This window comes from Puccinia triticina, chromosome 3A, assembly GCF_026914185.1.
Source record: "Puccinia triticina chromosome 3A, complete sequence".
NCBI classification, from domain to species: domain Eukaryota; kingdom Fungi; phylum Basidiomycota; class Pucciniomycetes; order Pucciniales; family Pucciniaceae; genus Puccinia; species Puccinia triticina.
Window position 1 is genome coordinate 6,190,632 of NC_070560.1, and position 60,948 is coordinate 6,251,579.

General features: G+C 46.5%; 3 protein-coding genes across 3 annotated transcripts; 2 read left to right on the top strand and 1 right to left on the bottom strand.

The window, feature by feature from the left end:
* Positions 1-14,326: 14,326 nt before the first annotated feature.
* On the top strand, positions 14,327-17,583 carry PtA15_3A661 (uncharacterized protein; the record flags this gene model as incomplete). Its single annotated transcript, XM_053167651.1, has 7 exons — positions 14,327-14,531; positions 14,673-15,424; positions 15,518-15,957; positions 16,076-16,640; positions 16,739-16,847; positions 16,937-17,349; positions 17,473-17,583. 7 exons carry the CDS (start codon positions 14,327-14,329, stop codon positions 17,581-17,583), a joined length of 2,595 nt encoding a protein of 864 aa, XP_053018847.1.
* Positions 17,584-46,210: 28,627 nt separating this feature from the next.
* Positions 46,211-48,767, top strand: PtA15_3A662 (uncharacterized protein; the record flags this gene model as incomplete). The annotated part of the gene is made up of 6 exons (XM_053167652.1): positions 46,211-46,436; positions 46,576-47,316; positions 47,419-47,696; positions 47,790-48,124; positions 48,196-48,471; positions 48,623-48,767. The coding sequence occupies 6 exons, from the start codon at positions 46,211-46,213 to the stop codon at positions 48,765-48,767; spliced, it is 2,001 nt and encodes a 666-aa protein (XP_053018848.1).
* Positions 48,768-49,760: 993 nt separating this feature from the next.
* Positions 49,761-52,203, bottom strand: PtA15_3A663 (uncharacterized protein; the record flags this gene model as incomplete). Its single annotated transcript, XM_053167653.1, has 4 exons — positions 49,761-49,811; positions 49,933-51,234; positions 51,318-52,015; positions 52,125-52,203. 4 exons carry the CDS (start codon positions 52,201-52,203, stop codon positions 49,761-49,763), a joined length of 2,130 nt encoding a protein of 709 aa, XP_053018849.1.
* Positions 52,204-60,948: the final 8,745 nt, after the last annotated feature.

Here is a 60,948-nt window from a genome sequence, read left to right on the forward strand (position 1 = left end):
GGCTGATCTCAACCTAGCTGGTCACATGATTGACATACTACAACCTTTTCACAATCTAACCCGCCAAGTATCAACTTGCGGAGGTGCTCAATTAGCCCAGGTTGTTGTCTTCATTGATCAGATCACCAGTCATTTGTTGACTATTGACGAGATGTGTACCCCCGGTGTAAGACTCAAAAGTGGTAATGAAAACCTTTTGCTGAATGGTGAAGGGTATGGTGGAGTTGCAAGCTCTGCCCTTCTGTTATCAGTCAACAAGACCCACCAAGTTCAGCTTGGCAAGTTTTATCAAGTGATAGGTCTGGTCTGTTCCAGATGAAATCTGTTTGACTGGCAACGTGTAAGTGTTTTAATTACTTTGTTATAAGGGTTGAATTGTTGTTATAAGGGTTGATTTATTGTTATAAGGGTTTTAGGATTTGAGTGTGGATGAGTGTTGGGTGACTTGTGAGTTCTGGGTGAGGAACTGGGGAGCAGACCACTGGGGGTGGAGAGAGCTCCTTTTATAGACAAAAGTGGAGCCCCAAAGGGGCTTGTGGGTTAGGGTTTCAGCTAATCTAGACAACAGGGTGAGGGATTTTAGCTGGTGGGAGTAGATAAAAATGATGTCATAACCCCTCAGGGGCGCATGGATGGTGTCAGAATATACCACAGAACATTCTAAATATGTCAGGGGTGCATACATGATGTCAGGGGTGCATACATGATGTCAGAATATACAAAAGAACATTCTAACGCATGCATGAGGTGACAGTAGACTGCATGAGCTGTCATACAGGGGGAATTAGTGTATACACAAAGTCTGAGGCTGCAGAAACAGTGTAAATGATGTCATACTATGTATATAAAGGAGTGTATGTAGTTAATATGTAATGGGTGTAGCCTGACAGTGAGATGTATGTTTGTATCCTGTGATGTGTATATGTGTACTACTGTGAAACTTGGGTTGAGGCAGGTGACAGCTGGGTTACTGGGGCTGGTTGTGTGATAGGTGTCCATGAGGTGTAACTTCCACAGTAGAGGGGGTCCAGGGGTGCTTCCAGTGGGGACTAGGGGTGAAATTGGCCGTAGAATCCATTTCTGGGGTCCATTTGGTGGTATCTTGAGGCCTGTTATGAGTAATTGTGTGGCATAGAAAAAACTTTTTACTTTTCCACTTTTCCGTCTACCACATCCTCCCCCAACTTATTGTCTGTCCCCAGACAATTTTGGCGTGAAAAGTGCTATTTCTCCAGCTTTTGCACCTGTTACATGGTGAATTTACGTGGTGATTTGCAGGATCCTTGGAGAATTGGCCATCTTGACGTCTTCTGGGCTACGTGGCTTGAGAGGCTTGTGAAAGAATGTGAGTTCTTCCCCCAACTTATAAAATATAGGCAATTTTTGGGAAGAAATTAATTTAGATCCTGCAATAATTTTAGGTGTTTTCAATCTTGAGGTCTTGATTCCAAGGTTTTGATTACTTTCTGTCATCTTTCTTCCAGTGTAAAAATTTGAGTAGTCCAATTCCAAAAATTCTTGATGATTCTTCTTCCAATCTGAGTACTGTCTTGTTGAATATGGCTGAGTTTTGCTGACTAGAGTTTGTGGTTATTTCTTCTGCATAGATATTTACTACCCTCTGACTCATGCCAGGGCTAGAAGTTTTCTAAATATTCTCTGATCTATAATATCAGGGCTAAAGGTATTCTAAATGTTCTCTGATCTCTAATATCAGGGCTAAAGGTATTCTAAATGTTCTCTGATCTCTAATATCAGGGCTAAAAGTATTCTAAATTCTGAACCATATATAATTAATTGTAACTTGATTGGACTAAACCCATCAGACCTATTTAGACACTGATATCCCCACTGTGGAATCTTTCTTCAGTTGTCCAGCCTTGAAAGTTGTCTGTAAATATGATAATAAATATTCTTCAGCAGATGAAATCCACATTTCCAGTTCTTCAAAAGTCCGTCAGATTCCATCCAACAGTAGTTCAGATTGTCCAAATGGTTGCCAAGAGTTCATGAACCCAGATTTATCAAAAGTTTTTTCCTGAGTTGAAAAGTAGCCACATAAGTAATTTTCATCTTGAATCAAAAGTTCTTGATCCTGACACCGTAATTAATGAATAGAGCTGAAATAATCCCCTTTTTCAATATTTTCAAAATGACTGTGGTTTAAAACGAGCGTTGATTTAGACAGTTTAACCTCTTGCTAAGGAGGTGTTGAATTGTTGTTTTAAGGTGGAGTTGATGGTGAATTGATTAAGATCACCTTGGTTAAGATCACATCGGTTGAGATCACCTTGGTTAAGATTACATCAGTTGAGATCACCTTGGTTGAGATCACATTGGTTAAGATCACATTGGTTGAGATCACCTCTGTTAAGATCACATCATTTGAGATCACATCAGTTGAGAGTGTATCTGTCAAGATCATATCTTCAAATGTTATAGGGTGAATTTTGCTAAAATGAATGGCTTGTTTTCAAAAAGAGTGTTGATAAGCAGTTTAACCTCTTGCTAAGGAGGTAGATTTAGTTGAAGGTTTCCATAGACTTTTGAGATATTCTGAATTGTGGCAAGTAATACTGTGAGATTGATGGTGGGAGGACGGTGATAAAAGAGTGACTTTTCAAAAGAATGTGAGTTCCTCCCCCAACTTGAAAGATTCAAGCCCCAAGAGTTTCAGAATTTAGAGCTGATATCTATTTTTGATGATTTAGAAAAGAGAAAAATGATAATTGTTTAACCAATTCCAACAAGGAGCCTTGGGCGGTTGAAGTGTGTCTGAAGTTGTCCAAAGCGGTTGGGCGGAATATTCAGTGACAGTTGAACCAGGAGCTTCCTGAGTGAGTAAAATAAGTAAATAAATTGATTCCTTTGTGATTCAAGATGATATAGATCATTGATTGATCCTTTCAATTCTTCTTTAGTTTCTGAATGGTCTTTATTGACTTTGCCACTTGAATTTGTTGTTGTTGAGTTAATATCTGGTGGAACCGGTGCAGGCGGCAAGATAACCATGTCTTCAGAGGGTGTACAGATTGGATTTGGACTAATTGGAATTTGTGAATCTGTTGGGTTGAGATCTGTAGTAGTACTAATACTTGGGTTGCATATACTGATAGTCTTGCCTTCATTTTCTCCAGGGTCTGTATCTGTGGGTCCTGGGGCTTGAAGGGACAGTTTGTTGAAAATTTCTTCTTGTTGATCCAAGTGAGGTTTAAAGAGGTGCTTGTTGAAAATCTTGCTTCCTGGTTTGTTGATATCTTCAATCAAAACTATAGTTGGGATGTGAGAAAATTGAGGATCCTGAACTGTTGTTTCTGTAAGGATAGAATCTTCAATTTGTGAGTCATGATTGTTGATTTGAGGTGTCTGATGATCCACAATTTGGTTTTGTTGAATAGATTGATCCAAGATTTCTTCTTCATCCATGCTGATTGTCATATCCACATCATTGGAGCCAAATTCTGGTATGTTAATAACAAAGTGTTTAAGCTCCATTGGCGTATCCATTAAGTTTGACACTGATTTCTGGTTCACCACCATATCCTGTAGGTGAATTGTTGAGGCCGCTTGCTCAAAAACCAATTCCTGAGAGTAAGTTTCCGTTTCTGTAACAGGTTCTGAATTATCTGTTATTGGTTCCAAAACATCCATAACAGGTTGTGTGATTTCCAAGGCCGGTTCATTTTCACTTGGTTCTTCTGTGAATTTGAGTTGCTGGTTGTAATCCGGAGGTAAGTCTAGCGCCTTTGATTGTTTTTGGAGTTCCAAAAGTTCTTGCTGCATAGTTTGGATTTGTTTCCAGAAGTATTCCTCTATCTGTATAACTTCCATTTCTGCAGCGGCAACCAGGTGATTCCATTCAGTAACTTCATATTTCCCACTTTTCCCTTTTTGAAGCTGGCTGTTATTGAATAAGGTTTGTTTGATGTTGTCCTGACTTTCTCTTGAAAAGGAACTTAAGAATAAAACACTGGTTTCTTCTTTCTCCCAAACCTGGTAGGATTCCATCATGTAATCAAGTATTGTGTTGAATTTTCCAAGATATCTTCTGTAAGCCTGGTAGGTTAAGATTCCTTGTTGGGCCTGTTGTTCTGCTATCTTGAATAGATCCTTCTTGGTGTACAAAACTGAAGGATCAAATTCTCCCCAGGTGTCAATCATTTCCTTACGCAGGGTATCCCAGTCGCATTCTTCGTAACCGTCCATATCCTCAATTTGGCACTTCAGTTCCTCTGTTTGTATGAATCGTCCAATCTGAAGAGCTCTTTGGAATTTTGTTGAACCAAACCAATCTGCTGCCCTTTTGTATCTCCGTAGGAAGTCAAAGAATCGATTTCCATCATAGAATAATTCATTGTCATCAATGATTCCTGGTGGATAATCGGATTCTTGGTATGATAGACTTGATTGTTGATAAGGTATTAGTTGATGTTGATAATATGTTGTTTGTTGATATTGATGATGTTCTGAATTTTGTCTTTGTTGAAATTGGTGTTGATATTTAGGTTCTTGAATGGCTTCATTCTTGTTGATTCCATAAGCAGATGGTTGTTGATGTGACACAGTGCCTCTGAGTGGAATATTCTGGTTTTGTTGAGTTTCATCTGAGTCACGTAAGTGTTCTTCAGCAGGATCTCCGAATTGATTCTCTCGTCCTTTCCCTTTGTCTTTCCTTGGCCAAGTTGACATTGTATTTTCCATATTCCTACTCATAGCAGGAGTTCCCGTAAAAGGTCTTGTCCTTGAAGTGGTTCTTGAATTAATTGTATCTTCAAAATCTGGTACACCAAATGCTATATTCATGTTGATTCTTGTTGATTCCATAGTTTCATTATACGTTTGATCCTTGGTAACTGTTACTGTGCTCTGAAAAAGAAACAATAATATCTGGTCTCTGGTCTCTTTACCAGGGCAAATTGGGGGGGTTTTTAATATTGATATAAATAACTTTACCGTGCTGGGAGGGTTCTTCAAACAGTATCCTAATTATCTGAATCCTTAGGTACTACACATTGTCTTTCAGTATATAATTGGCTGTTTCCTTTGAGTGGGCTCCAGAGTTTTCTTCTAACAGTATCTAATTATCCGGATCCTTGGGTACTACACACCGTCTTCCAGTATATAATTAGCTGCTTCCTTCAAAACACTCCTTTCAGATTTGGTAGTTATGTGTTCCTTTCAGAGGTTTGTAGTTGGTTCCTTAGATTGTTCCTAATAGTCAACTAGTTGTCCAACAGAATAACTGAATATGCTGTTGATTGTTCTAGATTTGTTGATAAATTTGATTCTTTTTGCCGCTAGAAGTTCAGATCCTTTGGCAAGTCCTTCTGGTTTGAGTTGAAATTGTTTCCTGGGATGGTTCAAAAGTAGACTAGTTGTCCAACGGAATAAATGAATATGCCACTGTCTGTACTAGAGTTGTTGATGGCTTGATCCTTTTTCACTAGCACAATTGTGATCCCTTGGCAATTACTTTGGGTTGAATTGAAGTTCGTTACACGTGGTTGATCAAACAGGGTTATCCAATCACGTTGGGGACTCCCTTGTAAGACTCAAAAGTGGTAATGAAACCCTTTTGCTGAATGGTGAAGGGTATGGTGGAGTTGCAAGCTCTGCCCTTCTGTTATCAGTCAACAAGACCCACCAAGCTCAGCTTGGCAAGTTTTATCAAGTGATAGGTCTGGTCTGTTCCAGATGAAATCTGTTTGACTGGCAACGTGTAAGTGTTTTAATTACTTTGTTATAAGGGTTGAATTGTTGTTATAAGGGTTGATTTATTGTTATAAGGGTTTTAGGATTTGAGTGTGGATGAGTGTTGGGTGACTTGTGAGTTCTGGGTGAGGAACTGGGGAGCAGACCACTGGGGGTGGAGAGAGCTCCTTTTATAGACAAAAGTGGAGCCCCAAAGGGGCTTGTGGGTTAGGGTTTCAGCTAATCTAGACAACAGGGTGAGGGATTTTAGCTGGTGGGAGTAGATAAAAATGATGTCATAACCCCTCAGGGGCGCATGGATGGTGTCAGAATATACCACAGAACATTCTAAATATGTCAGGGGTGCATACATGATGTCAGGGGTGCATACATGATGTCAGAATATACAAAAGAACATTCTAACGCATGCATGAGGTGACAGTAGACTGCATGAGCTGTCATACAGGGGGAATTAGTGTATACACAAAGTCTGAGGCTGCAGAAACAGTGTAAATGATGTCATACTATGTATATAAAGGAGTGTATGTAGTTAATATGTAATGGGTGTAGCCTGACAGTGAGATGTATGTTTGTATCCTGTGATGTGTATATGTGTACTACTGTGAAACTTGGGTTGAGGCAGGTGACAGCTGGGTTACTGGGGCTGGTTGTGTGATAGGTGTCCATGAGGTGTAACTTCCACAGTAGAGGGGGTCCAGGGGTGCTTCCAGTGGGGACTAGGGGTGAAATTGGCCGTAGAATCCATTTCTGGGGTCCATTTGGTGGTATCTTGAGGCCTGTTATGAGTAATTGTGTGGCATAGAAAAATCTTTTTATTTTTCCACTTTTCCGTCTACCACACCGGCCTTGAGAAATGCATGCTGAGCTGGGCTTCAACTAACAAATAAATAATACACTCTAACAGACTGCTCACCAATATATCGAGTTGCTATGGGTGAGCTTCCTTTGTAAATTCATATTGATTAATTTAAATAGATGCTTATTCCTTTTCTGTAGTGCTACATCCTTCATTTAAAGACAAATATTTCAAACTAGCAAAGTGGAAAACTGAATGGATTGAAGAATCCATCAGACTAACCCGTGAGATGTGGGAGAACCACTACAAGCCCAATTCTCAGCCAACCATAACAAAACAGACAAATTCGCGTCCAAAGGTAAGTGAATTTCAAACTCTTTTATTTTTCTATCTACCTCCATTGAGGCTGAAAATCTGCCAACTAGGCACAGATTGGTGTGCTTGCTGGACTCAGCAGCACTTCTCAAGCTTGTTTGGGAGGTAGCACAAATGATCTGCTCAATGCATGGCTTGCAGGAGGATTGACTTTGGATGATGATGGCCAGCCAGTCAACCCTCTCAAGTAGTGGACCCAACAGGGGCGGCGGGTAATAACCACGGTAGTCTGCTCCAGATGGCACTTGACATGCTAAATTTTCCAGGTGGGTTTTCATTCAATCTTATTTTTTTCTAGTTTTTTATGAACCCTAACCAAATTTTTCTGCAACAGCAACAACCGTTCACGTCAAGTGATCTTTCAATTTTGGGAGGAACTATGTGTCATCCAAGAGACACAGCCTCAGCGCTTCATCTGTCAGTCAAGGGATGACAGTTGCGTTTTACTCACAGAACGGAAAAATCCCTAGTGGAATTTTGCGGAAGTGGAAGATAAAGCAGAACAGCGCCAACAAAAAGGGTAAAAAAACTAGATTTTGTTCCTATTTATATGTGAAATGCATCCAAGAAGGATTTTTGCAGAGAAAAATCAATACAAGTGCCTCACACCCGCGGGTACCTGCCACCTGCACCCGGATACCTGCCCGTGCAGGTGCGGGTGTCCAGTTTGAGGGAAAATTCAGGCTGGTACCCGCACCCGCCACAGGTACCCGGGTGCAAAGTGCCAGCTCTAGTAGTCAAGAATTACATGCCACTGCTGTGAGCCAAAAACCCGCTTTTGGTTTCCCCTTTTCAGTAAAAGCGGCTTTTGAGGATGGCACGGAGCATCAGACTTTTTGGCTGCTAGAGCATGGCCTCAATCATCGCGCTCAGCGGAAATTGGCAGGCTTGTGGAGGGATGTTGCATTTCTCTCATTTGCAACAAAATATGAAACTGTTGTGCACAAGATCAAGCCTGTAAACCTGCCTACGCTGCAGGGCCTTAACCCCCCCCTTCAGCGGCTTTTGCTCTCTGGCAATCCCTACCGAGCCCTTCCGCGCTTGTTAGCGGGTCCTTTTGTTCCCATGGGAAGAGTCATGGAAGATTGCCTAGCAGTAGTGATTTTTGGCCCCAACAGTTGGTTGTGGCCAGGAGAATTGAATGTCATCAAGAATTTCCTGTCAGCGCAAAATCAAGCTATAGTGTTTGACAAGTCTGAATGTGGCCTTCTGAGCCTTCTGAAGGAGTCCTATGGACTCCCGTATATCATATACCTTTGATTGAGCACAAACCTTGGCAGAAAAAGAAAATACCAATCCTGGCCACAAAGATGAAGGAGTACACACAAATTCTCCGTGAGCGGGTTTGTAACGGCTTATACAAACAATCAACGTCCTTGTATTCTAGCCCCGTGTTTTGTGTTCTCATGGGTAATGGCAAACTCCGGATTGTCCAAAACCTCCAACCGCTCAATAAAGTTACAGTGGAGGATGCCGGTGTTCCGCTGGCTACTGGTTTTTTTGGCCCCCAGAGGCCATTTCTTTAGTTATATGTATATTCTCATCAAAAAAGAGGGGTAATTAAGTACAGGTAATTGGTAGAAAAAAGACCAAAAAATTCACAAAATTGAGCCAAAATTGCATTCTTCTTAAATTTTATTATATGTATATATTTTTGCATTTTGAATTACAAGATAAAATTGTTTCCTGTACTCTTCAGCGCTGAGGAAAGTTCCTTTTTTAAGAGACACATGCTTGAACCAAAGTTCCATCAATTCAAGAGCAGCCTTCATTGCTTGGACTTTGTTTAAATTTGCATGCATTTGAAGATACCCATGAAGAAAGATTTGTGAAGCATCAAATTTTACTGCCTCTGGTCCTTGTGAGAAATCAATGGTACCCAGCAGAGGGGGGTGTTCACCATTTTCCATGAAGATTAGATTGTAAAACCATTCAAGAATTGCCTTGTGATTGCCTTCTGTGTTTTTCAAAATATTTGAGTCCAGTTCATTCCGAGAAACCAAGTTGTGACAGCAATGTAAAGCCTCTCCAATCTTTTGAATTTTTGAGATCATAATTGAGCTGTTTATAATTGATGATTTTTTTGCTCTTGAGAAAATCCTGACCTTTTTTGTTTCATCAGAAATAAAAGGTTCAATGTAATTGGAATTCATTGTACCAATTATCTTCAATCCTGGGGTTTTAGGTGAAAGCTTGTACAATTCTTCAATAAAATTTTGTTTTCCAAGCAATTTTTTGTGAAATTCTTTCCATTCACAGAAATCCTCAACACTCTGGTGTCTAAGGGCAGTTACCACTTTTTGAATTATAGTCTTCATTGTATCACCATTCAAGTATCTTTCATTGCATCCATTCAGGGGCTTTAACGCTTCATATTTTATGACTTGTTTATCCATTTCTGATTTTATATCCTCCAAGCTCTCTCCTTTTGTACACTTCCTCCTTTTCCTGGATTTTTGCCCTGGAGGCTTCTTGGTGAATTGTGGTGGTTGAATAAAACCTGGCTTGAGGTGAAATTCTTTGCCCTCCTCATGAATGGTCAGGGACCCTGTTTCCTTGTCTGTATGATGAGTGTGAATATAAATAGAAAAATGTATCTTTTAGTTTTTCAGATTTTTTTTACAGGTATAATCACCCCACCCAACCTAACCTTTCTCCCCCAATTCACTGAAAATTCTAACACTGGAACCAGATGTGGAAGACTGGTGTTTTTGACAATGCAATTTGCCTGATTTCCCCAAAGGCATAAAATCTGCCTTGCACAGATGAAAAAGAGAATGCACACATCATTAGCACAAAAATCAAGAGAAATTCATAATTAGTTTCTGAGAACTTATTTCAGAAACATCTCCCCAAATATTCTGACCTTCTTTAAATGCACCCCTGACACAAGAACTAGAATTTTCATGGGGTTTTGAATGATATTTTAATTGAAAATTCCATTCTTCTTTACTTGCACAGAGGGATTTCTTTCTCTTTTTCAAGCAATATACATGTTCTTGTTTGTAAAATAACATTTAGTACAGTTGTATTGTTGAAAAAAAGTATTTCATAACTGTTTGAGCAGAGCATCAACTCACCATTATCATTGAATCTAGCATTGCCTCTGGAAAAACGGGTTGATGTCAAACCACTCCCTCCTATATCATTGAGAAATGGGAGACCAATTTTAGGAAGAAACATATTTAATATGTCTAAATAGTTTAAAAATGACCATCAATATTTCACAATATATTTTTCAATAGTGGAGCCATTTGTTTTATCTCACCATTTGAATTAGTGATATCTTCACACAAGCCTTTTATCAAGCAACAAGTAGGATAATCAGAGGATTTACGCCATTTGGCAGGTCTCAGGGTCTCCACTGGACAGTCAGCAAGGTCTTGCAATATTGTTCTGTGATTATTGGTGATAGTGGTAGAATGAGAAGGCTTGAATCCTCCTCTAGAAAAGGTGGCAGTTGTATAGTAAAAGTAGAAGGGATAGAGGGTGACTATTTTGAGGAAGCTTGATCTGATCCAAGTCATGTTCAGATGGAACTGTTAGAAAGTATCTTGAGATTCTAGGCAAAGAAGAATAGGTGCACATAAATCATGGTACTTTCTGCCTTTACATGGCTCCATCAAAACCCCTAGCCTGACACAATCCCCTTGTTTGAGGGGCTGGGGGACCTGTGCCCCAGCAGTACCATGTTGGGTGTTTCACACAAGTTCAAATCACACTGAAACAAGTGGCGTGTGTTAAGCTAGTTCAGTCTCCATTTTTAAACCCCAATCAATGCCTTGGTGCTCACATTGTACTTTTTTCTTTTCATGGCCAACATGAGAAAATCCCCCTTAGTACTGCCTTTGATCTCTCCACAAAACAGGTGCCCATGTCACCATGATCCCGGGGCGGTTAAGACTGGCCATTGATCACACATGCATCATACAAACCTCAACTGGTGACCAATCAAGACCAATCATCCAGTCCAAACACTCCATTCCAGATTGGAAACACTCATACATAACGCCCACTTGATGACCAACTCAGTGTGAACAATCAAATTTTTTTTCTCTACTATATCTTTACTCATAGCAAGCCTCAATATACCACCAAATGGATTCCATTGCCAATCTTACCCTTAGTTACCACTGGAACCCCACTGGATTGTAAATTGTACCCTCATGGACACAGCCAGCCCCAGTTATCAAGCTGTCACACCCCTCAAGCCACCTTTCCCAAGTATACAAATACACATCACCATTCAAAGGAATACTTCCTCATAACCCATTTTATCTCCACTGCATATGCAGGCTGTGCACCCTTCTGATCCCACTTTCTCCTGTATTTGAGATGACCCTGCTTCATTTACACACCCCTTGAAACTCCATGCAGTCTTCTAACCCCATTCTTGCACTCCTTGCATTATTCTGACATTCATCATGCAGCCCTTGCATAAAAAACTTGTATTTGACATTTCCCCACCTTGTTTATGCACTCCTTGCATTATTATGACCATATCTTTCATTTCTCACCCCTGCATCAGTATATTCTGACACCACTTGTACACAGCCTACCTGCTAAAATCCCTCTTCCAGGGACCCCCAGGGGACTAAAATCCCTCACATTTTCCTAAGTTGTGTTTCCCTCAGCACAGTACTAAACACTTATTTACATATGTACCACCCTAGGCTCTAGGCACCCTCACACTTACCTTTACCACCATACATCACAACAGCCCTTATATCTGCAAATAACCACTAAACTAACTCTCAACTCTCACATGCCTGTTGTTGAACAACTTCATCTGGAACAGACCAGACCTATCACTTGATTAAAACTTACCAAGCTTACCTTGGTGTGCCTTGTTAGCTGATAGCCAGAAATGCAGAGTTTTGCACCTCCATCATCCCCTCCACCATTCAGAAAAAGGGTTTCAAAACTTCTTTTGAGTCTTACACCAGTCATCAAGTGGATACACACTCTAGAGCTGGCACTCTTGCACCCGCTGGCGGGTACCCACCCCCCTTCAGCAGGTGACTGTGTCCCTTGCAGGTAACCAAGGTAGGTTCAGGGTGTTGAATTTTATCAAAAAATTAAAGGAAGTAGCTCCCCACCTATCTTCAAGGACACACAGGTACCTGCTGAAGGGGGGCGGGTACCCGCCAGCGGGTGCAAAAGTGCCAGCTCTAACACACTCCACTCAATGACCCAACTGGGGCCATCTAGTGGATAGCCAATACCTCACCACTGGATGAACCAGTTGGCCATTGAGTGCACACTCCACTCCACTCAATGACCCAGCTGGGTCATCCAGACTCACTTGACAACTGAACCGGTCATCAAGTGGATACCCACTTCACTTGATGGCCATGCCTTTCCTTGAGTAGAGCAGGTATCCACTCAATTACCCAACCAAGTCATTGAGTGGAGTGGTTCTGGGTTGGTCATCAAGTAGAGTGTGTATCCACTGGGTCTGCCACTGGCCATTGAGTGTACCATCCATTTGATGACTGGATGACCGGGTCATCAAGTGGAAGTGTGTATCCACCCAATGGCCGGGTTGATTATTGAGTGGGGTGTGTGAGTGTGTCCTGGAATAGTAGAGTGTTTATCCACTCAATAATTGGGTGGGGTCATCAGGTGGAGTTTGTGCTCAAACCAATGACCAGGTCATTGACTTGAGTGTGTACTTGACCCAATGACCCGTCTTGACCAACCATTGGATGGAGGTATGCATTCCAGGTGATGACCGGTATTGACCAGATTGGAAATTGGAGTCTAAATTTTTATGGTTGCCCTTGGATGACCAGAAATGCTGTTTCTGGTGGTGATTTAGGGTTAAAGCCTATTTTTTAAGCCCTGACCAGGAGTTTTAAGCTAACTTAACCTTTGTGGAGGGGGGACGCGGTCCTGCAGGGACCCTCCAAAGGAGGGACTTATACACTAAGTGGACCCCGTGGCCTGAGAGAATCAGGAACTTGGCCTTTTTCAATCCTGTGTAGCTTTGTCACATCACATCATGTGATTGAGTTGTAGGGGAACAAAAGATGCAGAACATCAAGGAGAATCTTTCCACCTATTGTCCTGTTTTTAGGGATATGTAATGACATTCAAATGTCTTTTTTTGCAACTTCATCTAGGTGGCTATATCCCGTATCACACATGTTGCACTGTACAGAATCTGGAATCCATGATGTTACAACTCTGATTACAGCTCAACAAGAGGTGTTGAGGATGGGAAAAAATAGTAGAAAAATAAGGACAGCTTGGGCCATCCCAGAAATGTAAACAATTTCAAAAATGGTGCAGAGGCTCATGAGGGAGAGTGATTCTAAAAAAGTCCCCACCAAAAGTCATAATTCTCTCAGGCCGCAGGGTTCACATAGCGCGTAAGTCCCTCCTTCGGAGGTCACTTTGCTCCCCCGAGGAGGGAATTAGCTAAGTTGGAGTTTTAAAGCTATCGTGACCCCCCCTTGTATCCAGCTCACAGCTCGCGAGCGGCTTGCTGTGATCACGTACTATTTCTGAAGAAAGGTCCATCAGGAGCAAACGAGCTTAACTAGGCCTCCGGGCGGGAGCGGTAGCGAGCAGCAGTGGAGGCCTATACCTTAAGTCGGGATTCCCGCGTGATGAGTTTTTCGATTTCGCGGGAAAACCCTCTTTTTTGACTTCCTCCTCCTGTACCCGCTTCTTTGATCATATCCACCTGATTTCCTTAGCAGACAATGAAGGCCTGCTTCTTGTCTTTCTTTTGGTGTTATGTATCCTGTTGTACTGGTCCTCACTGATTTTATAAAGATTTTTGAAAACTGTCTGTTTTCAGCTCCCGAGGACTTGTTTTGGTGTGCGCGGGGTACTCGAACCGCTCGTTCGAGCAAAAAAAAGTTCAAAGTGTGATTTTATGAAAATCATTATAAAATCACAAGTTTATGTACTTGTTCTGAGTTTGGGTTGGATGAACAGGAAGATGCTGCTCTTCCATAAAACCTGCTCAGAGATCCTCAAAGTTTTGAGGACATTGTGTAATTCGAGGCTGGAGTTTTCTCCCACCAAAAGGTGGCAAACTCATCACGCGGGTTTGCCGACCTAAGGCGCAAGTCCCCCCTGCGGGGGGTTCGCTTCGCGAACCGACCAGCCAGCCAACTGGCTGGCGCACCCCGCAGCAGGGGACTTGTGTTAAGTTCGGGGAGCAAACCACAATAACATCAGACATCGAGTTGATCATCAGACGACGGCTGGCAAGAGGAAATGGCGAGTCAAACTGTGGGATGGGTTGGTAAACAGCTGATAACCTTGTGTTTTTTGCTTGCTGTGCAGACTGAAGCCTCACCACATCACACACTGCCATCGTAATATAGGAAACCCTTGGAATACATACGTTGGATTGATGACCTCTCGTGCTTCGTGTAGTCCAGTGACTGGCTAGAATCAGACTGTCCTCTGGCGTTATATCCATGCATGTGGCAGCTGGAACCCACTTTCCACTCGAATAGACTTCAACTGGTCATACCCATGGCTCCCGGACCCAACCCAGAGCATAGCGCTCCCGGCAAAAGAAAACCCCCTCCTCTCCCACCCCGGCCATCGCCCAGTAGTCACCCTCCAGACGTTCCAGCGGCTCGACCTTCTGTTCGTGATTCGGATGGAAAAATCTCACTCATCTGTACGTCGCCAGTTGCATTGACTTCCCCCATGATTCTCTGTTGAGCAGGGGCCTGCGTGGAATCGCACCTTGAATCATGGATGTTTGCATTTCCAGATTGCTGACGACTAGTTTCACATGTTTGAATGTTTGCAAAATCAGACAATCAACCAGCCACAGAACAATCGGACGTGAACCTTCCATCTGACAATCAAGCCCCCTTGTCTATATCTGCTTCGAAAACTAGCCAAGAAAACCCCGATAGATCCACGGAAAATGCAGATGTTGCCTCTTCAAACCAACCCTTCACTTCCGAACCGATTGATGAATCCATCGTAAACTCACACAAGCCCTCCCAGAACGACTCGTCAGAGCAAGCTCCCCCGGTCAACTACGAGAACTCAACACAAAATGAGTCTCACCGACCGCACGAGCGAGTTGATAGCACGTCCGATTTTTCATTTTGCCTCAATTCAACTCAAGACGAAGGACGGCAAGAGCCAGACGATAGAGCAGACCGCTATGATGAAACGCTGGCGGAGATCGAAGGATTCGAGGTTTCTGAATTCCTGAGACGTAGCTCCAAGTATCTGAATGAAGTCAGCTTCCAAGGTTTCGAATCCGAGGCGACATCGGCCTCAGTACCCAAGTTGGATGATTTCCGATCGCCTGGTGGTGTGATTGATTGGGTTGGTTATTTCAACGCTCATGCGGCCGCCCAACTCGAGCGATACTGTCCTTACGCACTCCGCTCCAATCCGACTAGAGCACCAGTATCAATGAGTCAACTCAAAGCCCATGCCTCTCGCTCTTATGTCGCCATCCTCCCCGAATTATGGGATATCATATCCGGAAACCAGCTGAGCAACATATACCGCTGGGAATACCCCAGAAGAACCGCATTCTATTTATTTGTCAGTGTTCAACGATCAATTTCATTGATTCTCAACTCACGTCCATTCGAATCATTTAAGTTGATTTTGGTGTGATACCTCATGTTGTAGTAGACTTATTATCTCCTTTGGGCTGCGGACTTGATCCCAAGCTTTATTGTGGGATATGGATTATATCGGTTAGTTAACCGACAGCTGAATCCTCCGACTATCTCACAACTCAGACAAGAAGTCAGTCAACGATACCAGGTGGGCAAACAAGCAGAAAAAATAGGATCTGAAGGATTCTTAGATATGAAGAATGGTATGACCGGTTCGGTGACTAAAGGCGTATTAGGAAATTCGATGGTCTTTGCCGGTGTCGCCATGGGGACCAGTATTCCGGGCACCGGAACGTCGGGCACTGGCCCTGCTCCCAGTTCTTCTCATACCTTACCGAAGAAGAATGACTATCGAAGCCTATATAGCTTCAGTCGTAACCTCTACTCTGACCATGGCCACGAAATTCAGAATCTGTTGGCAGACCTGGCGGACATCGGGGAGAAGATAAGAAAGTAAATCATCTAATTACAATTTCCACCTTCACTCGTTTGCAAGACTTGTGCGTGATATTTGACAATACATGATTTGCTTTGTTTTTTCGGTCCCTTGATTGGCATCACCCTCCCGAAGTCTTTATTTATGGAGACGACCACGCGCATGCTGGAGAACAAGCTTCATGTTGACAGGGATACTGCTTTATACATTGGCGATTTCCCAAAAATGGCTGATCAAGAACTTCTTGGGATGGCTAGGAGTCGAGTTTTTCTTTTTATTGGGATTCACGGATAAACACCCGAAATTCCGGAAGATTTTGAATCCGATTTGGTTGGTCTTATACGACATCCCAACCGACGCTGAATTTGCGCTGGAGGTTTTACAAGAAAGTGGGAAAAAGGCAAACCAATCGTTATTTCATCATCGGAATATCTTCAAAAAACATCACCATTATCCTTCGATTTTTTTGCACAAGAAGAGCAGATCTGCTTCCTCCTTGGCTGACCGAAAACGGGAAAATTCGGTCGATGAAAGCTCGAACACCGCTTCAACTCAGCGCAAACGAGCGAGTATCATATCATCTGATAGCTCTGTGGTGTCTGCCGTTCGCAGTCTTCCAGAATCTGATACCTGGAAGCGATGGACCCAAAAAGTCGCGCATGGAAGTAGCGGAGTTGTCAACTTGGCAAAGAAGATATACGTGAGTATTCTTCGCCATTTCTTGATCCGATTTGGTCCCATCTCTTTATCAAAATGATGGATTTCCATCAGCCTGGCTAAATTATTATCTACTTGCAGCCCAGTGATCAGCACCAATCTGATGTGTCAGACTCCCGAAATCTGCCCGACAACAATATACCTTCTATATCACCCAAAACGTTTGCTTTCTTGAATGGAAAAGTACCCGGTAAATACATAACATCTTATCCATTCTTTACAGAAGTAGCCTCGCTCACATGTGTAAAAATCCTTGGTTTCCTGACCATGTACACACAGGTAATCTCGTCGTCCACAGAGATTGGATCTGTTTTGAACCATTGAAAGGATTTAGGAGCAAAGCTTCAAGTTTGAAATCGACGCTCATCAAGCCCGAGCCGGTTTCCCTGACACCCAGAAGTAGAACCGTATCGGCCATCTCTTCGTCCTCCTCATTAGCATCCTCCACAAAGTCAACGCCCAAAGGGAAATCCAGTGGAGAGATGCTTGGTTCGGATCGTCAAAGTCCGGTCGAGGATGCCATCGAACACGGTGACGCTGTTACAGACTTGTCGACTGATGGTCCCAGCTCGAGCGATTTCAAAATCCAATTCAAAGAAATCATCAAGATCAAGAAAATCAAACGGTCCATCGTCTTTGGACTTGGCTTTCGGATCAGCGATGGCATTGAATTCTATCTCGATAATTCAACAGTTGAGTTCCTCTATCTTGAACACGACAGATCTTTCTTTTTCCGCGCAAAAATCTCACCTATTATCATCTCACATTTGTTTTCCCTACAACAAATCACTTAACAAATCCTCTTCGGTTTCTAGGTTTTGAGTTTTGATAATATTCTCAACCGTGATCAGTACTTCAATGAGCTCTTGTTACTATGTAGCCATCATTCCCAAAGAAAACGCGACCACCAAGAGCAGATGTCGTAAGATATACTTCTTTCTTCCACATCTCATGTCGTGCTTCCAAGAACATAGTTTTCCGAGTTATTCGGAATGGGCCACTTGCACACGGAAAAATAAGCCTCAAATGTTGTTCTACAACAGAAAATCATTTATTTTGATTAGCCCATAATTACCCTTTTCCCATCGTCTGTTTCAGCGCCTTTTGTCATACAATAGGTTTTGTAAACTAACAACTATCCTTATTGCTGCCCGTGTGTACGATATATTACTTTAATATAACCATTTCCCCCTTGCATGCGATGTTTTTCTGGCTTATCAAATTGAAGATGGCTAATAGTGATGACATAATTACTTAGTGTGTTTTGATATTATTTACTAGGACTGCAGATATGGCTTACTTTTATCACAACTTCCAGCCAATGAGACAGATGAAAAACAAAGCGTGTTACCCAGAAATACCTCTCAAGTGTAATGAATTGCCCGGATATCTGAGGGCCTGTGCCATATAACACACCAATTTTTCCAAATTAACATGGGATTTTATTTTCTCAAAAATGGTGTACCAAGTATTGCTCATTATGAAGATGATCACCACTGGTTCCAGCAATACTGGGTGTATGGATTTCATATTTTGAAGAAAGTCAAATTGAAATTGAAATCCAAAATTGGAATTTGTTGCTATGTAGTGTGGTACAGGCCCTGAATTTTACTGAGTCAAGTGAGTCTGTAGTGCTTTTCCAATACAGTGCCACCCCCTGTAACATAGCACTATTCAGGGCCATGAAAAATTGACTCCCAAAAATTGAAAGTGCAACTCCAAAACACTGCAAGAAAAAGTCAAGCAACTGCAAGCAGTTCACATGCAAGAACTCCAAGCAAGCTTCCGGTATTACACAAGCCTTTGTCAAGGCTTAACCTTGACCAAGTTTCAATGCACAGTACTATGCATCCAGTGAAAGTGCAGAAAACACTGATGTGTGTTTGGGTGGAGCTAGAACAGAAGTTCCACAGTAGTAACCCACATTTCAACTGGTAGCAGTTTCTGGACTTTTTATTGCAGAGAAATGGAGCAGACATCCTGACAACAATGGGCCTTTACTATACAGATATTGGTATAGTATTGTTATTGTATTTTTTTGGTCCAATAACAGTACTGTTATTTCCATTTTCAGCAATGGATTTTTAATACTATATCCAATTACAGGATTTTTTCTTTTTGGAGAATACTATATCCAAATGAAGGAAGAAACAAAAAAATCTTAATACTATACTGGCCAGATGCGGCCAGTACCACTACTTTGTAGGGATGAAAATCTATCTATTTCTTGGGCTTGGGGATCAGAGCACCCAAAGCCTTTCCAGCCTCAGCAAAGTCCTCTGAGAGGGTAAAATCCTCACAAAGCCACATAAGGCTGCTGACGGATTGTGAAATAGTTGAAGGGAACAAACTACCACATCTGGAGCCACATACATCTGCAGCTGCAGAGAACAAGAGCTAACCAGTGTTCCTAAATAAGCCCATGCTATTCCTGCAAGGACCAGGTAAGTGGAATGGTTTGCCAGTACAATCATCAGGAGCCCACATTCAATTGCCTTATGTTTACACCTGGTTCAGTGCATTATTGTGGTAACCAGGGGCAAAAAAAGTTACTATACCAGTATTTTTTGTTTCTGAAAAAAAAACACAGAATACTATATGGGCCACTTGGAACAAGAGCCAATACTAGTACAGTTATAAGTATAGGTTGGTACCACCAGACCTATACTATAACAGAAAGGCCCAGTTATGGCGGCATGGTTTTCTGCAGGGGCGGGGACCTCAGGAGCAGGAGTGATGTGCTTGGAGGCCGCGTTGGAGTTTGCGTCAGCCATGGTCAAGTCCACAACTGGGGCTGGAAAATATGGAGTTCTAGTCAGTATGGGCTGGGCGCAGCAAGCGGAAAACTATAGACTTACGGTCCGGACTGAAGCGGCAACGCGGAGGAGATCTGGAGACCGAGTTTCTGCGCTCAACGGTGCAAATGGGAGACCAAGTTTGGGATCCGGAGCCATCGGTCCCAAAGCGGAGGCGCGGGGGAGAGCGAGATCTGGATCGGTGATCCGCTTGGCGGCATAGGAGGGAGCGGGGGGCTGTCAGAGTCAAGGCCTGGGGTCGACAAGCAGGGGAGCCGCAGTTCCGGGTGTCATACGCGCGAGTAGAGCATTCGTAGCAACCGGTGGGATTGGCGGAGGGCATGGGCTCGGCAGCGAGAAGGCTGGACGGAGGAGGGTTTTGGGGTCCAAGGGACGGCGGGGGCGGCGGTGCGGAGGCACTAGCTGCGGGGCGACGAGGGAGACGATCGTCAAAGAGAGGCTGGTCAACTCCGTACTTCTCTTTCTACGCGTGGACCGCGGCAGACGCAAAGCTGGCGCGAGCCGGAGGTGGAGACATAAGATTGCGGGCGGGGCACTCGGGGGAAGGGGTGCAAGACGGCACGGGGATGGGCTCGGAGTCTTGCCCTCAGCGGCAACAGTTATCGCGCGGAGGCGATGGGTTGTGGCCGCGTTTTCCGTGCGTGTTGGAGTTACCCTTGGAGGTAGAGGTGCGAGGAGGAGTAGAAGCACGGTTGTTGGAGGGGCTGGTACGGGGTTTTCTGGGTCAAGCGCCAGCGGAGGAGGTCACGTCCGAGCATTTGCGTTTGGACGTGTGACAGCTATCACATGTGCGTCCAGGGATCGGGCGGATGCAAAGGATTCCACAGTTGATACAGGACTTGCAGGGTGCCATGGTGGGAGTGGAGGGATTGGAGCGATGTAGTGATAGGGGTGGGAGTGTTGGAGTAAAGGGGGGGAAGATCCTGGGGCAGGACTTCAAAACCAGGGCGGATGTGGTGGTATAAATAGGAGATCCGTCAGGAAATGCCCCACAAAGCAGCATGGCCGGAAGGCGCCGGTGGCTGAGCTCATTGGAAAGCTTGTGCATTCCTTATAGAGTAGAAAAGCATGCGTGCTTATATGCTGCTGAGGGAACCTTGAATGTACAACAAAACAAAAGCATGCGGAAAGTCAACGGGCAGAGGTGGGCCCGGACCGGGGAACCGGGGTTCAAGCCACAGCCTAGACAGAGATTTAGCTGAGAGTTGGAGTAGGACTGCGGCGTACTGAGCGCACTGACGGACTAGTAGCAGCGCGGAGTTAGGTGAACTGGGGCAGCAGAAGCGGACTTCATCAGCGGATGATGTTGGGGTGGAAGCACTGGGTAGAGACTATCTCCGGAGGCTAGTTGCGGGGTGCGGGAGAACAGGTGTCAGAGATGTGCTAGGCTGGGATGTGATGCAGGTGGAGTTTGTTTGTGCGGGAAAGGGGGAATGCGGATGATGTTGGGTGGGAATGGAGGACGGCGGGGCGGACAGAGTGGGGGTGTGTGTCACTTTACGGATTACAAGCATGCGGAGAGTTTGTACCTACCCTAAAATCATACCTTTGTGGAGTTCTTGCGTGCAGGAACGGAGCAGTTGAACCCTTCTTAGACTAGGCGGATTGTATCAGACTTGCTGAAGGGATTCATATGTTGCAGAGTTTCAGTTCTGACTACAAAACAAGCCCGGAACTATTCTAGAAGGAAGGCGGACACTCAACTTTATCTATATGTCCCGCTTTTTATTCAACACTGCCAGAACCTTGCAACCTCCGGGGCCCTGCTGTGCCAGCTGGGCCAAAATTTTGGCTGGTTGGAGATGTCCAATGGAAACTTACATATTGTGATTCTGCTTAAGCTTGAACAATTCAAGATTTTCAGTGGGCTAAAGTTATGGCCTTTCAGCCACAGAACCGGTAAAATTTTGGTTTTCTGACAAACATAGCTGCAAACTTGGCATGTCAGCCCCTTATTGTTGCCTAGCAAGAAGGGTGGAAACCTGAACTCAAATGTCAGGATTCCATGATTTTGAGTTCACAGCTCAAAAATCTATCCAAGCATTCCTGGAATCACAATACCATCAAGCGGATGCTTGGAGACCATCTGGGGGATGCTTAATTGGGATACATCTATATCCATCATGAAGAGTAGTATCCTGTGGATGTTTCCTGCCCTGCAAGAGCTGTATGTCCAGGGACATGTCCAAAAGTATGTCCCATGGACATCCAGCATGACCCATGGTGGAGATGGTGGAGCGGTGGCTAACAAGGACTATCACGGTTTTGTCAGATAGTCAAGCAGAAATCATGAGGCTCAGGCGGCCAACAGCACCAAAACCAGGGCAGTATCTCCTACTGAAATTGTTGGAAATAGTGAACATGCTCCTGGCTGACATAGTGGTCTGTATATGGTGATGTCCTGGGCATGTGGGGGTGCAGGGGAACGTTAGGGCAGATGAGGAGGCAGGGAGAGCCTGCAAGATGGAACTGGGGTTGATTCAACTCAAATGGAGCCTCAAGGTGGTGTGAGGACAAATGGTGGAATGGCGGCAAAGGAGAAAGGATTGACCGGCGCTGGAATTTCCCTTTTCTAAAATATTTCATCATCTGCAATCTGGACATGTCCATCTAATTGACTTCAGATTTCAAATCAAACTCAACCCCTACCCGGTATGCAACACTTGCAATGTCAAGGAGACAGTGGAGCATTTTTTGGTCTATTGCCATGCACATCTTCAACACAGACAACAAATGCGGCGGGCGTTGAAGGAAATTAAATTAAGATCAATCTTGTTATTGGCTCGGTACTTGCTAAACACTCAGGCAGTAGCTCTCTTTATTTAAGACTCAGGACAATTCAGAGATACTTGTAGCTGCATTTTCTCAACCTTTTGAAGTGGGTAAACCAGCCCAGGCAAACACACGTTCTTTGTCTTGGGCCTGTCACCAGCACCAGGGTCTCCTCAAAATTGTTTCTTTTGTTTCCCTTTTTTCTCTCTTTTTGTTATCATTTCTAGGGAGTTGAAAAATCAACTCCCAAAAATTAATAAATTGACTCCCAAATGTTGCGGACATCCCAAAGAACGCAATTTGATGTCCGCCTTGGGTCTCCAGGACCCAAAATTTGTCTGGGAATTTTTTGGGAGTTGGAAAATTAATTCCGCTATCCAGAATGGGAGTCAGAATTTTAATTTCACAAAAAATGCTGAAAAATAAAGAAAAAAAATCTACCTCCTCACTGGGGCGCCCAAAGCCCCCAACAATTTTACAGCAGTCAGAAAGTGCTCTTAAGAGCACATGGTGAACTGCACGGCATTAGCACACCCCAGGAAATGGGTGTGCTACTTGTTGTGTAGAGAGCTCCGAGTGATCAATACTTTTCATCTAGAAGAGAGGAAAAGAGACTATATAGACTATCTACACGGACTGTGACATGTGTCGCAGTCGAGTACTGTGACTATGTCACAACATCCCCCCCCTCGACAAGACACTGATAAACATGAGAGAAAAGAAACAAAAGAAACAAAAAACATAATAAAGAGGGAGAAGAAAGAAAGAAAGAAAGAAAGAAAGAAAGAAAAGAAAAAAAAAAAAAACTAGAAACCCTGTACCGCCTTCCCACACTTTCCATGTGCCAGTCAACCTAAAGACTTTGTGAGAACATCTGCAAGTTGATCGCATCCCGGGATCCATTGCAGGTCGGTCTTCTTCTCGTAAAGAGCTTGATTCGTCACATAGAAGTCGCGTTCAATGTGATGGGTCCTCTTGTTGGACGCGTCTTCGCAGCCTATTTTAACCGCCGCTTGATTGTCGCAGAATATTCTTACCACAAAGTCAGCGCCAATAATGTCAGATAGGAGGTTCCGGATCCACAACGCGTGTCTCGTGGCATGCCCAAGCGCCATATATTCCGCCTGACACGTGGAGCTTGCAACAGTTACCAGGCAACGTGATACCCACATGATGGGCGCGCCGTACAGGCGGATGAGCACACCGTAGGTTGATCTTGAGTTTGGTCCCCCCCAGTTGGCGTCCACAAAACACTCCACGGGAAAGTTGCCAGCATTCTTGGGATTGATCAAAAGCGGTGTGTCTCTAGAGTTCGCCAGGTAACCTATTAGGTGCTTCAGTCCCTTCCAATGTAGAGTAGATGGCTTTGCGGAGAAGCGCGCAAGATAGTTCACACTGTAGGCGATGTCCGGTTGCGTCCCAACCGTAACGTAGCTTAAGCCGCCCACGGCAGATAAGTAGTCTGAGCTGTTGATGCCTTCTTGATCTTCCTCAGAGTTGGTGGAGAAACCTTCAGGGAGTGGAGTTGAGTTTAAAGTAGTCCCATCCCACCGCTCTTTCAGAATTTTTGAGATCAAGTTTGGTTGAGTTAGCTCAAAACCATCAGCTGTCCTTTTGATTTTTACGCCTACCATGCTAGTCAGTCCTTCCTCCCATTTTATTTCAAGGCTGCCCTTCAGTTGCTGTTCTAGTTTCCGTAGCGCTGTATCAGATGAGCCAGTCACAATTCCGTCGTCGACATGAACCCATATGATAGAGCGATTCTTTTTGTTGCTGAGTGTGTAAACACTAGAGTCGTAATAGCTGGAAGAGTAACCGAGATCCTTCAATGTCCCACTGAGATGTTTCCACCAACATCTCGCTGCTTGCTTGGTCCCGTAGAGCGCTCGTCGCAGGAGACAAGCCTCGCCTGCGTTCACATCTAGTCCTTCTGGTGCCTGGACCCAAACTTCCTCATCTATCGGAGCATTGAGGTAAGCCGCCACGAAGTCAAAATTATATATTGGCCAATTGTTCTTGGCTGCTATGGTCAGCAGGACGCGCATCGAGGTGAATGTAGCCGTGGGTGCAAATGTGTGAGCGAAATCGGTGCCCTCTTTCTGATTGAAGCCCTTGGCGACGTACCGCGCCTTGAATTTTGTGGAGCCGTCGGCGTTGGTTTTCCGCGCAAAAACCCACCGGGCACCCAGTCTTCTCCTGTTTGACGGTAACTTGCGCACAATCCATACTGACTTCCGCCGGAGATTTTCTAGCTCTGTATCTACGGCAGCTTTCCAGTGCGTGGCGTCTTTAGATCGCATTGCTTCTTTGAATGTCCTGGGTACGGATTCCGAACTATCAGCGCAGTTTGCTTGGCATTCATCAACAGACTCTTCCTGTTTCTTGACTTTTAGTTCATCGGTGAAGTCATTCAGGCGAAGGTGTTTCGATTCAGTCGTTGGAGTCAGCTGTTTAATGGCTTTTGCAGGCTCTTTGTCATCTTTAGTGTTCTCAGCCGGGCCTGATGGAAGTGCATTGCGCCCAAAGTCCGCCCACGCCGAGGATATCATCTTCTTCGTCTTCGGGATCCAGAAGGTCCAACCTTTAGAGTCTGGGAGGTGTCCAACAACCAAGCCCTCGACCGCCCTATCATCGAGTTTTTTCCGTTTTTCTGGTGCTACAAGCACATATGCCTGAGAGCCAAAAACCCTGGTTCTGTCCAGTTGAGGTTTTTCGCCGTAAAAGCATTCGTAGGGTGTCTTCTCTTTGGTTACACGATTTGGGATCCGGTTTAGCGTCCAAGCAGACCACATGAACGCGTATCCCCAGAATTCACGGCCTAATTCGCTGTCATAAAGTATGCTACGACCCATATCGGAAACAGTCCTGTTATACCGTTCAGCCGCTCCGTTTTGAAAATGATGGTAAGGCAAGGAACGCTTGGCTACAATTCCTTTCTCACTGAGGAACTTACCCAGGACTTTTGAGTCAAATTCGCCGCCGTTGTCGGATCTTAGAACCTTCAATTTTGAGCCTGTTTGTGTTTCCCACCGCGTGATTGTTTGCATTAACATTTCAGCCGCTTCTGCTTTAGTCTTGAGGATCTTGACTTCGCTGTACGACGTAAAAATGTCCCGGATAGTGAGCGCATATTTACCTCCAGACATAGTGGGTGTGTCAAAAGGTCCCATCAGGTCAACACACACTACTGACAATTTCGCGAGGCAGCGATTGGTCGGACCCAAAGCTGATGTCCTTGTTGCTTTGCAAATAGAGCAAACGGGGCACTTGATTGATCCGCTTGGCATTGTTGCAGGGAGTCCATATCCTAGCTGAAGTTTTACCATGCAACGGATTTTTCTCAGGCTTGCATGTCCGAAGAGCCTATGCCAGAAAAGGAGGGTCTTCTCATCAGGGGTCAGATCTTCGGCTCTCCAAGTGAATTGGTTGTGTTCAACCAAGTTGGGCGATTTAAAAATAGCATGTGTATTTATTTCAGGAACATCAATGGAAATACACGATTGGGGAGAAGGTATCGTAGGGGAAACAAGAGCTCGGAGAGGTCGCTGTAATGGCCAGGTGTTGGTAGCGGGATCAAAATTGCTCCTCATAAGGAGGCTTCCGTCTCTAGAGATGAGGTCAATTGAATCGAAGTTTCCGTTGACCTTGAAACGAGCGTCAGATTTCTTGAACGCAGCAACAGACAGTAAAGTTGACCTAGCCCGCTCACAGAAATAAACGTTCTTAACAATGATGATTGTTTTCCTCATCCCGACAAATTTCAAAGTACCCGTGCCTGTGATGAAATCACAAGCCGAGTCAGTCGCTACTTTCACGGCGATAGGTTGAGCAAGGGGGGCGAAATCAAACAGTGCATACCTATCGCCTGTGACATTGTCGGAGGCACCGGAGTCCCAAATGACTTCTTGGCTAGTCCGGTCGAGAGTCATTTCACGGAGATCAAAACGGTGGCCGGACGGTTCGGCTGATAAGTTTTCATTTTCGAAAACATGTTCAACTTCTTCATCCTCTTCGGCAAAAAGATCGGGGTTGATCTGTCTTGCCTCAACCTGTTTGTTGGTCTGAGCGGGGCTGGAGGACTTATTTTGGTTGAAGGCCGCCGGACGAGGACGATTAGAGGGCATGGTGAGCGGTCTGGATTCGGGTTGGGATGGCCTGATGTATGGCAACCGGTCGAAGTTGTAGGTTATTGAACAGGGCGGGAAGTTTGCGTTCGGAACAGGCCGGCGGGTGGTAGGATGATTGCCGGGGTTGTTCTTCCTGCTGATGGGGCAATGGGAGGACATGTGGCCGATTTGTTTGCAGATGTAGCAGCGCGCTGGCTTGTTGATAGCCATAGCAGTTACTTCGGCCTTGTCGATAGATCCTGAAACGGGGACTTTGCTAGATCCTGAAACGCTAGTGTTAGTGCGGCTAGCTAGACTGACGTTCAAAGCCGAAGTATCCTCGCGGCCAGTCGTTTGTGCTAGGTTGTGCTCGGCCCGTGCGGCGTCCCAGTAGCGCAGTACATCTTCAACCCCTGGGGACGAATCTTCATGCGTTTCCATAAACAAATCGATTTTCCGATCGACGACAGGGCGAAGGTGATCATTGAGGTTCCCTTGGAGTATAAAGGAGCGGATGGTGTCCCAGGTAAGGTCGACGCCTTGCTCTACAAAGGTTCTTGCACAGTTGTCGAACTCGGCGAGGACTTCGGCGGAGCTGTTGAAGTTGGAGAGTGAAATAGACTTGAGAGTTTCCCACGCCTGTAATTGCCGCGCACGGTTGATAACGCGGAAACGGGATGCAAGATGCGCAAAAATCTCGGCCGAACTGTCAAGATCCAAAAGGTTGTACGCGAGATCATTGTGAACAGATGAGTAGATGATCCCGCGGGCAATCTCTTTGTGGTATGCGTTCACAGGTGCGTTCTCCTCCGGAGTGTAGAAGTCAGGATTACGAAATCTCTTTGAGGCTGCCGCCCGGAGGGCCTGCTCCCATCGACGCACATTGGAACCATCGGGTTTGAGGAAATCTTCACTGGCGAAGTCCTTGATTGCAGCTGTGACTATTGCCGAGATTTTGGAGTCCTCATCATGATCTAGCTTCTTCTGCTGTCCTACGAGCGCGATCCTCCTCGCGGCGTGCTTGCTCGGCCTCACGTTGAAGGCGCATCTCGTTCACAAGATTTGCGATATCGCTGCTGGAAACTGCTGGTTGGTGGCCGGGTGATGTCGGGACGTTCATCCGGTTGGTTTTTGAGTCGTCCAGGTGTGGGGCCGGTTCAGTGCGCCTCCAGTTAGCCGCCGACGAACCAATGGTGCGGCCGGTGATTCGCGGTTGGAAGGTTGTCTCCGCAGGCGCCTCGTCCGAATCCGATTGGGCCCGGTTTTTTCCTTTGTCCAGTCCAAAGTAGGTTGAGGGGCCTTCTTGACGACTGGTCTCTGAGGGAATTCGGTTGAGACGGCGTCTGAAGTAATCGTTTGATGCCAGTTGTGGGCCCAGCACCGACCTCATCATCGGATTCTTCGGCGTGTTACGGTCAATCGTCCGCAGACCAGGTATTGGACCTGAGAGATTGGATGACCTGGGAATGAAACGGCCGGAGGGTGGTTTATTGTTGGCCATTCGGAGGAGAGGGGTAATGGAGAGATAGAAGAGAAAAAAAAAGGGGAGTTGTCCACAGTCGGCGTAGGCGTTCCAAGGTTAAGCAGATCGAGACCTCTCTTGCTGGGTTTTCTTGCTAAGTTTAAACCCAGTTTATTATTCTCGCAGCGGCGTCGTAGCTATGGGTGATCAGCCCAACGCAAATATCTGCAGGATATTCACCACGAGCTCGCTTAAAGACCAACAAACTAAGAATATCCCTGCAAGGGTAACCGCACAAGAGTAGGAATTACTGTCAACTGACTCTCCCGAGGTCGAATTTGGTCGGATAATCAGGGAGGTAGAGAAGAAAGAGAAAAAGTTTGATATGATGTGTATTTTTTTTTTATTGATTTGTTTTGCGATTTTGTAGATTTGCGGTGTTAAGAGGTGGATAGATAAGTGAAGAAAGAGAAGAAAAGAAACTGGTTCGGAGATGTGTGTAGAAGGGCAAAAGGAAACTTGCTCGCTGGCGGACTACGATGACTCGTCTGATTTGACTACGGTGCTTGTTCGTTGTTTGAACTATGGGGAAAGCTCGTCCTTACGCCAGCTACGTGTATTTGATAGATAAGATTATAGTTATATGTTATTTCTTTGAAGATGCGAGCTACTCTAGCGAGAGGCTCATAACCTGTTGTGTAGAGAGCTCCGAGTGATCAATACTTTTCATCTAGAAGAGAGGAAAAGAGACTATATAGACTATCTACACGGACTGTGACATGTGTCGCAGTCGAGTACTGTGACTATGTCACAACACTACTGTGGGTCTAATTTGGGAGATTTCCTACTAAGGAAACCTGCCAAAGCATTAGCTACAGTGCCCCAAAGCCCCCCCCCCCCCCAAAAAAAAAAAATTACAGTGTGAAGAAAGACCTCTGAACAGCACCTTGTGAGCTTCTTGGCAGTAGCACACACCAGGAAAGGCATGTGCAACTGGGGGTCTAATTTGGAGGATTTCCTACTAAAGATATCCACCAGGACGTCAAATTGTGGTCTTCAAGACGTCTGCAACATTTGGGAGTCAATTTATTAATTTTTGGGAGTCAATTTTTCAACTCCCCATTTACAGCCATTCTGAAAAAGCTTGGCTCTGTTGGAAGGAATTTCCACCCAAACTTTGTCTTGGATTTGCCAATAATCACTGGCAAGGTTGGACATATGTATATTCATGCCCACCTCATTCTTATATGCAGGGTGCATATACAGCAGCCAGATGCCCTCAATCATCTCCTTCCTTTCATTTTTTCCTAATTCTGAGTTCAGAATCAAGCGATTTGGCTGATTTTACCCTGGATGGCATACTGATCCTGTTTGCGAGGTTGGATGGTGCTGGTCCCAGCAGCCGGCGTGTTTTTTTTCCGCTACTGAACAGATTGATTGGTGGGATCCTGCAAGCAACTGCGCTCACAGGTCTGGATATCATGTGTCCAACCTTGATGTTGGATGCACATGCATTGGCAAATCCAGAAGGAATTTCCAGCGGAAATTCCTTCCAAAGAAGCCAAGCTTTTTTGGAATGGCTGTATATTAAAGGTTGCATTTTGTGTCGGGAATGGTTGTAGTCTTTCGGTACATCCCTCTCTTTCATTAGGGGGGTTCACAATTGAATTTTATAAAACTTTGGAGGGCAATTTAACGCCTTTATGAACATAATTTTGAAATTTTGGCAAGATGTCCAGAAAAAGGCGTGACTGATCAATCAGTGCAATTTATCAACTTTTTAAAAATATGTTCATAAACAGGTTAAAATGGATCCTAAAGTTTTACAAATTTCAATTGTGAACCCCCCTATTAGCTTTAGCTCACATACAATGGTACCTCATAGTGCGCAATGTAAAACAAACTATTGTCTATTTCAAGAAGCTTGGACAAAATTCCAAAATATTTTGTTTTGTTATGTACATAGATGTGTGAAAATCCAGATCTGCCTTGAAGATCCAACTGGGCTGGCTTGCCTATGGATCTTCAGGGTCATGCAGATCCCACACAACATTTCACGGTGGCACCAAGCAGCAATAAGGTTGGCATGTGGGCCTGAAAACCTTACCACACTGCATCATCACAGCCCCTGCCGATAGCCGCCACTACCCATCTGCCCACCCGCAACCACTAGCCGCCCGCCTGCCACGATCACCCAACCGCCTGCCAGCTGCCACCATTAAAATCAACCCATTCCAGCTTTCAGCCACCTTGAGGACCCCTGGAGCATATAAGTTCCAAGTAAGTCTTTTGGGTGTGACAGAAATTCACATCAGGAAGTCAAATTGATGTTTGGTTCATTTTATCTGATTGCAGAAGTACCCAGCGGTCAGCGGTTCCAGAAATCAAGCCCTTTTGAGTGGTCAAACACCGTTCAAGCTGTCCCCAAAGGCAGGGTCAAATGCATCCCCATTGGGGGCCAGGGCCCATGGTGCTGTTCAGACAAAGTCAGTGTGGCTATGGTTACACAACAAGCCCTCAATACTGATGTGCATTTACTGGCAGCAATCAACTGGGAGCCGCAGTGTGCCCTGTGCCATCACAAAGGACGGGCCCAAAGGAACTTCAACCAAGACTTCCTTGCAAAAGACTCATGAGGTGCAGCCCTCTCCTGTGGCTTTCAACGCGACTGCTCCCCGCGTCTTGGCTCAAGGTCATCCAGTATCAACACACAAAATTGAAGTGATCCGCGGGAGTCACAGCTACAGCCCGCCGTGTGGTTTCTATCCCCTTGAATTGGGTTATCCAGTCACCTCAAGCCGGTCCGACCACCCAAGCAAGGATCCCACTCGGCCATGAACCAGCCAAAGTGCAAAGCGTCCCCTTGGAGAGGTTCCTGCGCGTGGCCAGCATCCATTGGGACAATTCTGGAACCTGACACCAGTTGTGGGCCAATGGCATAATATTGGACCTTCTTCAGAAGTACGTCCAATGATGAGTTACTTGGTTTGGGACTGCCCGCCTACTTTGCAAGGGGTCTGTTTAATTTCTGATGTTCTCTCTTACTTATCCCAAAAATCATGTTGTTCAGAATTAATTCCTCTTTGTATAGAATCAATCATTAGCATCAATAGTAAGTTAAATAGTACAACCTTCTCACACCCTGTAGCCTTTGAACCTTGAGTAGTAGAGATTGTGTTAGTCAGTCTGACTTCATTTGTAGACTTGTGATAGTATTCATATTCATTTTGGTCTCTTATTCATTTATCTCAAAACCACAAGTCTGTTGCATGTACATAGTCTATTTATATCATAGCATTGTCATCCAAATCAAACATCGGTTCTCTTCCTTCTTTTTTCCGCGCACCCAACTGAGCCACATCCGGTGAGAAAAACCATCCTCACTGCCCTCATTCTTGAGCCATTGAGCTCAATCTTTTTTCATCTCTTCTCTTTGCGGCGACAATCAGCTCAAGTTTCAACAGGGTCGCTTTACTGGAACAAGATGCTAATTCCCAGAGATAGATGTAGCGCCATGGCACACTTCACTCAGTTCTTTAAGTCTGCTCTTTTGCCACTCCTCTCTCTCTGGAAAGTATAAATACTTCATAAGTATAGCACCAGGAAAATAAAATAGTCAGTTGATGACAAGTGACATTACACCAGCTCCAGCCAGCTACCCACCATCTATCCAATATCTATCCACTATCTACCCCAATCTCCCAACCATCTCCTCAACTTCCAAAATTTACCAAGGAGGTCCTGTTCAGTTTTTGATGAGCCCAACTGATCCTCAGTTCTGTTCAGCTGATACTCAGCTTTGGCACCCAGTTCATACTCAGCTTTTCTGCCCAGCTCATACTCAGCTTTTTCACGCAGCTTACTCTCAGAATTGGAATAAAGCCTTTTGACCAGTCATTGCCCAGGTGATGCTCAGCTTTGTACTAGTCCTGGCGCAGCTGATGCTCAGCTTTGTACCAGTCCTTGCTCAGCCTTCTCCTAGTCCTGTCCCAGCTGATGCTCAGCTTTGGCCCAGTCCTGGGCTTGCTGGCCAGCTGATGCTCAGCTTGCTGAGTATCAGCTGAGCCAGGCCAGGGAAAAATATGGGAATCAGCTTGGACAGGACCAGAGCTGAAAATCAGCTAGGCTAGGGCCAAAGCTGAGCATCAGCTGAGCCATGGACAAGGCTGAGCATCAGCTGTGCCAGGGCCAAAGATGATTATCAGGTAGCCGGTGCCAAAGCTGAGCATCAGCTGGGCCAGGGGAAAAACTGAGCATCAGCTGAGCCAGGTTAAAAGCTGAGCATCAGCTGGGCCAGGGCAAAAGCTGAGCATCATCTGGTTTTTTCACATTGAGTGCTTTGATCCTGACACCTATCATGTGAGCCCTAGATGTGCTGGTGGAGAGGAGCAGCATTGGAGCAGTGTTGGAGCTGAAAACAAAGCTGTGTCATGTCACTTGCCATCAAGTGACTACTTTTTTTTCCTGGTGTAGGTTATGTAGTGTTATCGACATAGTTGTTAGGCCAAGTCAACATTCCTAGTTTGCTCTCTTGCCGCTCCTCTCTCTCTGGAAAGTATACTTAAATAAGTTGAAGATCAGATTATTAGTAGAGTGCCTTAGTGAGCAATTTATCTGGCTTAGCGCTTGAGTCTTGTGAGTCTTTGGTTGAGGGGGCGAGCAACCCCTCTTGCTGGCTTAGTGCTTGAGCACTTTCTTTGGCCCAGTGTACGCAGAAATTGGTGCAAGCACTGCACAAATCAATTTGTCGGACACGCCAGGCCGACGAGTGTTCAGACTGGAATTGCCCAATGAGTTCTGCAGTTTGGCACCGCCGGGCTGCTGAACTCGTTGGACCAAGTCGGTCCAATCACTCATCGGACTTGCTTGTCCAACAAGTTCCTTCATGTAGTGAAGCCTTCCTTAGCCTTAAGCAGAAAGTCCTTTGGGCAACAGAAATCAAGTGCAGACCATGTTCACATGTAATTTCTTAGTTAGGAAGAAATCAAGTGGTGACTAATTTCGTATACATACATTTTTGCAGGTTGGTGAGAGAGAGAGAGGAACAAAGGGGAGGACAGAACATTGAGAGGTCAGCAAACCAAGTGCTGACTTTTTTTGTATTTGTACGTCGGCAAGAGAGAGGAGAGATCGGGAAACCAAGCAAGCAATGACTGTTTTTGTATTTGTAGGTTGGTGAGAGAGATGTCAAGGACAAGACAAAATTTGGAGATTGATAAAGAAAGTGCTGTGTATTGTATATATTTTAGGAAGTCTGAGGCAAGAAAGAGAAACCAAGCACAGGGACAAGACCAATCAAGCAAGATGACAGCAAAAAAATCAGATGCACTATTCCCTTTGACGGCCAAGGCTGTGTCGGTACAATCCAACATTGTTGCGGAGCCTTGCCAGGTTCCCCTCAGTAGATCCCAAGCCCTTCGTATGTAGCTGTTGATATCTTCACCCGCCAGAATCCCCAACATCTTCTCAGTAGGCGGAAAACCTGCAAACTTTGGGTACTCCTCAATCAACAAAGGGGGGGAGGGGAGGGGGGGCTAGGGGGAGCCAGTGACCAAAGACGGTGGCGATGGTACAAGATTAGGGTGGCTTGCATTGGATCTGATGGTCGCACGGCAGGCTTCAATTAACACTTCAAGGATAATTAAATTTCCCAAAAAAAATACTCAAAGTTTGAGGTTGGGAAAATCATTGAAAAAAAATCACTCTGTACTGAAAAAAAATGCAAACTGAGCGTGCTCAGCCAAAAAAATAAAAATGTGTCAGACTGAGTAAAAAACAATGGGGCACATTTTTGGGGTGATTTGTTGGACGGGCCTGCACAAGGCCTGCATGGGCCCCTAACAGGCCCGTTGGGCCCATTGAAAAAGTAGTATTTGTTTGGAATTCCCATGCTCTGCTAAAATGTGAAATGGGTCAAACTGAATAAAAAACATGAGGGTACATTTTTGGGGAGATTTTTTGGACGGGCCTGAATGAGGCCCACATGGTCCCCACAAAGCCCACTGGGCCCATTGAAAGAGTAGCCTTGGTCAAGAATTCCTATGCTCAGCTAAGAAACAAAAATGTGTCAACCTGAGTAAAAAAAACGTGGGGCCACACTTTTGGGGAGGGCTTATTGACAGACCTGCATCAGGCCCGTCAGGGCCCACCTAAAGCTGGTTCAGCCAACCCAGAAGTAGTCTTGGTTAAGAATGCCCATATGATGTTTCAGAACAGCACCAATTGACCACTAATCAACAGAAGATATTGAAGGGCTTCTGACATCTGTATGACATTTGTGCACTCACAGAATGTATGTCCAGGCCCTTTCCTTTTCCTTGGAACCCTGTTGGCCCGTTGTGGTGGACAACTCGGTGGAGACCCACGACAGCCGAAAAATTAACTCAGAGGCACAGTCTCATCAAGTCCCGGCGTTTCAGGATCTAGACTCCGCCCAGCTCTCCTTTATTATCTTTTGTTCTTTTGTTTCCTTTGTTTCTTTTCTTCTTTTGTTCTCTTTTCTCTTTTTTTTGTTTCTCATTTTGCGCGCGTTGGATGGGAGTGCAGGAGGCGGGTTGGTTTTGGTTTTAGCTTTTGTTTTGTTTGTTGTCTGTTTTCCTTGTTTTGTCGTGTGGTGGGGTTCCCTTCTATTGTTGCGGCTCCTGTTTCTCTTTTTCCTAGGTTGTAGCGCGCGCGCGGCGGGCACGAGGGCCTGTCGCGCAGCCTGTCGCATAGACTGTCACCAACCCTGAGTCTAAGTTCAGCCGAACTTAGAGGAGGGGCCGGCATGGTACCTTTTTTCTGATCCAAGGAAAAGTATCATCACGATTCTGGAGTTTATTTTCTGTTTGAGTTTTGAGATCCCGATACTCTGGAGTTTATCGCTCCTGTCTGAGTTTCTTTTCCCGACGCACTTCGCGCATACTTCCGAAACTGTTCCCGCATCCTTTACCAAGAGATTCTTCCTTCCCTTTTTTTCTTTTTCCCACAAAACCTCAACACCGCCGAGGGGTATTCCATCCACCTCGTCCTCTCAAAATCCCTACCCACCCGCTATCTTTCTGATTCTAAGACTCATTTCCGGATCAACCACGAGGGCAGCTTTTCTGCACCATCCCCTCAGCCGCTGTCTACCGCGCACAGGTAGAAGCGCCATATTTGGTCCCCCGAGCCGGGATCGAACCAGCGACCTCAAGATTTACAGTCTCGTCTCAGGATTTCGAGACGGACTAGCGGTCTTCGACTGGATTCTCGGTTTTTTGCTTTTCTTTTTATCTATTGTTCATCTTTAGGTTTTCAGCCGTGGGGCACAGGAGAGCTATAAGTAAGTCCCCTCCATTGTGCACCTCCAGGGCCTTCTATACACGTCGAAAACATCACCCGCCACGCTGTGAGCCGCCCTCTGCCGTTTGTTTGCGTTTTCATCTTAGGAGTTGTCACAATGGTCAAGATCAAAGCGCCCAACAAAAGGCTATGCTTCGATGGAACCAAAGTCGAAAGGTTCATTGAGACGTACGAGATGGTAGCCAGCTTGGATGAGGCGACGGAACTCGACATGGCAAAGCAAATTCGCCTGTTTCTAGCCAACAATGACCTTTTGGATGTTCTTGAGACCTTGGAAGGATTCACCCCCCCCCGACTGGCCGAAGCTGAAGGCGGCCATGATAGCTTACTGGGGCCAAGTTGATACTGCCCGGTTCACGACGCGGGATCTCAGCTCTTTGGTGCAGAAATGGTCAGCGAAAGGCGGTGTAGCCTCGGCAGCGGACTACCAGGTGTTCCGTCAATCTTGGGAGCCCATTCAATCGTATCTATTGTCAAAGGCGCATATTGATTCGATTGAGGAGATCCGCAACTCCTATTATCAATCATTCTCTTCGATGGTTCAGGATGAAATTAGGAAGAAGCTGATTAGGGAGAAGACCATGGTTACTACACTTGATAACCGGTTCAAACTTCCCGCTTTCAAGGTGCTCAAGGACGCGGCTGATGAGGTCATGAGAGAGCAAACGGCGCTCACCTTCGAAGAATCCAAATCTGCGCAACCAGTGCCGGCTTCCCCTTTTCAAGACGGCAACGCGGTTATGCAGAAGATGGGTGTTGATCGTCGCCCCAAAGACGCAGTCCCTTCTTCGACCGCCGTCCCCAGCATGGACGAGTTGTCCAGACTTTTCGAGGCTTTTGAGCAGAAGATAGACCAGAAACTCGCCGCGGCTCCTGTAAAGTCGTCTCAGAATCAGGGAGGTCGCCCGCCGATGGTCTGTTTCTATTGTCACCGTGAAGGCCACGGGACCGCTAGATGTTTCGAGCTGCAGAAGGATAAGGACGACCACCTGGTCGAACAGAAGGGCACAAACTTCTTCCTTCCGAATGGAGCATTAATTCCCTGGGACTCGAGTCGACCGATTCGCCATGTAGTGGCTTCCTTCCAACCGGCAAGGACTAATCAAGCAACAGCGGAGCCTCAGCCTGACTTTAAGGTGGGGTGCGGTTCCCTACAGCCCTGATATCCGCCCGCTGTTTCTTCGTCGTCTTTCTCTGGAGTGTACGAAGCGGATCCGGCCGGAAGGAAACGTCACGAGGACCCGAAGCTCTACAAGGCTCCTTCTGTCCCCAGCAGCGCCGCGAAGAGACCGATTCGGCGCGCCTCCGTCCCAAAGGATAACCAAGAGACTCAGCCCATGGAGGAGGAGTCGGAGCTCTTCGAGAGAGGACCTGGCACAGGCGTACCTCAGGAGTCATCTGGTCCGCGTCCAGACAGTCCATCTGGGCCTGCGAAGCCTGCCGGGCCGAGAGTTCGTTTTGAAAGGGATGTAGCCCGAGAGCACCCGAACGCGGTGGACGGGGCTCTCAAGAAGATTTTCGAGTTGCCTGTTCCCCAGCTTACCGTCTCGGAACTGTTGGCGATCTCGCCGGCGGTGGCGGAAGGCGTGAAGAAATGGGTGTCCCGCAGACGTGTGGAGGTCGGATCCGAAGAACTCAAGGTCAATTCTGGGACGTTGGCGGAAGGCGACGAGGTGCGAGAGTTGGCAGGTGATCCTAACCTGTATTCTTGCCCGTTGGGTTATCTGTCTTGTCTTGTTGGCAACAATGAGACGCCAGCGGCTCCTCTCATCGACTCTGGATCTCAACTCAATCTCATTTCCGACACGATGGCTAATAAGTTCAATCTGAGCCCAAGGGTAAACTTTCAATCCGCCGTCTATGGAATCAATAACCAGGCGTGCGAGTTGATCGGAGTGGCTGAGGACGTACCTATTCAAGTGGGCAAGACTTTCGACCGGACATGCCATTTCTGGATTATGCGGAACGACGGCCTTTTGATTCTCGGACGCCCGTTCCTGATGGACGTTGCCGCTACTCTTTCTTTCAATCCCCAGTCAGGAGAGAAAATCATTATCCCTGATGCAAACGGTCGGAATATCGAAGTGGCTCTGTGCTCGACCGGCTCCGGACGTTGGGAGCGGGACTTTCCAGGCCACGGCCGCAAGGCCGTGTTGACTCATACGGCACGGCTCCAAGAGGATCCTACTGAAGATCGTCCTTTTTTATGAATCAAGTTGGTCCGGCAAGCGGCAGTTTTAATATAGATGCTCGAACTCTTGTCGCTGGATCAACTTATCTCTACGAGTATCACCGGCCCGTGTTTCTTCGCTTTCCTTCGTCCAACTATTCAAATGCAAAACCCAAAAAACATTTCAAGATAATCAAAACCGCAAAAAACAAGATATCAATTCAATTTCAATTTGGCTATGGATCTCAAGTGTACAACAGAAGAGGCGCAGTGGAGGAGGAAACTGGAATTCTGTGGAGGCAACTGGAACTAAAAGTAAGTCCTCCCAGTTTATGCACCTCCAGGGTATCTACTACCGTTTTAAAAACCCTACCGCGTGCCACTCTTGTGAGCCTCCGACCTTTGCCTGTCTCTATTGTCAGATCTCAGCAACTTCCAGCGACAAATCTTCGTCTCCGTAACGAGAATAAACTTCCCGAGCTCCACAATGAGGGTAAACTCGTGCCACTCCGCAATGAGCCTAAACTAGTGTCACTCCGCAATGAGTATAAACTTCCATTACCCTGTAGGGAGTACGAATCGAAAGGCCTCCGTGAAGAGGTTAAACTACCTATTGCAGAGGACATGGCGTATGGCGCGGTGCTCCGCAACAAGCTTAAACTATGTTCCCATCAAGTACGCGGCGAAGGGGGAATGGTATTCTTTGGGCCATCGTGGAGGGCATTTGGGGTAAAAGTAAGTTCCCACCAATATGCACCTCCGAGGCGTGATGCTCCCATCTTGTCGAAAACCCTGCCGTGTGCCACATACGTGAGCGAAGAACCCTCTTTCGGATTTTCCCTGGCAGACAAGTCGGCGTTTGAGGATTGCGCGGAGCATCGGACAAGCCTTTTGTTGGAAAGTGGACTTGGGACCCGGGCGCAGAATGCGCTGTTGGACGCTTGGCGGTCAGGTGACTTTCTCGCCTTTGCTGCAAAGTATAAGCCGGTCGCCAAGAAGATCAAGCCGGTAAACCAGCCGATGCCTCAAGGATTGAACCCCCCTCTGCGTAGGCCGCCGCTGTCCCGGGACCCGTACCAAGGACTTTCGCGCAAATTAGCCCGGACTTTTGTGCCCAAGGGGCGCGTCACTGCTGAGCGTTTGGAAGTGGTGAATTTCGGGCCACCTGACTGGCTGCTCCCAGACGAGCTGGATCTGATCAAGCACGTGCTGTCCGAGAGGAATATGGCAATTGCCTTCGATGGGAGCGAGCGCGGGCTTCTGAAGGAGTCGTACGGTCTGCCGTATATCATTCCGGTTGTGGAGCACGAACCTTGGCAAAAGAAGAAGATTCCGATCCCTGCAGCTAAGCTCGATGAATATACGCGCCTGATTAGAGATCGCGTCCGAGATGGGCTCTATGAGCAATCTACGTCCTCCTACTCAAGTCCTGTCTTCTGCGTTCTCAAAGGGAATGGAAAGCTACGAGTAGTCCACGATCTTCAGCCCCTCAACAAGATCACTATCAGAGACGCGGGAGTTCCACCAGCCACCGAAGAATTTGTCGAATCCTTTTCCGGTGAGGGACTCCTGTCCGTGCTAGGCGGCGGCAGTCGTGTGAGGGGAGATTTGCTGTTTAGGCTGCCCTCGTGGCTGGATGGTCCGTAGGAATGAGCGCTGGAAAATGGGGGGGGGGGATCTGGGATAGCTGTGGGTGTGTGGTGGTTTTGAGAGGTTCGCCGGGGGGTTTGGATCCTCGGCGGCGGTTGTTTTGTTGATGAGGGGATGAGGAGTGATCTTAAAAAAAAGAAAGGGAAGGGAATATGATACTCTCGATGAAAGATGATCGGCGGGCAAAGCCCAAAAGTTGAAACTCTGAAAATATGATCTATAAACTCTTGATGGTCCGTATTCTGGGGATCAGAATGCCATGGCCACCCCTCATCCAAGTTCGAGCTGAACTTGGACTCAGGGTGACATGTCACATACATTTCATCACATCCTCCGCGCGCTACGCGCGCACACACACACAACAAACAAGAGAAAAAGGGAAAAGAGAACACAAAACAAGGAAATAAGGAGATCACAGTGAGATGAGACAGAAAGAAAAGAACCAAAGAAGAAAAAGGGAAAAGAGGAAAGAGAAGGCAGAAACACTCAGGGCAGAACAGACAGAACAAACAGAACAAACAAAAGGAAGAGGACCAGAAACAACCAGAGAATAAACCCACAGCAGGCGCTGTGTTAGGACCAAGAAACTGAAGAATGAGCTGGGAAACTGAGAAAGAAAGGGAATGGGAGAAAGTGTTTGGAAAGAGAAGTGGAAAGAGAGAGGAAAGGGGGAGAGTTGGAGGAATGATCAGGGATGGAGTGTATGAATCTTGAGGATCTTGAAGGGGAGGGGTTCTTGAGTCTTGAGGGGTGAAAAAAAAGAATAGAGTCTTGATCTTGATGTTGCTGGCGGCGGTGATTGCTCCTGACTAGCTGACCACGAAATGGGTCACCACACCGGACGCGCGTGCTACGGACTTGGGGACATCATGGGCGGCTACGATGAGCGCGCTTTGGATCCCATTTCCCGGCCGCTGACGACCTTCGAGACGCCTCTGGGAAGATTTCAATTAACAAGGCTTCCTCAAGGAGCCACAAACTCCGTCGCCGTGTATCAGGCGCAGATGATGTGGATCCTTCAGGACGAAATCCCAGATCACGCTGGCATCTTCATTGACGACGGTGGAATTAAGGGCCCAACATCGGATTACGACAACGAGCGGTTGCCCTGGCACTCTGGCATTCGCAGGTTCATCTGGGAATACGCCGAAATCTTGGAGCGCATCCTTTTCCGGATTGAAGAGTCAGGCTTGACAGTCTCAGCTTCCAAGCTCGCCGCGTGCGTGCCTGCGCTCGAGATCGTCGGCCATGTGGTTTGCAAGGAGGGTCGGAAGATGGCTCCTAGTAAGGTCAACAAAATCGCGTCCTGGCCGACTCCAATCAACGCGACGGAGGTGCGCGGGTTCCTGGGTGTTGTGGTTTACGTCCGGATTTTCATTCCGGCTCTTTCTCAGATCTGTCTGCCCCTCCGTCGACTAACTCGGAAGGATGCGGAGTGGGAATGGACAGACGCGTGCGAGGCGGCGTTTCAGGAGCTCAAGCGTATTGTGGGCCAGGACATTGTCCTGGTGAAGATTGACTACGGGCCAGAAGCAGGAAAAATCAAGCTTGCGGTCGATTCCAGTTTCCATACGGCTGGTGCAGTCCTTACGCAGGCAGATGCCAACGGACTCGACCGACCAGCCCTCTACGAATCTCTTCTGTTTTCCGACGTCAAAACTCGATATTCCCACTCAAAACTCGAATTATGTGGGGTTGCGCGCATCCTGAAGAAACTCCAGACTGCCCTGTGGGGACAACACTTCGAGCTGCAGGTCGACGCCCAGTCCCTGATACAGATGATCAACGCGCCGAGCCTACCAAACGCGCCCATGACGCGCTGGGTGGCTTTTATCCAGCTGTTCTCTTTCGACATCGTGCATCGCCCAGGCAAGACTTTCACCATGCCTGATGGTTTGTCCCGGCGCCCTCAAGGCGGCGACGAATCTGACCCGCCTTCCAATTTCGATGAAGAGGAGCCTCATATTCGACCGGTGCGAATTTTTTCGGCGCGTGCAGAGGAGTATACAGGCTACCAAGAAGGCTACTGGCGCGATTTGGAACGGTATCTGGCGACGTTGGAAGGGCCAAAAGGATTGGACGCGAAGGACCTTCGCGCCTTAAAGCGCAAATCAGTTGAGTTCTTCTTGCAAGAGGGGAGGCTCATGAAACGTGGATCTCCTTTACCACGTATAGTTGTCACTATCCCCGGCAAGCAAGATTCAATTCTCCAACAGCTACATGAAGACCTCGGACATCGTGGCGTGGCGGAAACGTATAGGCGTGTGTCAGAGAGATTCTGGTGGCCATCATTGAAGCAGGCAGTCACGCGTTGGTGTCAGAGTTGCGACGCGTGCCAACGGCGCGATTTACGGCGGCCTCAGGAGTTGAGGTATCCAACTGGCGAATCCACAATTTTTGGACGCGTCTCGATGGACGCGGTCCACCTCAAGGCAAGCGGAGCAAAGTACCTCATTGTTGCCCGAGACGACTTCTCCGGCTGGGTTGAGGCCAAAATTCTCAACAATCTCACATCTGAGGCGGTGGCGGCTTTCCTACAGGAGAACTGGACCATGCGGTATGGACTTGCCAAATCTTACTCTACGGATGGCGGATCCGAGTTCGGTGGCGCATTGGTGGAGATGTTGAGGCAACTTCCCGGCCAGCATCGCGTTTCCACTCCCTACTACCCTGAAGGGCAGGGTATGGTGGAGTGTGGGCACGGTCCTTTGAAAGCAGCCTTGGTCAAGTTGGCTGGCAAAAGCGGCAAGAACTGCCGAAAATTCCTCCCTTTAGTTCTGTTCGCGGACCGGATCTCAACAAAGCGAACCACGGGGTATTCTCCCTATGAGCTAGTGTTCGGGCAGCGCGCGGCTTTGCCTCTGGATCTAGAAATAGAGTTTTATTTAGGCGTCGACTGGGACTCGGTGAAGTCGACGACGGATCTGATAGCGGCCCGATCTATCCAGCTGGAGCGAAGCAAAGAAACTCGTGGAGTGGCGTATCGGAAAATGATGGAATCTCGCGGCAATGCGATCCGTTACTGGGAAGAGGAGCACGCGGGTCGGATGCGCGACCCCCTCGAGCCAGGCGACATGGTTTTGGCGTATAACCGGTCTCTCGAGACGCAGTGGGGCCAACTTTTCGCGCACAAATGGAATGGGCCCTACCGCGTGGTGAAGCAAGTCGAAGGCGGATCCTACGTCTTGGCTGAATTGGATGGCACCGAGCTCAAGCGGCGCTTTGCAGCGGATCAAGTCAAGAAATATCGGTCTCGCGGAGGCTTGAGAGAACAGAAGTAAGTCCTCCCATAAGTGTGCACCTCGGGTATCTCTACCGCCTGTTGTCAAAGCATCACAATTTGCCACACATGTGAGCCCCAAGGACCTTCTTTTGTTTTTTTCCTTCCCTTTCTTTTCACTTCTTAGGTGGACGCGGCGCCAGGAGCAGACTAGGGACAGTCTGCAAATGGTGGGTGGATGTGGTGGACAACTCGGTGGAGACCCACGACAGCCAAAAAATTAACTCAGAGGCACAGTCTCATCAAGTCCCGGCGTTTCAGGATCTAGACTCCGTCCGGCTCTCCTTTATTATCTTTTGTTCTTTTGTTTCCTTTGTTTCTTTTCTTCTTTTGTTCTCTTTTCTCTTTTTTTTGTTTCTCATTTTGCGCGCGTTGGATGGGAGTGCAGGAGGCGGGTTGGTTTTGGTTTTAGCTTTTGTTTTGTTTGTTGTCTGTTTTCCTTGTTTTGTCGTGTGGTGGGGTTCCCTTCTATTGTTGCGGCTCCTGTTTCTCTTTTTCCTAGGTTGTAGCGCGCGCGCGGCGGGCACGAGGGCCTGTCGCGCAGCCTGTCGCATAGACTGTCACCAACCCTGAGTCTAAGTTCAGCCGAACTTAGAGGAGGGGCCGGCATGGTACCTTTTTTCTGATCCAAGGAAAAGTATCATCACGATTCTGGAGTTTATTTTCTGTTTGAGTTTTGAGATCCCGATACTCTGGAGTTTATCGCTCCTGTCTGAGTTTCTTTTCCCGACGCACTTCGCGCATACTTCCGAAACTGTTCCCGCATCCTTTACCAAGAGATTCTTCCTTCCCTTTTTTTCTTTTTCCCACAAAACCTCAACACCGCCGAGGGGTATTCCATCCACCTCGTCCTCTCAAAATCCCTACCCACCCGCTATCTTTCTGATTCTAAGACTCATTTCCGGATCAACCACGAGGGCAGCTTTTCTGCACCATCCCCTCAGCCGCTGTCTACCGCGCACAGGTAGAAGCGCCATACCGTGCGGGCCTGGCATCAGGCCCATCCAAAAAGCCTCCCCAACAATGTGCCCCTAGGGTTTTTACTCAGTCTGACACATTTTATTTCTTAGCTGAGCATATGCTTTCTTAACCAAGGCTACTCTTTCAATGGGCCCAGTGGGCTTTGTGGGGACCATGTGGGCCTCATTCAGGCCTGTCCAAAAAATATCCCCAAAAATGTACCCTCATGTTTTTTATTCAGTTTGACCCATTTCACATTTTAGCAGAGCATGGGAATTCCAAACAAATACTACTTTTTCAATGGGCCCAACGGGCCTTTTAGGGGCCCATGCGGGCCTTGTGCAGGCCCGTCCAACAAATCACCCAAAAAATGTGCCCCATTGCTTTTTACTCAGTCTGACACATTTTTATTTTTCTGGCTGAGCACGCTCAGTTTGCATTTTTTTCAGTACGGAGTGATTTTTTTTCAATGATTTTCCCAACCTCAAACTTTGAGTATTTTTTTTGGGAAATTTAATTATCCTTGAAGTGTAAAGTTGCCACCAGATCAGATGAGCTCAACGGCGGGCCCGGCGCGCCAGGGGAAGCGTCCAGCGGGGAGATTTCTTTGTTTTGCGGTTGTAGTACTTGAGCATTGCGGGTGGAGATAAGAGACTAACACCTGACTCCTTCAGATGCTGGAGATCCCAAAATTCTCCAGTCAGTCAACTCGCTTGTGAAACACCAAAAAAGAAGGTGGAAATATCGACTTACAATAGCTTTGGCAGGACCCAGGAAACCCCCCATAAATGACCGTAACCTAAAATCCAGAATTTGGCCAAAATTCATACATTTTTTTGACCTCATTCATACACGTTTTGTGCGTACGCTCAGAGTATTTCCCAACTTTCTATACATTCTCTGTGCCTACCATTTTTTGCCCTGCAGGGGGCACTGGGCCTGTATAAACATAGAAAAAAAAAACTCAGATTGAGGATCTTTAAACCGTCTCGATGAGCGGCACACACCAGTCATTGAGTGGGTCTCAGCCTGCTCAATGGGCACAGTCCAGTCATCAAGTGGGTACAGTGCCCGGAAGAAAGTTTTCATTAAATTTCTTTTGACAAGAACACATACAAACCATGCCTGCTAATTTCTGATTTATTAGGAGGATGGACAGAAAGGTTCCAAAAGAATGAATATAAGTAATGTTTTTGGAAAAAATAAGTGCATACTAGCTGAAAATATTTTTTTCATTAAATGATAATTTTGGAAAATCTTTAATACTATTCCAAAAAAATTGTGAATAAGCAGAATCAATAGACTGACATGTGACGTGAATGATAATAAATGAAAAAAATTAATCCCAAAATCCATCCTAAATTTTAGTTGGCAGTGAAAACACCTCAGACACTGTTTTTTTGTTACCTGCAGTGCAAATTTGCAATTTTTGAGGTACTTTCCCTGCCCACAAAAATTTAGGATGGATTTTGGGATTCATTTTTTTCATTTATTATCATTCACGTCACATGTCAGTCTATTGATTCTGCTTATTCACAATTTTTTTGGAATAGTATTAAAGATTTTCCAAAATTATCATTTAATGAAAAAAATATTTTCAGCTAGTATGCACTTATTTTTTCCAAAAACATTACTTATATTCATTCTTTTGGAACCTTTCTGTCCATCCTCCTAATAAATCAGAAATTAGCAGGCATGGTTTGTATGTGTTCTTGTCAAAAGAAATTTAATGAAAACTTTCTTCCGGGCACTGTACACAACCCACTTGATGACTGGCACACACCGGTCATTGAGAGGGTACACAACCCGCTTGATGACCAGCACACAAGTGGGCTGAACCCCACTTGATGACTGGTGTGTGCCGGTCATCAAGAGGGGGGGGGGGGGGGGGGTGCAGGGGGGTGCAAAGAGGAGTACTACATAGGACCTTTTCCCTGTTGACTCGCATACATTTTAAGTTACTACCCTCCCATCCCCAGGCTTTTTTTCATACCTTTGTGGTGTGTACGTTTGACCAAAAAAAAGGTCATTCATACACATTTTGTGCGTACCATTTTTGGTTTTTGCCCAAAAATCCATACATTTTGGTTACGGTCATTTATGGGGGGTTTCCTGGGTCCTGCTTTGGCCCATACAGCCACATTGCCCGGCATTGGAATTATGAATTATTCGTGTCGGTTGGATCGGGGTAGATTGGGTGTGATGAGACCACACCTGTGTTCCTCTTGTGTTTATCGAAGGGGGAGTGATTGCGGTCCGGGCCGGAAAACAAGGGCAATGATTTCAGAAGAGGGAGGGGAGGGGGGAAGGGATGAAAGGGCGGACGCGCCACCGGAGGAGCTCGATTGACCCTATTGACCGACCCACTCGTTTGATTCTGAAGAGCTGCCGGGTTCTGCGGAGCTGACCTCGAAACTGTGCTTTCAGGATTCAAAGATTGTTTGGCTGCTGGCATGACATGTGCTTTGTGTCAGCAACAGCTGTGGTTTTGGGCTCGCCTCCTCAATTAAACTTTGGGAAATCTAGGTTTTATGGGATTTGTGAAGGATTTTCGAAAACAATTTTTTTTGTTTTTGTCCAACCTTCTCGGAAAAGACAATAAGTCAATGACAGCGCCAAGTTTTTCAGGGGTTTCGCCTATCGCAGCCCATGTGCGCACGTCACATGTTGAGATTCTTCGGTGTGGGCCTGCACAAGGACAGGAGAATCTCCAGATGTCACGTGTGCCCACGCCGCGTGGGGGGAGAGCATATCTCTGTCGAACGGTCTATTCCATCGGACATGGAAAGAAGTCTCCATCTGCCAGGGGACAACGACGACCAGATATCCAGACCAACGGCTGGCTGTATGGATTTATGTAAGTATTTATGTTCGTTCCAGCTGCCAAGACTCTCAGCGCACTTGCTTCCAGCAGTTGACCCTTCTGTTCTCCGTGTTCCTTCCAGGCGTATCCTGGTTTGCTCCCCAAGGCATTCAGAACCCACAGCCGCTGCGGACCACCCATAACTCGCTGGATGCCCCCGGCCATGACTCCCCCAGACCGGCTCTTAGCCTCGACTAGCCGGCCTGTCGGCGATGAAATCCCATGCTGCCCGCTCTACGACTTCCTTTTCTCCAATCCACTCCGGCAGGATAGCCCGATCATCACCCGAGCACCCTCGGCTGCCACCCGAGCCCATCACATACCCATCGTACCCCCCGAAAAGCCTATCTTTATTGACACTGATCATGGCAGCATCGGTTTGTTTTCTGGACCTAAATCTGACCTGATAGGCTCCATTTTTTTACCACTCCACGTGTGCTCAATCCGACAGCGAGCAACATGAACGCTGATCAGGACAATTGTTGGTTGAAAAATACGGTTTTTACACATTAACAGAAAACCCATTGACTTGGCTGCAGCTTCAGCGAAGGTCAACTGCTGTCGGCTATCAATTGAACCATCAACTTGGCCTCAGTCCGTCTAATTTGCTCTCTACGACGGCTGCTGACCCTCTGCCGAGAGGTTCATGCGGCCTGCTCTCACCAATTGTCCTACTGCACTTGCCAAACGGAACTCCGTTTGTGACCATGCTTCTGGGCGCGCTGGCCGCCGGCTTAACATTCACGATGGTCAATCCATCCTACACGCGCCACGAGCTCGTGCATGTCTTACGGTCTGCACAGCCCGCGCTGATCGTCACGTCGTCGTTCGGGCTGGATGTCATGCTCGACGCCCTGACCTTACTTCGAGAGCCCCACCTCAGAAGACAATTGATGGAGCGCATCTTCATCGTCGACGCGCCGGGCTCGGCTCCAAGTCGCTTCTTTGAGGACTCGCACATCTACCGGACGAAAGCGCCCAACGGGGAAATCGCGACGCTGACTGACTGGAACGCCCTTCTGCAGCAACCGCCTTCCGGGACCCATTACCGGCCATTCCAGTTCAGCGAGCCTGCGCGTGAATCTAGGCTGAGGATTGCCGCCGTTACCTGGAGCAGTGGGACCAGCGGGAAGAGTAAAGGTGTCATGTGCAGCCACCACGCGATGGTCCATTCGATCATCTCTTTTTGGCACCAGAAACTCGACTATGGACCGGATGAACGGACGATCGGCCTGGTCCCTTTTTGGCATGTCATGGGCTAGTTATTTTTATTCTCCTCATGGACCCAGGTGGTCATATTCAACGCGCGATTGCACGTCTGAACTGAAACTAACCACACCCTGCCCACAATTTACACAGGACTCCAAACTATTGTCCTCTTCTCGATTGTCACAGGGTCGACTGTGTACATCATGCAGAAGTTCGAGCCCCACCGATACTTGGAAGAGATCACCAAGAACAGGATCACCTCCTTGCAGATCGCCCCTCCTATAGCCGCCTTCTTAGCGAAGTCTCCGCTGCTGGACGACGCCCGTTACGACCTGAGTAGCGTGACCAACTCGATGAGCGGCGGGGCGCCACTGGCTCCGGCCATTGTGAAAACAGTGTTCAAGAGATGCGGCTTTCTGATCAAGTTTGTGGGTTTGTAAAGATTACTGCATTCCTTTCAAGATGTGGCATATACATGAAAACGGCGGACGACTGACCGGGAAGGAAGTGCGTCTTGCCAGGGTTACGGGTTATCAGAAGCTGGTCATGTGGCTAACCAACTCGGCGCAACGATGTCTGACCTGCTGCCCCAATTGGGTACGGTAGGCGAAGTGATGTACGGCCTGGAGCTCAAAATCATCTCGGTCCGCACTAAGCAGCTCGTCTTGAGAAACGAGGAAGGCGAAATCATTGTTAGATCCCCCAGCTTGATGAGCGCATATCTCGATAATCCGTCGGAAACAAGCCAAGTGCTTGATGAAGATGGATGGCTACATACGGGCGATCTAGGGTTTCTTGACGATCACGGAAGACTCTCTATCACCGGAAGACTCAAAGAAATCATCATGGTCAAGGGGTAAGCTGTCCGTTTCCTCACATCGCTCCGGCAAATAACAGCCCGGCCTGACGCGACTCTACGAGGTGCAGATATCAGGTATCTCCTTCGGACTTGGAGATGTTGATCAGCAAAATCGACGCCGTCGGCGAGGTCGCGGTCACATCGTTTTATTGCGACGACCAAGCCACAGAGTTCCCGAGGGCCTATATTGTCCCGCAAGGTGACGAGCTGGTCGCGCTTTGTGAAATCGTCAACAGTAATTCCTCGCCATGCGAGCCTGTCCACCATCCCCGTTACAACGATCTCACCAAACTGGCTCTCCAAGTCAAAGAATTTGTCGAATCCCACATGGTTCAATATAAGTGGTCAGTCTGCACTGTCTGCGACCTTCGCTATCATTCCATCTTTGGTAGACAGTAAAACTGGATATTCACCCAATTTATTCCATTACTATTATCCCTCTGCGCAAACAACAACAACCCCGATGTTTCTTAACTTGTGTACATACATAAATAGGTTGAGGGGGAATATTATCCTAACCTCTCACATCCCAAAGTCTCCCAGTGGAAAGGTTCTCAAAAGAGTATTAAGCACCACTCCGGGAGTCGAGATTCCCCTGTACACCGCCCCTAAGTCGTGCCATCCAAGCTCGAAATTGTAGATTTTTCCCGTATCCTATGTGGCCTCCATGCTTTGTTTCTCGAGAAACTCCAATTGTTTTAACCATATTTTGTTCGCAGACAGTCTTTCTGCTACCTCACTCGACAAAGATAACATTATGTTTAGTCTTACTTTATGAGCCAGGACCTCATCCGTCTATTTTCTAGGCAAAACAATCTTAGACTTTAGCAACAACATAGCTTTCCATTTTCCCTTGCAATTACGTACCTGCATAACTCTAAGAGTAAACAGCCAGACCCTGGACAGTCGAGTACATGAGTAGTGTGTATCTGAGAGCTTCCACTGATGTAGTAAACTGATGTTGAAATTGAAGCATTTCGACCACCCTCGACGATGCAACACAACTTTGATACAAGTGAGAAGATTGGCCGAAGTGTGACTTAATTACTTGCCAAAAAGAGCCAAACATCACGCTCAATTTTTTGTTGCCAACTTGGACCAGGGATGATCTCCGCCACACTACCGAGAAGAGAGTCAGAAGACGCGTGTTCTGATGGCTTGGGTGATCTTGGAGACCAAGATTTAAAAATTGATGTTAGACGGCGTGTGGGAACATGCAGTTTCTACTCAACAGAAGGATAACTTGCTTGATGCATTACAACACGGAGAGCCTGGGCGCTTTTCTACATAAACTACATGATGTGCTGATTGACCAACAGGCAAAGAGAAGATGGAGAAAACTAGAACAATGATTTCGGGCCCAAGGGAAGTTGATTAGTATGGCAAGAGTATGAGAAAGAGTTGAGCAAGCAAGAGATTAGGTTGAAGAACGATTTCGAGATACAATTAATATGAGTTCACAAGCGCCGTCTGACAATTATGATTAGTTCACAACTGCCGTACAAAAGAGAATAATAAGAGTTGAACAGGGCTTGCATGTGTACTCGCTCGCTGTCGCTGTACAGTGTAGTATAGCGCACGGGTAGCATGGATAAAATTGAACCGGCCCACATGTGAGCAGTGTGGGAGTAAATCAACGGAGTTGCATAGCTCCACTCGCGCGCTTCTTGGCTCTGGCATTGCCCTGTGAAGAGAGAATGACCATGGCATTATTAGTATCGCAATTCACACACCTCGTGGTCCTTTCACTGAGCTTATTGAGTAGGGGCGATGAGAACTACAACACTGATTGACGAGGAACGTACCAAACAGTCTCTACATCCAACAGCAGTCGAGTTATCGAACGTCTTTGCCCCCGAGTCGAGCGGTTTGTGACATTCGGCGCATCTCAGACACTTGAAATGCCATCGTAGTCCATTGGGACCAAGTTTGGTCTCCGTGATTGTTCCGGGTTTGGAACATCCGGGACAGATCGACTGACCTCCGAATCTGGTCGCACTGAGACTTTTGGTCATTGATGATGGTATCTTAGAGCTGCTATCTTGCCCGCCGAGGAATGGTGAATTTGAGACCTTTTTGAGTAGCTGGGGATTCTCGGATGCACTTTTGGCCATTGGGGCGGATGTGTTGGGTTGATACTTCGAATTGTAGGGCGAGGTAGATGATTGAAAGGACTGGGTCGACGGGAACGAGGGGCTGACGGATTCGGAGTGAGCCAGATGCCATTCCTTGTTAGCCTTTGACTTCTGGTAATCTGGAAATCGCGTGGACACCGAATCATCCCTGCGTTTTGCAAACTCTGCAGACATCTTCTCAAACTTTTCTTGGGCTGCAACCATATCCCTCTGTGCAACACATCGCTCACACAGCTTCAGATTATTGAGTAGGACATATTTCTGGTTGGGGAAAGGCTGCTTGCAGTCATCACAACTGAGACAGTGAACGTGAAAAGTCTCGCCGGTGGCCGGCAAGGTGGCCAAAGTCCCGCCAATTCTCTCCGCAGCACCACCGTCAGAATTTCCAGGAGATGGTTGGGTTAGGGACGGTCGAAAGAGAGAAAGCTTGCAAGTTGGGCAGAGCGGGTTTGCTGAGGGTGATAATACATGTTGTACCGCCGTTGAACCCAATTTCGGACTAGATTTAAATGAGGTACTGGTGGGATTGCGTAGAGCATCTGGTTTTAGAGCTTGGAGAGTGGGCTTGACAATTGAAAGAGGCTTGACTGAGGTGGGGAAGACGGCGGGAGTGGCTGACGCGGGTATGCTAATTTTAGGCTGCGAACGGGTATTGTTAACGGCGCCAACGGATGATGGAATGGATGGGCGAGCGGGCTCTTTTTCGATCCCAGCCTTCCTTAGCTTATTCCGAAGCTCATCGACAGCCGGTTTGATATTTTGAGCTGCTGGTGAGTTGTTGATGCTGGTACGCTTGATACGAGTATAGCCCAGGGGCTGGACGCGTAGATCAGGAATGTCTGTCACCATTGAAGACTTTGAGTTTCTGGGCTGAGGCTTTTCAAAGCATTCGTCACAACAGGGGTTTCCGCTGAGGTCCACGCTGGGTGAATTTGAGACATCGGTTTGACAATGCACACACTTGAAACATTTCTGATTGTGGCCAGGCGGGAGGGTATATTCAAGCAGAGAATCAGCAAGCAGGAATGAGCTAAGTGGGACATGTGGCTCCAAACCTTATGCCATAGCCCGTTACAGCCTTCTTTCCCGAGTTGAATGAAGGTGCCCTCATCTCCGACAATCGTATGCTGACAAGACGCGCATTTACCGCGACTGAACCTTTGAACATAGCATTTCCGACAATAAAAGACGCCTGCCCATTTTCCACTCTCGTCCTCGCGTCTTGGATCGGGATAAATTTTGCCCTCACGTTTAAAAATTTGCTGACAAGCGCCGCAACGACCTCGAGTCTCATGGGGATCTAAGACTGAGCCAAAGACGTTAGTCAGGACTTCCTCTTCCGCAGCCGAAAGGCCCACCGAATCAGGCATGTTGGCGGTTAGAGACCGTACGTGGGCCCGGGCAGAAGACTTGACCGACAAGCCCCGCTTGACTTCCTTGGGCACGATAGGTTCGGATATGGGCTCTTGGGGCAGAGGAGGGGCGGCCGCTTCGGCAGGCATGATGTTTAAGCTTCGGTCGCCTAAGCTTTGCCGGGTTTTCAATGGAGCTGGTACCAAGGGTTGGGTTAGAATTTCAGGTGAAGGTAGACAAACGTTTTGTAGTTGAGAGGGCGGAGGCGGTTTGGACTGAGATCTGGATGCGAGGGCCGAGGCTGGGCTGACACTGCGCCGTTCTCCGTAGGTTTTGAGCCATCGGTCATGCTTGGGCGATCCATCAGTTGTTTCGAACATTGCCTTGGTCACCTGTGAAGCTGGATGGGTAATATCATATTGGGCAAATGTAGCACACGAATCGACAAAACGAGAAAGAAGTTAACGAGCTTGTTGTGGAAAAATAGCTGTAAGGAGAAAGTCACGCACAAGCACTGGAACCACCACACTTGCATCGGGAATCGCTGCCTCTGATGATGTCGCCACATCTCCGACAAAATCCTGCCATCGCGATTTAAGCTGCGTAGCGAATCGAATATTGGAAGAGGGTGCCGGCGATCCCAAGGAGCACTCGGCCGCAAGATGCCTGTCTGTGAGTACTAGCCCGAACTTGAAGGGAAACGAAGATGAAGATGTGGACGGTATCAGAGCTACACCACGGCTGCAAGAAAAGTAGCACGAGAGTTGCAGGGCGGATGAGGACGAACATCAATGGGAACGCGCATTGAAATTCAGAGCTGGGAACCTCGCGTCGCACTCGTGACACTCGTAGATACAGACCTCGGGCGCGTAGACACGCGTAGATCAAACCCACGACATCTTTCATCTCAATAGTTTGTCTGGGACTGGGAACATCGGATGACTTCCCGTTGGCATTTGGAGAGCCCTCTAACACAGAAACATTTTCCTTCTTTGAAAGTCAAGAGTTTGGGTACTGTAAATTGAGATCTGGGAGGCTCCCAGACACGACGGAAAACTTACTTCTGAACTGCCAGATCCCAGAGACCCAGATCTTACCAGATTGCTCGTTCCGTCGCCCGCACCCCCAGATTTGAGTCACCCAGACCATACCACCGAGACCGAGTTGTCTGTCAAGCTTCCTTGCCACTCACATCTCACCATTGATCACCTCGAGCTTAACTAAGCCACTCGTGGTGAGCAGGTCTGGGCGGCAGCCCAGTCTCACGAGAGAGGCTTAGAGCATCTCCAGCAGAGCTTGGACCGCGCGAGTTTTGGACTCGTTTGGCAGGTCGCTCAACATTTCCGGGGTCCAGCAGACCCCCCTAAACGACCTTTGATTGATCCAAGTCCATCCCATCCCAGACCGCGGCCGGCTACTTTCCCCATCCCATCGCCACCCGCGACACAGGCTGCTACACACCACACATCACCACTCCTCACCACCGCGCCAAAAACATGATCGATCCAATTCTTGAAGATCTTGCTTGTAGTCCTCCACCAAGAACACCCTCTCCAGAAATTCAACCCCATTAGATTTTGTTCTCATTTCAACTTTCTTTATTGTCACAATTCTTTTTTTCTTTGAATGTCAAACAGACCTGTTATCTCGATCACATCCATTTCAAGTGAGAGATTGAATGAAATCATAACAAAGAGATTGTGAGAAAAAAAGTAAATTTAATTAATAACAAAGAGGAATCAACAAATTTAAGAGAACAGGTTCAGGTATCTTGATTGGTATCAGTGTGGGTCTCATCAGAACTGTCTGAGTTCATATCAACTGGAATGCCTCCAAGTTCCCTTCTTAATCTTACTCGCTTCTCATGTAAAGTCCATTGAAGCTCAATGAGGTTGTCATTCAGCTGATTGTGTCTTGATTGGTTTTGTCTCTGGATATGACAAGTTTTTGGAAAAGTAGTTGTTGCGTAGCTGGAGTTCATCTTGAAGGTGTTCACAATTGATAGTTTTTTGGCCAATGGTTGATCCTCCTCCCCCTCAAGATTCATCGTAAGGAATGCCCCAGAGAACACGGGTACCTGGTTGTTTTTTGACCCAAACCCCACACCCGGCACCACATCCGGCACCGCCTGGCGGGTGCGGCGGGTGTATTTGGGGGGTACCCCAGGGTACCCCCCACTTTAATTTCATATATATAGAAAAAAAAAGAAAAAAAAGGGGCAGGCTAAATCCACACCAAAAAATTACTACATCCACTCCAAAAATGGAGTGAACAAAATTACACTCCAAAAAAGCCTGTTTTTTGGAGTGGAACCATGATGCACTCCAAAAATTTTGGAGTACACCCAATTCCACTCCAAAAATATTTTCTCCAAGGTAAAATGATTAATTTTTTTGGAGTGCACAGATTTTCACTCCAAATTTATTGGAGTGTTTTTCAACAGTATTGCAGTAAAAGAAGTCAGGGTTCTTAAAGAGGAATGAAACCTTATGTCAGCATCATGTGTGTATTTAAAATACATCAAAAATGATGTTTGTAAGATGTTTTCAGTTTCTACAATGACTAAAACCTGAACCAGAAATAAATTCAAGGGGATTAAATTTGGTTGGTTCATGTCACCTGCCTACTACTGCCCTAACGTTTTCCAGGTACTCCACCCCAAGAACTTGGAATATACATTTTTCAAAGTTACATGCAAGTTTCAATTGTACAGATTTAAAATTTCATTTTTTCAAATTTGAGCAACCTTAATCCACTCCAATAAATTTGGAATGAACATCTGTGCACTCCAAAAAAAAATGAAAAAAAAAAAATTGCTTGGAAAAAATATTTTTGGAGTGGAATTGGGTTTACTCCAAAATTTTTGGAGTGCATCATGGTTCCACTCCGAAAAACAGGCTTTTTTGGAGTGTAAATTTGTTCACTCCAACAAAATTTGGAGTAGACTATGGTTCACTCCAATGAAAGTTGGAGTGGACTACTGTTCACTCCATTTTTGGAGTGGATGAAGTAATTTTTTGGTGTGGATTTAGCCTGCCCCAAAAAAAAACATTGGCAGTCAATCGTCATCTACCTCTACCACCTTTCTTTTTGCTTTCTGCTGCATCTTTTTCTTCAAAGTGATTTCTCCTTTCCAATTGGCTAAAGCTCCTGGATTGATCTTGTTGTTCTTTGAGTAGAAGGCAACAGTCATCCCGCGACTGACTGACTTCACTGTGAGCCTGTGCCTGTGTGATGTAACATAACTGGCTCCAAAGCTGAATGACCTCTTGACATCAACAGATGTTCCTGAGAGGTTGAGAGAAGCGCTGAGATTAGTTAATGAAAGCTACAATGAACAGAGAGAAACTTGCCCGGGCAACTTAAAACATCCAGTGCCATGTGGACAAGACCACTGTGCAAGTTGCCAGCACGCTTCTGCTGGGTCCACCACTGGAGTAGATTTACATGTTTGTTACCTTCCAGGACAAGTCCTCCAGCAAGCCACACGTCCAATGCATCGGATGACCTATTGCCGCCTCGGGCCACCGCAGCTTCACTGAGGCCAGAAAGCATACCAGTCCTAGGCTGTGAAATATTAGATGATGTTAGATCAATTGTTCAACAAATAATTAAGAATGAAGTTTGGGACTTACCTTGGAGGCGGGATCGATTGTAGCAGAGGGAGTTGGTAATGTTTGTGGCTTGTAATGAGAAACCCACATGTCCCGTGCAAGGCGTATTGCATCGGAGATCCAATCAGGCTCCCAGTTTGCTAATTTGAAGTACTTGTCCCAAAACAAGGGGTGTAGGACTGAACCCCGTCAAAGAAAACTGCAATTCAATAAATATTAAACCTTCAAATAAGCAAGGAAGAAGAGACTTACAAATCACAATTCTGTAGAGAGGAGATGAGTCGGTCAAACTGTAATACTTGTTTGTTATCTTCAATCCAATTCGGCATGCATTCCTCAAAGCTGGAGGAAATTCCTTGTTGTTCTTGATAGTTGTTGATAAGTGTTCAGTGATTTGGTCAATGAATACAACTATATTTGCCAAACGTGCCGAACCAGATACAGATACCTGTAGAGTGATCTCATGGAAGAGATTGAGGACCTTGACCAAATGGCGTGCCAAGCAAAAGTTGGACTTGTCCACGTAAAACTTGCGGTCAACACCATACCTTTTAAGTTGCTGCCATTCAAGCCTTTGAGATGATTACAGAGATCAGCAATGGTTAATCCAAGAGCAAGGCAATGGAACTCACATTGCAGCTTCACACCTTATTATGCTCTTGAGTTGGGCGTTTGTGGAATTCCACCTCGTACACACATCTCTTTCAATTGAATGTGGGGTATCACACCCTTTCTCTCAACATATCTTGACAAACTCGGCTCAAGAGTCGGGCAAGAATCTTAATTTCTTGGCTATGGCGCGGAACTGCAGCCACATGAAAGATCAGTCCCACAATTTTGCACATTTAGTTTGGTGATCTTTACTTACTTTTGCCAAACTTTGTTTACACAATTCAGCTGTATAGAGATCTTCTTCATCTTCATCACTACCATTTTCAATATTCTCCTCATCAAGGGATTTGGAATTGTCATTTTTTGCGTTGTGGATTGAATCAACATCACTGGAATCTTCATCAGACGGTTCGGCGGCCACTTCGCCACGGGCAAGGCTTGAATACAACAGATTAAATCAGTAAACAAATACAAAAGATTAAATCAGTAAAGATTTTGACAGAGAATCAGAGAACTGAGAGACCAATTGATTTACATTTGAATTTGTGCCTCAGTATTGTCCTTTTCAGAAGATGAAGCATCAGGATCTACTGAAGAATTGGTCCCCGTTTTCCCCTTTGTCTTATGAGTTGCTAACGGTCAAAGGATCCCCTGGACAATCAAGTTCAGGATATGAGCAAAGCACCAAATCCATTTGCTATCGCCCTTGAGCCGTGGACACTTCATCCGCTTGAGATCCTTCACCATTGCTTCATTGTTTGAGGCGTTGGTGCTCATGATCCCACAAATCTAATAATCAAACAGCTTCCTCAGGCTTGGAAGAAACTAAACGTGAATCTGATAGAAACTACTACTCTTACCTGATTTTGAATGCCAAATTTCTCTACAACTAGTTGGATGGTCTGGGCCAAGTACTTGCCAGTGTGCCTTTGTGAAAGTTGAATGAAGTCCAGAGGCATCACCTCTAGTTCAGACTTATCAGTTTCTTCTTTTAATCAATACATAACAATACCCAAGATGTCAAAACCATTCGGTGACTGCCATGTATCTACCCCTAAGTATAAGGCACCTTTGTTCTCCTAATAAAATATACAAATTAGTATATTTCTAATCAGATGGCACTCGAATGGAGAAAGATGGGGCTCTGACCTGCAAAGTAGATTGGTAGCTATCTTGTATGGCTGAGTAGAGCAAGTGAATGTCTTTTGAAACTGCTTTTTTGGTTGGTAAATTCTTGAGAACAGTTGGATGGAGGAGCTTTTCATGGCTAGCGTCAATGAGTGCCAAAAAGGGCCGAGCAGCTTCAGCGCACCAAATTGCGCACATTTGTGGCACCTGAGGGATATAAAAAATTTGGAGTCCGATCTCAAACGGAATAATCAGAACAAACATACCTCCTTTGGGTCAATCGACCCAGTACCTGTAATCCCAAGTCCACCCAAAGTGTGATTCTTTTGTGTTTTGCTTTGCTTGCGGATGCAATTGGATGCATGTTTGATGAGATTACTACATGAGGAGTCTGAGGTTGGCGGGCTAATCTTAGTTCCACACCTGATTTGAGCCATCAGTAATCTGCCAGTCTTGTAGAGGTAAAGAGAGAAGAAACTCACATGATGCAGGGGTATGCAATCATCCGCCGGCCAGACTTGTCTTTTTGTTTGGAAAGCTCAGGTATTCCGTAAGATTTGTAGCATACGCTGACGTTATTCTGGGCAACTTTCTGGGCTTGATCTAAGTAATCAGAATGGGGAAATTGGAACAGTCAGAACGGGTTTTATACTCAAAAGAATCAAGGCTGAAACCGCTGCACTAAAAGTAGTGCAGCGCAGCGGAAAACGGCTTGCTGCACTGCACTTTTTTATAGCGATTTTCCGCTACTGCTCCAGCTTTTTGAAAATGGAGGGAAAATTCCTTTTTTTTAGCGGACCACAAAAGCGCCTCAAAAGCACAAAACCGCTGCGTGGTAGCGCAGCGCAGTGGCACTTTGCTAAAAAAGCAGGATTTGCAGCGGCAGATCCTGCTTTTATAATCTGGGTTCCCGCTTTTTGCACTTTTCCGCTTTTAGCACTTTATGAGTGCAGCATAGCTAATATTACTGCATGTTAGCAGCAATAGAGAGAATATTAACTCAAAAAGAAACTAAAAAAGTGAACTATACCCCCTGAGTGGTTGTAAAATGAAGCTTGTATATTAATAAGGTTATCCGGATAGATGGTAAAAAAGGTCATTGAAATATAATTTGGAAATTCAAACTGAGTTGGATGGGTGATGTGGGTCCTGGGAAATCTGCAATTGGGATGAGACCAAGCAGTCGGTGACTGCCAGAGCAAAAAAAAATGGCACATTCAGTCCCACAAGCGCAGCTTGTGCTGCGCTTGTGGGACTGATCCGGAGGCGGAGCAGGGAAAGCGGGGGCCAAGATTTCGCTTTTTGAGCTGAATAAACTGTGCAGCGCCAAAAGTGCGGAAGAAGTATCAGCTAAAAAGTGATGCAGCGCGCAAAAGCGCCCCAGTAGCGGTTGAAAGCGCACACCGCTATCGCTGCGCTTTCCCGCAGCGAAAGCGCCGCTTTTTCAGCTGCACTTATGCTATGTCATCCAGGGAAATAGCGGTGTTTTGCTGCAGAAAGCGGTAGCGCAGCACGGTGACGCTACCGCTTCAGCTCTTTGGGCTGGGGGATTAGCGACGTCCGCTGCGCTGCGCTAAAATCGCCGCTTTCTGCAGCGTAGCACAGCTTTTCAGTCTTGAAAGAATCAATCAGCCTACTTACTTAACTCCTCCTTGTCCGTCGTTGGGCGAAGTCCCCCTGATGTGGCTGGGTCGTTGTCGTCTAGGTTTTTGGGGGGATTTTGAGATGATGAGTTCAAACTGGTTCCTGATTTCTGGAGCCTTTGTTGGCTGCGAGTTGGTTGCATGGTGGTTGATATGTTGGTGGAGGTTGGTGGAAGGAAGGGATATTGCTGATACCTATCCAATTTCTGACCAGCCACCCCAACCCATATACCCCGCCCCCCCCGACCGCCCCCCTGACGGGGGCAGGGTGTACGGGGGGTACCCCTAGAGGTATCCGGGTACCGGGCACTTTTTCACCAAAAACAGACACCCGGCACCGCTTGGCGGGTGCGAGGCGGGTGTGAGGGGGTACCTGCCCGCGGGTGCCAGGTACCCCCCATGGGGTACCCAAATGCATTCCTTAATTCATCACAGTTGCTTGAGATAATCCGGTCAAACGTTTGGTAGGCAATGAGATCATTGTCTTTGTCCATGAAGTTGAGTAAATCAACCAAATCCATGCTTGAGATATCGATTTCCATTGCAGTTGTGTTGTCCTGCATGGCAATCTAGCTATCCACCCCCGGTGTAATTGCCAGTCTGCTGTGGAGCTGCTGTTGAACAGCTGAGACAGGTGTGTGAAAGGCGGTCCCGGCCGGCTATAGGTAGCGGGTCCCATCCCCGCTCTGCTGGAGATGCTCTTATACACTAAGGGCCTGTACCATAGGGCATGAAAATTGAAATTTTCCAAATTTATTTGCCTCAAAATTTCTTGGGACAAAAACTGAGCCTGGCCAAAATGTAGGCTTAAGCCTAAATGTGAAGAATTTCAATATTTGAACCCTCCACTAGTTTTCAATTTTTGTGTACAGGGAAAAAAAAAATCAAAATTGAGGCCCATGGTACAGGCCCTAAGAGCATCAGCATCCGTGGCTAAGTTAGCCCGGATTAGGGTGAACTTAGCACAAGTCCCTTACCTGCTGGGGGGTGCGGCGCAAAGCACCTCACACAAAGTGCTGAACTTGTGAAGTCCCTCTTCTGCGGGGGGGGGGGGGGCAGCCCTGGTTGCGGAGCAACCCCTCCAAAGGAGGGACTTGAGTCTAAAACCGACTTACAACCGTGTCATGGTTGGCCAGTTTTGGTGTAGCTGACTTTTGGATGGCTGCACCTCCTGTACATCCATCTCCCTGGAAGTATAAAGTTGGGTTGGAGATAGAGGAGAATGGTGCAGACCTCCTCATCCAATTTTCAAAGGAAAATATTGAAAATTGGACCAGCAGGAATTTTTGCAAGATCACAAAAATCTGAAAATCTGACTCTTTAAGATTGAAATTCCTCCAAAATTTTTTCTATTTAACATCCTGGGATGACAGTCTTGTCCTCTATTGATTACATAAGGATTAATGGTTTGGCTTAAAGAAAAAAAAAACTAAGGCCCCGTTTGGAGGCGATATAATTGCGCGATATAATCCGGAAACTTGTGACATCTGATCAAGTTTTGGCGGACCTGATAAGATGTCACATAGGATGTCATGCAAAAAAACTTATATATTGCCTGGATTATATTGGCTCCAAACGGGGCCTAAGTCATCTTGGCTTGTAAAAAATCCCGCACATACAATTTTTGAAAAATTCAAACTCCTTCTTGATGCGGATGAAGACCCCCATCTTGTGCCAAACTTAACAAAGTCCCTTGCTGCTGCGGGCGTGTGACTTGCAAAGCCAGCCTCCGACAGCCCTCGGCAGGAGGGACTTATACCGTACCTCCCCTTTCTGGCACACAGAGAATGCATTTTTCACCCCTCTTTTCACTTTTCCCCTTGTACCTCCCTCATTCCATGATAAATTTTGTTTTTTTTGCTCCAGATCAGTTCAACATGCACGCGCTGAGCCTTGTATTTTTTTTTCTTTATGTACTGATACAAGTCAGTCCTAAAAAATTAAACAACACAACTAAACCTGAAGACTATTACCAAGTCTATAACCCACATTTGCAGAAATTAATCATAAAATGAGAGCACAAACTCTCTGTTTAATACATAGCTTTGTTTGACACACAGCTAGCTTGAGGATGACTGGGATCAACCGGTCATTGAGGGAACTTGACCCTCTCAATGACCAGTATGTTCCGTTCATCAAGAGGATAAAGCCCTCTTGATGAACAGCACATTACCGGTCATTAAGAGGATAAAGCCCTCTCAATGAACGGCACAGTACCGATAATTGAGAGAGTTGAGTCCTCCCAATGACCGGTCAATACTGGTCATTGGGAGTGTCAAGTCCCCTTGATGACCGGCACAGACCGGTCATTGATAGGGTTGTATACTCTCAATGGC